This window comes from Nothobranchius furzeri, chromosome 10, assembly GCF_043380555.1.
Source record: "Nothobranchius furzeri strain GRZ-AD chromosome 10, NfurGRZ-RIMD1, whole genome shotgun sequence".
NCBI classification, from domain to species: Eukaryota; Metazoa; Chordata; class Actinopteri; order Cyprinodontiformes; family Nothobranchiidae; genus Nothobranchius; species Nothobranchius furzeri.
The window spans coordinates 53,475,977-53,547,356 of NC_091750.1; the positions used below are offsets into that span (position 1 = coordinate 53,475,977).

The 71,380-nt window shown below is 45.1% G+C and overlaps 1 protein-coding gene across 3 annotated transcripts; it reads left to right on the plus strand.

Annotated features, from left to right (window-relative positions):
- The first annotated feature begins 3,208 nt into the window (after positions 1-3,208).
- slc8a4a (solute carrier family 8 member 4a) lies at positions 3,209-60,105 on the plus strand. 3 transcript variants are annotated; one of them, XM_015961212.3, is made up of 9 exons: positions 3,209-4,327; positions 4,601-4,673; positions 9,237-10,582; positions 10,754-11,271; positions 35,539-35,645; positions 41,116-41,234; positions 42,956-43,055; positions 47,647-47,919; positions 57,544-60,105. In XM_015961212.3, exons 3-9 carry the CDS (start codon positions 9,245-9,247, stop codon positions 57,921-57,923), a joined length of 2,835 nt encoding a protein of 944 aa, XP_015816698.3. In that variant the 5' UTR covers positions 3,209-4,327; positions 4,601-4,673; positions 9,237-9,244; the 3' UTR covers positions 57,924-60,105. The 3 variants fall into 3 exon arrangements, with proteins under 3 accessions (XP_015816698.3, XP_015816700.3, XP_015816701.3); XM_015961214.3 differs by having other exon boundaries at positions 4,606-4,673; XM_015961215.3 differs by having other exon boundaries at positions 3,209-3,736.
- Positions 60,106-71,380: the final 11,275 nt, after the last annotated feature.

Genomic DNA, 71,380 nt, shown 5'->3' on the forward strand with positions numbered 1-71,380 from the left:
CCTGCCTCTCCTACAGCCTCCATCCACTCTGTTGAAGACTGTGAGAACTTTCTGTCTTTCTTTGTGGACAAAGTCAATAAGGTTAGATCTAGCATCTCTCCTTCAGCCTTATCGCTGCCTCTCCCGACTCCAACCAGGCCCATCATCCTAGATAGCTTTGCTCCTGTTTCTTTGCCTGAGTTAACCAAACTAGTTAACTCTATGAAGACCTCTGCATGCCCCCTCGACATCTTACCCTCATCTTTGTTTAAAAATGCTTTTCAGTCCATCGGTCCCAGCGTGCTCTCTATAACTATTGCTTCTCTGGTTTCTGGTCAGGCCCCTGCTTACTTTAAGAATGCTGTAATCCACCCGCTTCTTAAAAAACCGAGTCTCGACCCCTCTCTCCATAGCAGCTTCAGGCCCATCTCTAAACTTCCGTTCATCTCCAAGATCTTGGAGAAGGTTGTGGCTAAACAACTCACAGCTGCTCTTGATGAACATAACATCTATGATAGCTTCCAGTCAGGTTTTCGTAGAGCTCATTCTACTGAAACAGCTCTTCTTAGGGTCTCTAATGACCTTCTGACTCACAGTGATGCAGGGGACTGTTCTGTTCTGGTCCTGCTGGACCTGATTGCAGCCTTTGACACTGTTGACCATCACCTGCTACTGGAGAGGCTGAGAGACTGGGTAGTTCTATCAGAATCTGCTCTGGAGTGGTTCTCCTCTTATCTCTCTGAGCACTCCTTTTCTGTGGCCGTCTCCAAGTTTAGATCCTCCACCACCTCTCTTACCCATGGTGTCCCACAAGGTTCTGTGCTGGGGCCTCTGCTCTTCCTCCTCTATCTGCTTCCTCTTAAGCACATCCTGAGCTCCTTCAAAGGAATCTCCTACCATCTTTATGCAGATGACATCCAACTGTACATCTCCTTTAAGCCCCATGAGATGTCTAAGCTGCAGCTGTTACACACCTGCTTAGACTCTACCAAAACCTGGATGGCTGGGAGCTTTCTTCAGCTGAATGAAGATAAGACTGAGATCCTCATCTGTGCCCCAGACAAGCTGGTTCCCAAAGTCAGAAGCTCTCTTGGTCAGCTTGCTTCCCACACCAAACCTTCTGTCAGGAATCTTGGCGTGACCTTTGACCCAGCTCTCACCCTGGATTCTCATGTCAGTTCTCTTGTTCGCTCTTCCTTCTTCCATCTCAGGAACATTGCTAAGCTGAGTCCCATTCTGTCTCGCTCTGAACTTGAGACAGTTGTCCACACCTTCATCTCCTCACGCTTAGACTACTGTAACTCTCTTTTCACGTGTCTGAGCAGAACTTCCCTGAGCCGTCTACAGGTGGTTCAGAATGCCTGTGCTCGGCTTCTGACCAAGTCCTCCAAACACACCCACATCACCCCGCTTTTCCTCCAGCTTCACAGGCTGCCAGTCATCTTCAGTGTTCATTTCAAGATCCTGGTTCTGGTCTATAGGGCCTTACATGGACAAGCACCAGCGTACATTGGTGATCTTCTTAGTCCCTACACCCCCAGCAGGTCCCTGAGGTACAGTGATCAAAGCCTACTGGTTGTGCAGCACCAGGCTAAAGACCAAAGGTGACAGATCATTTGCTGCTGTGGCCCCCAGACTCTGGAACTCTCTCCCCCTGAGCTTGAGATCAGTGGACTCAGTGGTCTCCTTTAAAAAGCAGCTGAAGACTCACTTGTTCAAGCTGGCTTTTGTATGACCTTCTTCAACCTCTCTCTTTATTCTGCTCTCCCCACCTATTCCACCTTCCTCAGGATCCACTGATTTCCCTCTTTCCTACTCACTCTCTCTCTTTCTTAACATTTTTTCTTTTAAATCCCAATTGCCTATTTTTGCTCATTTTAAATATATTTTTAAACATTTTCTAAATGCTTTTTTAATATATTTTTTTGTTTTTGTGAAGCGCCTCGTGATTTTTATCTTGAGAGGTGCTATAGAAATGATATTTTCTTCTTCTTCTTCTTCTTCTTCTTCAGGCAGCAGGCAGCCGAATCAGTTGATGGCGTAGAGAGGTCCTCCCAGGAAGCGAAGTCCAATGGCGAAACTCAGAAGAGGAGAAGAGCAGACACAGGGCACTTCAAAGTAGACACACACACGATAGACGTCTGATGCAAAACAACAAACAAAAATAAACCTAGCACTATATGTGCCTATATGTGCTATGTGAAGTCAATTATGTGAACTCTATATGTGCTATGTGTAGTTCAGGTGTAGGAAATGAATGCAGTAACCTACGTGTTATGGAAAAAGTGTTGCAGAAATAACAAAATGAATATAACCCTATGAGGGAAAATCAACTTTTCTTTTTTGAGCAAAAATGTTATCAAACAGATGGGCAAAAATCATTTGTAGCCCATAACTGGTAAAAATCAAAATAAATTGATTATGATAGAAAAGACTAAAGAAATCAGCTGCAATAAAATCATGCAGAAATGTGTCTGTGAACATTTTTCTAAAAGAATAAATAATAGTAGAACTACCAATAATTGAAAGAAGAAACACTAAAAATGTAAATCAGTGTCGTTAGTAATCAAACCTATGAGTAAATGTACCCATGAGGAATTATAGATTAGTAGATAAAAATAAAAATGGAATTTGGATAAACATAGAAGTTTATGGAATACTCCCTTTTACCGTTAAGACTTAACCATTACAGGACTCCAGGAACCCACAGAAAGAGAGAAAATAAAACTCCCAAGTACTCTGTCGGTGTCGGGTCTGATTTTTGTCCAGATTATTCTGTCATGATCAGAACTTCAGAAGACCCGTGAAGATGCCAACCACAGTAAAAGTAGATTAAAGAAGTCTTTGATTTTCTGAGGAGTTAACAAAGGTGGGCGAGACTGGAGACAGAGTAGGAGACAGGCGAAAGTCGTGGTGGCAGGCAGAGTTCAGAACAGGGGTCAGGAGCGAAAACAAGGTCCAGAGGCTGAGATCAGGCAGGGTGAATGGCTGGAAGATTTACTTGTGTGGGCTTTCAATAATCTGGCAATGACTGGGTAGCTGGATGGATCTAATTACAGTTGAGATGAATGGAGTAGATAGGAGTCGCCAGGGGAAACAGGGCTTGTTAGGAGCTTGGTGACGGGAGTAGATGAGCTGAATGAAGGCTGAAAGATGGGAGTCATGACAGATGCAGGAATGAACATCCATGGGCTTGGCTTTAGAGATGATGAGCTTAGAGAGTGGAGCTGTGGGTCTGCTGAGATGGTTCAGGCATCTGATCAGGAGGAGGTGTTCCAAACAGGTCCCATTGGGATGGATGCATGGATGGATGGAGCCTTTCAGCGGAGATTTGAACCTTCTTACTCAGACCAACAGGCCTATAAATGACTCATTTAATTATGAACAACCTTTTTAGAAATATAGTTAATTGAAGGTGGACTGGCTTTCGCTTTTTTATTTATTATTATTATTTGCGCTAAATATAACCCTTCAGACTATAACACCCACCAACCCGCCACCCACAGCAGGCACACCAACATCGGGGGGACTTATAATGAAAACCATTTTCTCCAGGTGATGTGGGCAGCATCAGTAAGTGAGGTGTTGTGGATGTGAGGGTGAAGCGTTCATTCATCCTGGACTCCTGATGCGCAGTCAGGAGGACCAGCCGTGCGTGTAACGCTGCTCCCGCACGTCTCCTCCCCTGTTTCTGCAGTGTTACTGCTTTTCCTTGTCGTTCATCGTTTCTTGTGCCAATGCTGCCCACACCGCCAGAGTAAGACTTCCATTTGCATAACACCACACTTCTCTTTCCTGTCTGCCACCATTCCTCTGTCCATCTTGTCCTGATCCGTGTGGTTTGTTTTGCGTCTTCATTCATTCACGCCTACTCTCTCATGTGCGGTCTTTTCTGGTTCTTTGCGTTATCCAGCGCAGACAGAGAAGCAAGGAAATTTGTTTTTTCCAGTTTATTTGATTTTGTCCAAAGGAAAACCCCTGGATCTGGATGTTTTGACGAATTTCTGACTAAGCTGGGCGAATGAGGACAGGGGAAATCTCTTTTTTTAATTTATTATTTTACGCATCAACAATCGAGAATTTGGAGAGATCACTGAGCTGTGCGGAGGGAGTCGCGGTGGTGATACAAGGATTCAGTGTTAAGTTTGCTGAGGTAGAATACCTGTCACAGGCGAGGAAGAAAAATAAAAAGAATACAGAAGAAGTGAGAAGATACGCGTCATTTCCAAGACACCAGCGCAACAAGCCGAGCCTGCTGTGTGGATGGCACACGGACTGTCTTGCTCCGGTGAAGTGGTGCAGGGTGGTCGGGCTGGGACCAGGATCCAGCTGAGATTCTGGGCTTTCTGTGAGTATCCCTGGAGCCGCTGTGCGCGTGCATGGACCAAAGCCCCCCTGCACGGGTTGCTGCTGATGGAGAGCTCCAATTTAAGCTCCAAATCAAGTTATCTTGCACATCCTTTGTAACTTGGCGTTTTGATTTGTCTTTACTATCAAACAGTGATGTTTTATTAGCATGCTTCCCCCGTGCAGCTGCTGGATCAGCAGATTGTTCGGTTTCTGATTAAGTTTATTGGGTAAAACTGAACATGTTATTTACGGATGACCCGTCTCTCCACAGAGCAGCATGAGGGATATGTCTAACTCCTGGGGACATAACTCCACACGGGGCTGACTCTGTCATCTGCACTCAGGTGAGTTATGCAGATTCAACCAAGACTGTGAAAAAGTGTGTTGTTGTTTTTCTGCTCTGTTCTGGCCTCTAATGCATTTGGACCAACAGCACATTATATTTGTATGAATCTGGGTTTTATTCACCACCAGGACTTCCAGAATTCATGTTTATTTTTAAATTTAAATGGTAAGTGCCCTGTATTTGATAAAGCACCTTCTGCTCTACAACCCCCAAGGTGCTTTACAGCACAATCAGCACACACAAATCCACACACTGGTTTATTTTTGATAAAAACACTCACTGTCCATTTTATTAGGTACAAGTGTTCGATTATTTGTTGGCAAACAACTGATTGGCATTGGCCAATTTCTTCAGAATCAGAAGGGGTTTATTGCCATGAGTGTGATAAACCACTACATAAAAAATTGCTGTGGTACTTGGTGCAAGAACAATAAATGATAAGCAAAATTAGAATTAAGAATTAGACAAAATGAAATGATAATAATATAGGGAATCAATAATTAGAGAAGTAGCTACTTTATACAAGTCAGTGGTACTGTTCAGAGCAAATCAGTTCAGGTGCAAACACAACACAGGGTCATGTGACTGAACAAATCAGCTGGAGTGGGCAATTCTACGAGTGACATTCATGAGTATGACTGTAGAGGGGAATAAACCGTTTTTGTGGCGAGAGATTCTGGTCCAAATTGTTCGGAGACTCCTGCCAGATGGGAGCAAGCCGAAGAGACTGTGTCCAGGGTGAGACGGGTCAGCTGTGATCTGACCTGCACGCCTCAATGTCCTGGAGGTGTACAGGTCCTGTGTGGAGGGGAATTTGCAGTCAATGACCTTCTCAGCAGAGCGCACAACATGTTGCAGTCTTTCCTTGTCCCTGGCGGTAGCTCCAGCATACCACACAGTGAATGAAGAGGTGAGGATGGACTTGATGATAGCGGTGTAGAACTGCCTCATTGACTGGACTGATTTCTTCAGCTGCCCCAGGGAGTACATCCTCTGCTGGACCTTTTTTATGAAGGAGGTGATGGTAGGCTCCCACTTGAGGTCCTGGGTGAGGGTGATGCCCAGGAAACGACATGAGTCCACCATCGTGATGGGAGTAGCAGACAGGGTTATGGGGGGTGTGGGGCTGTGTGCTTCCTAGCATCCACAACAACCTCTGTTGTCTTCTTGACATGACATGGTTCATGGTGTCTTCAATGCATTTAGACATTCAAACCAGACCAACCAAACCAAATCAGATTGAGAAAAAAAAAAGGTTTGAAGTCACTGGGTAATGGTACCAGATGGGCTGGTCTGAGTATTTTTAGGACTGTTTTCCACCAGCAGCCTTAAGCTTTACAGAGCATGAGAGAAAAATATACAAGAAGCAGCAGTTGTGTTGATGTCAGAGGTCAGAGGTGAACAGGCAATGAGCCATTTGTTACAACCAAGGTCATGAACCAAACCTTACAACCTTGCATCAGATGGACTCCAGCAGTAGAAGACCACACCAGCTGCCATCTAATAACAAGAAACTGAGGCTGCAATTCACCCAGGATCACCAGAGCTGGACCATAAGACACAGAAAACATGTTATCTGGTCTGATGAGTCTGGATTTCATCTGCAAAATTCAGATACTCAGGTCAAAACGTGTAATGTATGTAAACATGAAAGACTGGATCCATCCTGCAGTGCTTCAGGCTTGCTGCTGGTGTAATGGTGGTGGAGGGGTCAGTCTTAGCCTGGTTGGGAGCCCTTATGGAGCATTCACATCTGGTTCAGCCCAGTCAGGTCTTGGTTAGGTCGGCCCACCCCGTGCAGCTATGTTTTGCTCACACAGCCTTCTCAGGAACACAGAGTTCTCCGAACACGTGGGCAGGGAAAGACACACAGAGAAGTCTGTGGTGTCCTCCTTAAATTAGGTGGCCATGAGCAGTGTTGTTTTGGAGACTCTGACATGAAGCACACAGCTTCCTACTCTCTCACTGAACCAGCAGCCGTGCCAGAGGCCCAATAACGGCAAGCCCCCAGGCCCGCCTGCAGCTTCCCACTTCAGGGCAGGCCGAGCTCTGAACACTGAGCTGGAATTCCCAGACACCAGAGCTATTCTTGAACTTACTGGGGTACTGATGAGTAGGCCTCCCCACCCAAAGCAGAGCAAAGTGTCCCACCACCCCAGACCCAAACCAGCTCCTTCTCCTAGCCTCCAACCCCGAACAAGCAAACCGAGAACAGAGGTGTGAGAAGACCCCTGATAGTGATACAGCTATCAGGCAGTGGCCCATGGCTGCTGTCAAAAACTTCCCAAGGCCCCCACACATGGCCACCAGAAGGACCCCCCCAACCCCCAACGTCACTCAGACACCACCAGAATGTGGTAGAAGCCCCTCAGTGAACCCACCCCTAGAGAACCTCTGGATGCTCCAAACTCAGATCATCCCCCACAGCTTGATGCATTTGGAAGTCCAAAAACTTGTGGAACTATTTAGGCGAATAGGAAGTTACAATGTGAAACCTTGTGTAAGGATGTTGGACTAATACTTGGCCCCCACATAAGTACTGTGGCCCTTTGATGGCCCCACACTCAGAATAATCCTATATCTGCCACTGTGGATGATGATATCTTGCCAAAATGAAGCAAAATCTCTGAGAAAAATTTCCAACTGGAAGAATCAAAGTAGTTCTGAAGACGCAAGGGGGTCCAGTCTGGTTCTAGCAAAGTAGACCTAAAGTATGAACGTATGAATACCTCTTTAGATGAACTATTTATTTTTGTTTTGGAGCTGACTTTCACAGGTCCTAAAAGTAGAGATGACATTTTTTAGGACTCCACTGGAACCATCATTGGTTAATGAACACACACACACACACACACACACACACACACACACACACACACACACACACACACACACACACACACACACACACACACACACAAAACAAGAGCTGCTGTCCAAATGAGTCATTATGTACAAGTGTTTATTCACCAATATCAAACCCCAGAAAAATGTTTGTGACTAGGTAGTTTAAAACAGATAAAAAATTATGCAACATTAGAAAGAATAAATGCGATTTGGATCACCTAATTTTTTAATTATGATTTATTAAAAATGTCTGTTTTCATTTGTTTGAGGGAGAAGGAGCACAACAGGTGAGAGTGTTCAGCTCAGCTTATTCTTGGAAGCAGGCTTATTGGATTTTTCTTTACTTTGAAGTCTAAAACATGTTCCCCCTAAAGCTGTCAGCAAACACCTCTTAGGGTGGTGTTAACCGCAGACATACAGCTTCAGGAATAGACTCAGCCATGTGTAGCTAGGGTTACTCAGGTATACAAGGGAAGGTGGTGTAAGTCCAGCTTGTTGGACAAGCAGAAAGTTGTACCTTGTTCAGTCTGAACGCTCCGTTAGCAAATCACATTTTCCCTGCAGTGTGTCTGAAGAATCGTGTCACCTCAAATATCAAGTGAAACAAAAAGCAGGCTCTGAACGAATCTCAGTCAAAAGAATTTACGTAAGAGAAAACAATATGGGATCGACATGTTTAGTCAGAAGAAATATTTCATTCCAGCACCAGTTGGGATGCTTGCTTTTGCCATAGAAACGTCACCCACACACATTTGTGCAGGGTTGCATGCCAGAAAGAAGGCACTTGCATTTTATCTTGTAGTTTAGTTGCATCTGTTGTCTGCAGAAATGAGCCCTTTCTTTTCCAGTTGGTGCTCTCCATGGTGCTGACTTCAATGAGACGAGCAGACAGGTGCTGCACAAACACAGCCTGTTAGTCGCTCATTTGTGAGCTAATGAAAACAAATCAAAACTTAATATCAACATCTGTGTTGTGCTGCTCCACCCTGTGATGACTTCTCAACAAAAAGCACACTTTCCCATTTTAGGTCAGAGTGAAGGATGCAGCTTCACTCTGCTGCATGTCAATGAGAGTGTGTGCTGTACGCACACTAGTCGGAAGCACCGCTGATAGGAAACCCATTCCTGAGATTTAGATGCTCTTAATGTTTTGATTTGTAGGCGTTGGATTAAATTAATTGACATTTTCTGTCCTTTTTTTCCAGCGTTCCTGCAGCTGCAGATGCTGATCCTTTGAATAGTATTTATGCAGCAGAGTGAATTATTCATTGAAGCCGTTAAAATGCTGCTGCCAAGAAAGCCACTGTGGAATCATTTTAAGTTCTCCCCTGACATAGCTTTGGTGGAGTGCAAAAATAGAGGTGTTTACTACAATTTAATATTAAACCATATATTGCAGGAAGTTTTCATGAGAATTACCTTGAAGTGATCTTTGAAAGAGGCCTGCTGAGGAGCAAATTATTTAAGAAATCTGATCAAACTTAACGGTGTGTGTTTTCCCTGGATAATAGGTGCAGAGCGTAACATTTCTTAGTGCACGATGGCCACATTATACAGGATGTGTAGGTATTTGACTGGATTGGTCAATATCAGTGACTCAATCATAAGTAGGTCCCAATATCTCACATTGTTGGACTTAAGGCATTTCAGGATTAAAATACTGGTTAAAATATTTCTTATCCACCTCTCAAACTATTTTTCCCTTCTCTTACAGAGGTTTGCATGAACTACAAACACCTTCCCGCCAACATGATTGTCAGCCCATGTTTGTTCATCTCCCTGTTGCTGGTTCTCCTCCCGGGAGTCGCTCACCTCTCCGATGGCAGCCCCAGCTATGACGAGCCCAGCAGCTCTCCTGGAAACTGCTCCAGTGAGGATAACTGCTCAGAGGGTGTGGTGCTGCCTATGTGGAATCCCCAGAACCCTGCCGTTGGCGACAAGGTGGCACGGGCCATTGTTTACTTTGCGGCTCTTATATACATGTTCCTGGGCATGTCCATCATTGCTGATCGCTTCATGTCTTCAATTGAGGTCATTACCTCCCAGGAAAAGGAGATCACCATCAAAAAGCCAAACGGCGAAACCACAACGACTACTGTGCGCATCTGGAATGAGACAGTGTCCAATCTGACGCTAATGGCGCTTGGCTCATCAGCACCAGAGATCTTGCTCTCTGTCATTGAAGTGGTTGGACACAACTTTGAAGCCGGAGCTCTGGGGCCCAGCACCATCGTGGGCAGTGCCGCGTTCAACATGTTCATAATCATTGCTATCTGCGTGTACGTGGTGCCAGAAAGTGAGACCCGCAAGATAAAACACCTGAGGGTATTTTTTGTCACGGCTGCCTGGAGCGTGTTCGCCTACATCTGGCTGTACCTCATCTTATCTGTGTTCTCCCCCGGAGAGGTGGAGATATGGGAGGCTGTCCTCACCTTCCTCTTTTTCCCTCTCTGTGTGCTGCAAGCATGGATCGCAGACAGACGCCTGCTCTTCTACAAGTATGTCCACAGACGTTACCGTGCCGACAAGTCCCGCGGCATCATCATCGAATCCGAGGGTGATGCCATGTTCACTAAGATGGACTTGGAGATGGACGGGCAGGGGGCAAACTCCCACACTCACACCAAGGAGGCTCTGGATGGGATGCTGGAGGGGGTGGAGGAAGGTGGAGGAATGAGTCCAGAGCAAGATCAGGAAGAAGAAGCTCGTCGGGAGATGGCGCGCACTTTGAAGGAGTTGAAACAGAGACACCCAGAGAAAGACATGGAGCAGCTGATCGAGATGGCCAACTACCAAGTGTTGGTCCAGCAGCAGAAGAGTCGAGCCTTCTATCGCATCCAAGCCACACGCATGATGATCGGAGCAGGAAATATCCTGAAGAAGCACGCCGCTGACCAGGCCAGAAAGGTGGTGAGCTGTCACGAGGCCAGCGGACAAGAGGAGGATCCCAACACCATCTACCTACAGTTTGAGCCCTCTCACTACCAATGCTTTGAGAACTGTGGATCCCTGAAGCTCTCAGTGAGCCGGCACGGAGGAGAAGCCGGCTGCACTGTGAAGGTAAGAGGGAAAACTGGGGTTGGAAGCAGTGGGAATGCTTCAAGGTGAATTTAAACAGATCTAACTACTTGAGCTGTAAATTATTAGCAATTCAGTTTTTTATTACAGCCCCACTCAATGTTTAATTTCACTAAATGTTTCATAACGCTTCTCTCTGCTTGTCTCACACAGGTGGACTACCGGACAGAGGACGCAACAGCCACTGCGGGCTCAGACTACGAATTCGCCGAGGGCACTTTGGTCTTCAAGCCTGGCGAAACAACAAAAGAGTTCACCGTCGGCGTTATTGATGATGACATTTTTGAAGAGGATGAACACTTTTACGTGCGCCTCAGTAACCCACGCATTGTCCACCGGGCAGAGGTCTCTATCCTGGAGCCAAGCTCCATCACCTCCAGCAACAGCACCGTTGGCTTGTCTTCTCATGGTCCACCAAAGGCGACCCTGGGCAACGCTCCCATCGCCACCGTCACCATCTATGATGATGACCATGCTGGCATCTTTACATTTGAGAGCAAGTCGACAAGGGTCAGTGAGAGCATCGGTAACATGCAGGTGAAGGTTCACCGGACGTCCGGGGCGAGGGGGAAGGTGGCCGTTCCCTACCACACTGTTGAGGGCACCGCCAAAGCGGGGGAGGACTACGAAGAAGTATCTGGCAAGCTGGAGTTTCAAAACGATGAGACCATGTGAGCACCCCTTCCTCTTCCTTTGCTGTTTTGTTGCTGCTCTTCATCACTTGATTAAACATCGCTGCCTACTCACCGGTTACGCTACACAGTGCTGCTGGATTTCTATAAGTTATCTATTCCGGTAATGGAAGAGAGATCTAGTTTTATGAGTCACAGATACGTTTGCTCAGTGAAGTTTAGATCTTCCAGGGGGACGAAGTGGGAGGATAAGAGGATATAATTGTGCTGCGGATAATGACACATTGTGACTGATGTAAAAGAAGAAGCAGTATTCTGTGAATCAATTATAAAGCAGGCTTTGGGGATTTGGGTCGAGGGGACATGTTTTATTGTGATGCTGCAGAGAAGATTCCTCTGCAAGAAACAAAAGAAGAGCATGCAAGCGACAGAGTAGCAGGCAGAAAATCAAACGAGCGACTTGCACGAGATGAGGGTTGAGCATCTTCTGAAACAGGTGTGTGAGGTAAAGCCTGTGTGATTATTTCAACAAAAGGATTCTGGGGTACTTGAGCAGGGAGGCAGATGAAAAGGAGGAAGAGTGCTCAAAGAGAGGGCTTTTCTCTTGCACAGAGTAGGGTATGGTTGGCTCAGCGGTGACTACGTGCGTGGTGAACCAATCACTTTCTCAAGGCTATTAGTTTCTCTTTCTTAAAGAGCAAATCCACTGAGAAACTAGTTGCTATTTTTGAAACATGATTGGCCAAGCTGACTTTCACATGCAGGCTGAATGTGAAAACGGTCTTCTACCCCTATTTCCTGCATTAGAAAATAGAAGGGGAATGGTCAGGTCAGAAAAAGTGACACAGATCTATGTTACACTGTGAATTTTAACTCTCAGACTCACACATCTTGGCTCACAACCGCAGAAGACTGTGTTGATATTTGCATCCAGGAGAGAGCAGAGCACCTCTTGGCTAGTAGAAGCTAACGTTAGCATTAGCAACTCCACAAAATGACAGAACTCCTTCAGGCTTGTGTTATTTGGGGAGATAAACATCAATGTTGCAGTGTGAACAGTCAGTGAAATAGTGGTACTGTTAGCCAATCAGAGGCGAGATGTTTGAATATCCTGAATATTAATGAGCAAAACTCAAAACCCTGCCATGTTCTGCCCCTCTCTTCTCTGGCTCACTACAGATCCTTCTCAAAATTAGCATATTATGTTAAAGTTCATTATTTTCTGCAATGTACTGATAAACATTAGACTTTCATATATATTAGATTCATTACACACAACTGAGATGGGATGAGGATCAGCACCTCCAAATCTGAGACCATGGTTCTCGACCGGAAAAGGGTGGCTTGCCACCTCCGGGTCGGGGGAGAGGTCCTACCTCAAGTGGAGGAGTTTAAGTATCTCGGGGTCTTGTTCACGAGTGAGGGTAGGAGGGATCGGGAGATCGACAGGCGGATTGGTTCGGCGTCTGCAGTGATGCGGACGCTGACCCGATCTGTCGTGGGGAAGAGGGAGCTGAGCCAGAAAGCCAGGCTCTCGATTTACCGGTCGATCTACGTCCCAATCCTCACCTATGGTCATGAGCTTTGGGTAATGACCGAAAGAACGAGATCGCGGATACAAGCGGCCGAAATGAGTTTCCTCCGTAGGGTGGCCGGGCTCAGCCTTAGAGATAGGGTGAGGAGCTCGGACATTCGGGAGGGACTCGGAGTAGAACCGCTGCTCCTCCGGATCGAAAGGAGCCAGTTGAGGTGGTTTGGGCATCTGGTCAGGATGCCTCCTGGACGCCTCCCTGGGGAGGTGTTTCGGGCATGTCCTGCCGGCAGAAGGCCCCCGGGTCGACCCAGGACACGTTGGAGAGGTTACATCTCCAATCTGGTCCGGGAACGCCTTGGGGTCCTGCCGGAGGAGCTGGTGGACAAGGCCGGGGAGAGGACGGCCTGGAGCTCCCTAGTTGGGATGCTGCCCCCGCGACCCGGACCCGGATAAGCGGAGGAAGACGAGAGACGAGAGAGAGACAACTGAAGTAGTCCAAGCCTTTTATTGTTTCTAATATTGATGATTTTGGCATACAGCTCATGAAAACCCAAAATTCCTATCTCAAAAAATTTGTATAGTTCATCCGACCAATAAAAGAAACATGTTTTTAATACAAAAAAGTCAACCTTCAAATAATTATGTTCAGTTATGCTCTTAATACTTGATCGGGAATCCTTTTGCAGAAATGACTGCTTCAATGCGGCGTGGCATGGAGGCAATCAGCCTGTGGCACTGCTGAGGTGTTATGGAGGCCCAGGATGCTTCAATACCAGCCTTAAGCTCATCCAGAGTGTTGGGTCTTGCGTCTCTCAACTTTCTCTTTACAATATCCCACAGATTCTCTATGAGGTTCAGGGCAGGAGAGTTGGCAGGCCAATTGAGCACAGTAATACCATGGTCAGTAAACCATTTACCAGTGGTTTTGAAACTGTGAGCAGGTGCCAGGTTGTGCTGAAAAAGGAAATCTTCATCTCCATAAAGCTTTTCAGCAGAAGGAAGCATGAAGTGCTCCAAAATCTCCTGATAGCTAGCTGCATTGACCCTGCCCTTGATAAAACACAGTGGACCAACACCAGCAGCTGACATGGCACCCCAGACCATCACTGACTGTGGGTACTTGACACTGGACTTCAGGCATTTTGGCATTTCCCTCTGCCCAGTCTTCCTCCAGACTCTGGCACCTTGATTTCCAAATGACATGCAACATTTGCTTTCATCTGAAAAAGGCACTTTGGACCACTGAGCAACAGTCCAGTGCTGCTTCTCTGTAGCCCAGGTCTGGCGCTTCTGCCGATGTTTCTGGTTCAAAAGTGGCTTGACCTGGGGAATGCGGCACCTGTAGCCCATTTCCTGCACATACCTGTACACGGTGGCTCTGGATGTTTCTACTCCAGACTCAGTCCACTGCTTCGGCAGGTCCCCCAAGGTCTGGAATCGGTTTTTCTCCACAATCTTTCTCAGGGTCCGTCACCTCTTCTCGTTGTGCAGCGTTTTCTGCCACACTTTTTCCTTCCCACAGACTTCCCACTGAGGTACCTTGATACAGCACTCTGGGAACAGCCTATTCGTTCAGAAATTTCTTTCTGTGTCTTACCCTCTTGCTTGAGGGTGTCAATGATGGCCTTCTGGACAGCAGTCAGTTCGGTAGTCTTACCCATGATTGCGGTTTTGAGTAATGAACCAGGCTGGGAGTTTTTAAAAACCTCAGGAATCTTTTGCAGGTGTTTAGTTGGTTGATTCAGATGATTAGGTTAATAGCTCCTTTAGAGAACCTTTTCATCCATCCATCCATCTTCTGAGCCCGCTTAATCCACGTAGGGTCGGGGGGGGGGGGGGTCGGGGGGGGGGGGGGGGAGGCTGGTGCCTATCTCCAGCAGTCAATGGGCAATTAGGCGGGGTACACCCTGGACAGAGATTCAGTCCATCGCAGGGCAACGCAGGGACACACAGGACAAACAACCATGCACACACACTCTCACACCTAAGGACAATTTAGACAGACCTATCAACCTAACAGTCATGTTTTTGGACGGTGGGAGGAAGCCGGAGTATCCGGAGAGAGAACCTTTTCATGATATGCTAATTTTTTGAGATAGGAATTTGGGGTTTTCATGAGCTGTATGCCAAAATCATCAATATTAGAATCAATAAAAGACTTGAACTACTTCAGTTGTGTGTAATGAATCTAATATACATGAAAGTCTAATGTGTATCAGTACATTACAGAAAATAACAATATGCTAATTTTTTTAGACGGACCTGTATTAAAATAGTCTGGCCACGACACGTAGACAGTGCTCAGTCGTGATGAGGTGATCTATAGTTGTCTTTCAAACTGTCTCCCCATGCATTTGGACAGTGCTAGGACCAATCAGAGCAACAAATAACATGACATAGCAATGAAAATCAGTCAATGGGGCAGTCCACCATACACCATCGAAGAAGAAGCAAATGCAGTATATCCTTTTCCTAAACAAAGAACTGAAGTACTTTAATCTGCTCTTGACTTGAAAAGCTCAAGTCTAAATCGTCCAGTGTCAAAGTGCCAAAGCTGCTTCAATAGAGCACCTTTCCTAAGTCAATGCCATCTTCATAGTTTTCCTCAAACACAACATATCTCTCTACATTGTTTGGGCCAATGGTAGACCTGCTGATGCTATGAGGGAACACGGCTAGCCCGACCTGCAAAGCAACATTTGCCACTTCTATGGTTTGTCTAGTTTCTAGGCTACCAGTTAACTTCGACTTCCTGAAACAGGAGTGCCAGAGCTTCTATTCCCAAGAAAACAACTCAAAAGCATTCATTTACACCAGAGATCATGGCAAATTTATTGAAACAACGAGCAAATTGAGAGCTTTAAAAGAAGAACAAAATGACTTAAACTTGCCAAAGGCATCACAGAATGATTTACAGCCCAACTCAGGACAAAAGAAGGAATGAAATGTGAGATGAATTTGTCTGCGAGCAGAGAATTTCATGTGTAGGTGTATTGTGTGGGTCGGCCGAGTGGGAGTGAAGGCAGGTGAATACATGGTGTCACAGAGAACGCCGAGCTCCCTGCTTCTTCATTCTGCCTCTCAGTGGAGGTGAGATCTGAATAGATCAGTCTGTGTTTAGCAGTGTGCTTGTGTATATATTTATTTATTTTGCTATTTACACATCAGTCAGGGAGTATGATTAAAGTCATAATCGTGTGCTGAATCCACAGACGGTAAACAAAATGTCACTTCGAAGGAGAATTAAAAAGTGCTTCTTTAGCATCCAAAGCAATTAAAGAGAGCGGAGTGGGGTTAAACGAGTCCCAAAAGTTCTGAGCACAATGCATATATCCACAGAGGCTGCAGATAATTAGTCCGACGTGTATAGCCATGCTAGATGAGAGGAAGACAGCTTGTATCAGCATTCAAATAAACACTGAGCTGTAGATAAAACTGCTCTGAACTACTGAGCCAAGATCCTGCTCGTTGCAAGCCCACAGTGACACTAACTTTATGTAGGAGTCATCATGCAGCAGGAGAAGAAGGAGCACAAAGAGCAGGATCCTATAGGGCAGTTTGAAACCAGCAACTGATGAGAGAGTGCAGCATGCAGATGTAAGGGAAAACGTAGACGCCGTGCTCAGCTTCTCCTGTACTCCTTGGATTAAAAAGCAAGTCAAGGACTTAAAGGGGAGTGCGGGAATGCTTTGATCATGAGAGGAAATGTTTGGCTCAGATCTTGAATCCCAATAGGCAAGTCTGTGAAGTCACTGCAGCTTTTTTTATCTTTTGGGTCGAGGCTTTTCTTTTCTGTGGTGAAGTAATTTTCAAACTCTGTGTTAAAGGCCTCATGTGCTTCTCACCTGAGGCTGTTTATTAATCTTTCCAGAGTTTTCTTCTTTGTTCTAGGATGCTCAAGTGAGGCTAATTCTTTCAAAGGGGACATATTTATGCAAAACCCACTTTTTACGCTGCCATGTGTATATCTACTCCCCTCTATGAACACTCAAATGTGATAAGAACTCATCCATCCATTCTTTGGCAGTGTTTGATTTTAGAAATTATGTGCCTAAAATGAGCTAGCTCAAAAAGTCCCTTTTGTGATGTCACAAATGGAGAAACTAGAATTGAACAACCTGGAAGAGAGATCTGCTGTAGGTGGAGCAGCGTCTCTACTCCAAGCCCCTCCCCAATTTCAGAGATTACTCACTGAGCGGGGGATGGGTGGGCGTGGCCAGCATCAGCTTTTGTTCTTAAAGTGACAGAGCCCTGAAATGGCTCATTTTGGAAGGGAATGAAATGTTGACAATAATGAGAATAAAACCGCTGAAATCACTTCATGTGAGAGGGATTTAGTGCAAAGAACTTCATGGACATGCTTGGAATTGACATTATAAATATTGTATCTTCAGAAAAAAAGTCAGGGTATGCCCCCTTTAATGTAGTTTTATTTGAATTGTTCAGGTGAAACTCTTTCACTACACCATAAACAATCACCTTGGAGCAATCTAGCTCAGCATCTGATTGTGTTTGTTTCACTTAGCTGATAAAATTGCACACACACTGAGCTGAGTGTGAGGCTCAGCAGGCTGCCAGAGTTCATGTTTCAAACAGAGCTGGCTTTTCTTACCCGAGTGTCTCCCAGGGCAATGGGGACAAAGAGCTGACACTCGCCAGCAGGCCTCCGGGCCCCTCTATGTGTTAGTTACAGCGTCTGTGTGTCTTTGTGCACAACTGCCTGTCGATGTTCGAGGACACAGAGGAGCAAACAAAGAGGAAGCCAGGTTTTAAGCCACTGACTTGGAACAAGGAAGAATGGTTTAAAACCCTCTGAATGCAGCTGGTTAATAATTTACCCTCTGAAATTTGGTGCTGCATTAAATAGATTAGGATGTACAGACACAAGCATCCAAACCAGAATAAACACAGCATCATTTTGTAGTTTGTGTTTATGGATTAGACCAAAATCTGCACAGCTGCTTTGATGCTCATGTGCAGCTTGTTTCTGTTTCCGTTAGAACCGCCAAATGTGTTGCGTTACACTTTTTGTCGAGGCTGAAGTAGATAACCGGAGCAATTACACAAGCTGTGATGAAGCGGATGTGACGAAATTGTTCCTGGAAAGGAAAACACCCTGACCAGTAACAGTCAGAAGTTTTCTGGACTAGAAAGGAAAGCGGCAGCATCATAACAGTCACAGCAGCTGCTTGTGTCCCACAAATCATATGTTTCTTGTAGCCCAATTAAGGGTGAAGGGAAGCTTTGCTCCATTTAAGCAGCACTAATGTGGAGTCGTACATATAGTTTATGCACACAGAAGTCTAATTTTAATTCCTGATATAATTACTCCACACTTCTTTGCTCTGCTGGAACACAACGATAAGATGATGATGAATTCAGACAAAAAACATCCTTCAATCCATCTGAGACTATGTCTTTTTGTGTTATACCTCAGTAGCAACACCAGTGGTTGGGTCAGAACCTCAGATGAGGAACGCTATCATGTCAATATGGACCAAAACAAGGGATGAGGGATGTCTCCAACACAGACAAGGCAAAAGGAGGTCCAACCCAGGTGTGCCTAATAATGTGGCCAATGTTTTCAATTATTTCATTTAATTATTATCAGAAGATAATATGATAATTCCTCATTCATGAAGATTTCTTCTGTCTTTACTTCTTTCACAAATCAGAAAAAAATCCCACAAATACAGTTTTTGCTCTCCTCTGGGTGATCAGCTGTCTCATTTTCAATCTCACTCCAGCATCAGCTTCAAATTTACTTCCTATTAGGTCTTGTCTTGCAGAAATATGTTAAATGTATTTCTACATTTGTCATCCACGCCTGGTTTCCACTCTCCTGTTCCGCCTATGTCTATTTGTCAGATTGCCAGCGCCTCGCTCGATCCGGTTTTACCTCCATCGTCCCAAATGTAATAAGATTTTCTGTTGCCCTCTGCTAATTATTTGTCTTGCTGTATTTTATGAGGTTTTGCTTTTCATGCTCTTTAACTTTTCTATTCCACTGAGCATAAAACTTTACAATTTTCACCTACTTTTATGCCTCACATCCTTTTTCTTTTGCACTTAAATACAAACTGACGATGTGACAGAAGGGGAAATAAAAATATATTAGCACCAGAGTGATGTCCAATGAGGTGTAAAGTGAAAACTGTCGACTATAATTAACCACAGTTTTTAACAAAGTCCGTGGAGCTAAAATCAAAAGTTGAAAGCCGTGTACTCTGAATGATTCATGTCGGTTTTTCTGCTCTCTGGGGGAGGGACTCAGTGCGCAGTGGGGCCACAAAAAGCACCAACTGACTAAAGTGTGTGAAGAACTCATTTTCCTGTTGCATCCTTCTGACCAGACTTACTTGGTTGCCACGGTGATGTGTTCAGCTCTGCGGCAGCACACCACCGTGAACGCTGCAACTGGCACAAATATGAAACCCATTGATTTATGTCCACAAGACCTACATGTCTTTAAGTGGTGGTACTTCATGAAAAATATTTTTTAATTATTATTTCTGATTAAATTCTGTCACTCTGAGTTTCTCATGCAGCCTGAACATGAAAATAGTCTCCTACACCTATCTTCTGCCTTAGCTTCTGATGAAAAAGTAACGGTAAAACTCTCGGAAATCCTGACAGATCTACGTCACACTGTCACTTAACATTCATGGACTCATCCATCTTGGCTCGTGACAGAGAAGGTTGATGTTGGTTTAGCGTCCAGGAAACAGCAGAGAACGTATTAGCTAGTAGTAGCTAACTGTATTAGCAACTCCACTGCACTCCTTTAGGCTTATGTTAATTGTGGAGATAAAACATCAATGTTGCCAGCAAATTGAGTCAGTGGTAGCCATGTTGCTGTTATTCAATCCAAGGCAAGATGGTAAATGGCTTGTATTTATGTAGTGCAAAACAATCAGTCATCCACCCCTTCACACGCTGGTGGTGATGAGCTACAGAGTAACCACAGCTGCCCTGGGGCACACTGACAGAAGCGAGACTGCCTAACACAGGCACCACCGGTCCCTCTGACCACCACCAGCAAGCAAGGCAGGTTAAGTGTCTTGCCCAAGGACCAGGGGCGGATTTAGGACTGAAGAAGATCCGGGGCTTAACACACACACACACACGCACACACACACACACGTGACACACACTAGTCAACATCATATATATTTGTCTTGTACCAAATAATTTTTAATCTGAAGCTACATATTAAGCATTTTCAGGGCAGAGTATTGTTCCTGTTAGTGTTTAGTGTGAGATGATAGTAAATATTCCCTTTCTTTCTCCAACAACTTTACCTGATAGTAAGCTAACTTTAGGCAAACCAGCAGCACAACAAATATTTTCAAAGAAGACTCACAAACCTGAGTCAACACCAGTCTCATCAAAGCTGGGGTTCTGTCGTTGTACGTTTTGTCTAAAAAACGTCCTTATGTCCATCTTCACTCATGCGTTTCAGGCAGAGACTTTAGAAGAAGCTGGCTGCTGAAGGGCTTCTTCTTCAGTGGTGGAGGCTCAGGCAGGCTGTATACAAACTACTGCCAGCTGCTCCCTCTCTGTTGGACTTTGGTACTGCATGTTACTTCCACGATTTAGATCCGGGGCTTTCCATGAAACATTCGGTGCTTGAGCCCAAGTAGCCGGGCCTAACGCTGCCCTGCCAAGGACACATCAGCAGTATTCACTGGTAGGAGCTGGGATCAAACCTGCAACCTTCCAATTTCTGGAAAACCCGCTCTACCTCCTGCACTACTGCTGTCCCAAATATCAGGAAATAAGACTCCAAATCCTGCCGTGTTCAGCTCAACTCTGATCTGGCTCACTTCTACTTCCTGTAACAGATGCACTGGAGCTTTATTTTTGCAGATAATGACTCACAAGACATTCATTTATACTAGAGACCGCTGCAGATTTATTGAAATGAGTTCTGTCTTGATTTTACACCCTTTTAATTTGATTATTATTATATTTATTTTTCAATTTTTATGAGGTTTCAAACTCCCATGAGCCATTACTTTCCAAGGAAAACATTTACTTGTGAAATCTGAGATAAATTGTTTAATTTTTGGTAAGTGAATGCCATCCATTCATTCTTTTGGTGTTTTTGGAGCATTGTGGCGTCTCTGGTGTAAAAGGGTATATTATTCTTTTTCTGCTCATCCCAAACTACACACAGGTGGTAGATCACATGGAGCTGGATCGTATACCTCCGGAGGTCTCCATACAAGTCTCTTAGAATCAAACAATTTGGCATGCTCATACAGTTGTGCACCTCATAATTTATCCAACTTAGGATCAGCAATTTCTGGTTTGTCATCTGTGTATGAACATGAAAACTAGATGCAGAGCTGCAAGTGATATCGTTCTTTTTGTGAGGCAGCAGTACTAATCACCTGAACTGCTGTGCAGCCAATGTCACAGTCATTCAGGGAAAATTGCGTGTATAGTATGTTTTATGGTTTCATAATTGGTGTTACTGAGAACGTAGGTTTAATTCAGACAGTTACTAATGAACCACCATGATAAATATTTCTTTGGTAGTCAGCAGTACTCATCAATCAAGCCACCCAGTAAAAGCTGGAATATGGTAGTGCTTCCATTTTTGTGTGCATTAAAAGTGATTTGCACGGTAAGTTGAAACTAAATTTATATCTGTTTCCCCTTCCTTGGGATATTTTATCTCTCCATATATTTAAATACACATAAGCTTTCCATTTAAAAGTTGCTGAAAATCCAATGACAGATATGGATGTATTACATTTTAGGCTTAGAGAGATGAAACATGTCTGCTGCACAACAGTTCAAACATGCTGGCCAGAATAAAATTGGATCTGAATAGGTCTGATATGTCAAAAATGTGCTTTCAAGTAACAATAGTTCATTTTCAAAATGTATTCCATTACAGCTGTCTCAGGGTCTCCATGGAGCTTTAAGTGAAAGATATTATAGGAGGGAAAATACTCCAATCTGGTTTAAATGGTAACTCTTAAGTAACTGGGCCCATTCTCAGAATTCTCCATTACAGTTATCTCTTGAGAGCTCTAATGGGTAGAATATGGAAGAAAAACAACTCCAGTTAGCTAAAATGACTGGTTTGACCTTCACTCACTTTGCCAGTTCCTCCTTTCTGCAGTGACCACATAACGATCAAATCGGATGAGAGAACGGTCTAATTTTAAACCAAAGAAATGTCAGTTTGTCTATTTGCTCTACTCACAATTCTCAAACGGACACTAAAACCTTACATCTACAACAGACACAGTCCATTAAGGTTAAACATTAAGTTTGTGGAAATAAATTTTGATGGAACAAAAACATAAAGTAAAGAAGACTCCCAAAGGGAGGTCATTATAGAAGGAGACTGTCCTGCATGAGTCAACACATTATAATGCTACTATTAGCACTCTGAAAATGTATGTGTATGATTTTAAAGTTGCAAACTTAAAAATGGGTTCAAATGAACATTTTCTTAACTGATAAGCACATTTACTAATGCAGCTTGAAAATGCCTTTAACCATTAGTGTAGGAAATATAAGGGGGTGCGTCCATTGGTGGCAGAAATCAAATCTCTGCCATCTGTTCCTGTTTACGTTTTAGCAAAACGTATCATTGTAGCACATGCTAGCTGCTAAGGGAAGCTGGAAAAGTGGAAATTTAAAACTTTCATGCACCATTGCTTCATATTTATGTTTCACTTTTCCACTCACATTTCCACATTCACCACAAAGAACATGATGAATCTGAGGTGATAGATGGCAATTGTTGCTGGTTTTTATTGGTAAAATGTAATTAGCATCATATGCTATGCTGTTACTGTTAAACTAATGTTAAAGCTACAATGCCAAATCTGCAAAAAAACAAAACAAAAAAAAGTTAGCTTAAAACATTTTTTTCATGATTCTTAACAACATTCTAACATAGTTAACTAGAAATACATTGTGGAGATTAAAAAATATGAACACTAATTAAATCAGTGAAAAGTTGGGATGTGTTGGTTGACACAGCTCTGCAATATCGCTTGGACATCTGGGGCAGTTCCACTGGATTGGCAGACTGGGGTGGTGGTCCCCCTATTTAACTCATTCACTGCCAGCCGTTTCCTGATCGCTAACGGCCTTCGCTGCCAGCGTTTCTCACCGTTTTTACTGTTTTTTTAAGAGTCACAGAACATTGCACGCTAGGATTATGTCGACGCCAAAACAACCAAAACAAAGAGGAGACTCACCTCTTACATCAGGAAGAATCCGTGTGTTTCGAGCGTTATCCGTTCTTTCATAATCAGTTGTCGAATTGTGATCGGCAGACGCTTTTCCGGTTCGCATCTCACTTTTTTAATGTGGTTTTCGTCCTGGCTGTGGAACACTGGACCAGCTCTATACCCTTAGGGGGATCTTGGAGGGTGCGTGGGAGTTAGCCCAACCAATCTACATGTGTATTATGGATTTGGAGAAGGCACTCGACCGCGTCCCCCGGGGGGGCCCTGTGGGAATGCTCCAGTAGTATTTGGTACCAGGCCATTTGCTACGGACTGTTAGGTCCCTGTATGACCGGTGTCAGAGTCGATTTCATTTCCAGTGAAAGTTGGACATCGCCAAGGCTGTCCTTTGTCGTCGATTCTGTTCATAACTTTTATGGACAGGATTTCTAGGTGCAGCTAAGATGTTGAAGGGATCTGTTTTGGTGGCCTGAGGATCAGGTCTCTGCTTTTTGCAGATGATGTGGTCCAGTTGGCTTCATCAGACAGCGATCTCCAGCTTTCGCAGGAGCGGTGTGCAATTGAGTGAGAAGCGGCTGGGATGAGAATCAGCTCCTCTAAATCCGAGACAATGTTCTTAAACTGGGAAAGGGTGGAATGCCTTCTCCAGGTCAGGGATGAGGTCCTGCCTCAAGTGGAGGAGTTTTAGTATCTCGGGGTCTTGTTAATGAGTGAGGGAAAGATGGAGTGTGAGATCGATAAGTGGATTGGTGCTGCATCTGCAGTGATGCGGGCGTTGTACCTATCTGTCATGGTGAAGAGAGAGCTGAGCCACAAAGCAAAGCTCTCAATTTACTGGTCAATCTACATTCCTACCCTTACCTATGGTCATGAGCTTTGGGTAGTGACCGAAAGAACGAGATACAAGTGGTTTAAATGGGTTTTCTCCGCAGGGTGGCTGGGCTCTTCCTTAGAGATAGGATGAGAAGCTCAGTCATCCGGGAGGTGCTCGGAGTAGACATTCTGCTACTCCACGTTGAGAGGAGCCAGTTGAGGTGGCTCGGGCATCTGGTCAGGATGCCTCCTGGATGCCTCCCTGGTGAGGTTTTCCGGGCATATCCAACTGGCAGGAGACCCAAGGGAAAACCCAGGACACGCTGGAGGGAATACGTCTCTCAGCTGGCCAGGGAACGCCTTGGGATTCCCCCAGAAGTGCTGGCCCAAGTAGCTGCGGAGAAGGAATTCCGGGCGTCTCGGCTACCCCGCGACCCGACTCCGAATAAGCGGCTGAAAAAGGATGGATGGATGGATGGAGGTCCCAACCCACTTAAATGACAGCCATATCTAAATAATGGCCACCCATGGTAATGCTAACCACAGAACAATGCTAGCCTGAGCTATTGCTAATGTTAGCCTGAACTGCTAACATCCTTGTAGGACGAGAGGAAAACAACAAAGAAGAATGTCGGAGCATCACTCATGTTCTGGAAATATCCTGAATTTGAATGATTTCCTGGTAGATCCTAAGTTTGCAGTCATTGTCCTCTTCCTCGTTTGCCCCAACCAACACAGAGTCAAACACTCACTCACACCTAGGGACAATTTAGCATTACCAGTTAACCTGAACATGCATACATGTGGTACGTGGGAGGATACCTGAGTAAAGAGGAGAACACTCCACATGCATGGGGGCAGCATGCTAATTCCACAAAGAAAGGCCACAGCTGGAATTTGAACCTACGACCTCCTCACTATGAGGCAACAACGCTCCCATCTGTACCACCATTCAGCTAAATAATGTATTTGGTTTAAAAAAACTATTAAAACAAGATGGTGTGCACATTTTAAGTATAAGCATGTTAGCTTGGTACCTGCAGTATGCTACTTTGTGATTAATTTCTTTCATAACTACACTGAAATACATCTCACTGTAGCAAAGAGGTGACCGAACTGTAGACCGACAATAATTAGGGTTTTATTCTTATCTTAATCACTGGCAGTTTGGGTATCATTAATTCCACATAGAACATTGGGTCATTTATCATTGTCAGAGTCACAAACCGTTTTTGTTTCTGTATGATTTCCCTCTACAGCAACACAAAGGAGGCACAATTACATTCATATATTATATGTATTTGAATCACATACTTATTATTACAGCTGCTCTCTATTCAAACAGTGAGTGGCCCCGCTGCAACCTCTCTGGAGCCGGTGGAAATTAAACACAACACTCAAGGACAGTTCGGTAATATAGATAAATGGAGACAACACTGGTTTGATTCATGACACTTAAGTGAATAGTGATGTCAGTTTTGCTAATGAACATTTTACTCACCATTGAGGGCTTTGTTTATTTGTTCATGTGGTTTATATATAGGCCATGTGACAAAGGGGTACAGGGTAGGACTCAGAAAATATAATAAATAAATGTAAAAACCATTCTCCCAGGGTGAAGTCAGAGCCATTCAATCACTACTGAGAGTTATTAGCCTCCACGACTTACTGCACATCTGTGGCCTGCTGGGGAAAGGTGAAGCCTTACTAAACCAACAAGAAGGAGAAAGTGACTCCAAACAAAAAGCTGCACTGGCTTCAGAATCACTGTTGCATGGTCCTTCACTGTAGAGTTAACAGCTTCAAGCGCTGCAGCTTGGTGACACTATCATCCCAAGAGTCTTCGCTTAAATAAATAAAAATAAGTCATCCTGTCAGGTTCGTTGGCAGATCTGAAGCGTGACTGAGAGTTCTGTTGCCCAGACGCGGAGAGACGGAGATAGCCGGCGTGGTTATCTCCTGTAGGTGTAGTTTGAGTGTTTTGAGGGCTGGTAAGCCTGGAGACTCGATACAAAGTCTGGTGAGAAACGATGACTGAGCAATGAATGAAACGCCGGCACTTCCTTAAGTAGTGCCGGCGTGATGACGTCAGTCGCCACGTTGGTGGCAGGAATGAATGGAATGCAGTCAGCTGGAGGAGTTTGTGACAGGACCCCCCCCCTCGAGGGACGGCTCCCGAAGTCCCAGGACGGCGGGCCCAGAAGTCAGTCAGCAGGGTAGGGTCGACAAACGAGCTCGTGGGCTCCCAAGAGCGTTCCTCAGGCCCGTACCCCTCCCAATCCACGAGGTACTGCCAACCTCGTCCCCGGCGGCGAGCGTCCAGAATCCTGCGGACCGTGTAGGTGCGATCCGCCTCAACACCGCGGGGCGGAGGCACCCGGACCGGTGGAGGGTGGAGAGGAGAGGAGATCACCGGCTTAAGCTGGGAGACGTGAAAGACCGGGTGGATCCGGAGAGTAGCCGGGAGGCGCAGACGGCAGGTGACAGGATTGATGACCTTAAGGACGGGGAACGGACCCAGGAAGCGAGGAGTGAGCTTCCGGGAGCCAGCCGGCATCCTCAGGTTAGCGGAGGAGAGCCACACCTGGTCGCCAGACCGGAAGACGGGGCCAGGCCGGTGGCGGCGGCGATGCTGACGGGCATACTCCGTGTTGGCCCGGGTGATGGCCGCACGGGCCCGGATCCAGGCGAGCCGACAGCGGCGGACCAGCGTCTGGGCAGCAGGGACCTCCACCTCGGGCACCTGATGATCAAACAGAGGTGGCTGATAACCGTAACAGGTCTCGAAGGGAGACAGACTCGTGGCTGAGGAGGTCTGGAGGTTGTGTGACAGCTCCGCCCACAGGAGAAAGCGGGGCCAGGTGGTCGGCTGGGACGAAGCGAAGCAGCGCAGGTAGCGTCCAAGCTGCTGGTTAGCTCTCTCTGTTTGACCGTTTGTCTGCGGATGGTATCCAGAGGACAGACTGGAGGAAGCACCGACCAGGCGACAGAACGCTTTCCAGAAGCGTGAGACGAACTGGGGTCCTCGGTCGGAAACCACGTCCTGAGGGAAACCATGGAGCCGCACCACCTGTTCCAGGAGCAGTTCGGCCGTCCTCTTGGCCGTGGGGAGGCCGGCCAGGGCCACTAAGTGCACGGCCTTGGAGAAACGGTCCGTGATAGTCAATACAGTGTCCAGGTGGTCGACCGCCGGCAGTCCCGTGACAAAGTCCAGCCCGATGTGTGACCACGGCCGCTTGGGCACAGGGAGAGGCTGCAACTCTCCAGCGCCGGGTCGGTTGGAGGACTTGGATCGAGCACACACATCACATGCAGCTGTGAACTCGCGGACGTCCCTCCTCATGGACGGCCCCCGCTCCCACATCCGAGGCGTCCACCTCCACGACGAAGGGCCGGGTCTGGTCCGGGTGGAGGAGGATGGGTTCCTTAGTGAAACGTCCGACCAGCTCATGGAAAGCACTGACAGCCTCTGGAGTAAGGCGAAAAGGGCGAGGCTGATTGGTGGTTTTGGTGAGTGAGGTCAGAGGTGCTGCGAGGGAACTGAAGTTGCGTATAAACCTCCGGTAAAAGTTCGAGAAACCCAGGAAGCTTTGCAGCTGCTTCAGGGTCGTGGGTAGAGGCCACTGAGCTACGGCCTGAACCTTCTGGGGGTCCATCTTCAGGCCCTGGGAGGAGATGGTAAAACCCAGGAAGGAGGTGGACTCCTGGTGAAACGCACACTTCTCCAGTTTGCAGTACAGTCCATGATCCAGGAGGCGGGACAGAACAGCTCGAACATGACGGATGTGATCTTCGGCCGTGCGGGAGTAGATGAGGATGTCATCTAGATACACAAAGACCCAGCGACCCAACATGTCTCTCAGCACATCTGTAATGAACCGCTGGAAGACGGCGGGGCTGTTGCAGAGTCCAAAAGGCATCACCAAATATTCATAGTGGCCAGTGGGCGTGATAAAAGCGGTCTTCCACTCCTCACCTTCCTTAATACGGATGAGGTTATAGGCGCTGCGCAGATCCAGTTTAGTAAACACTGCTGCTTGTGTGATGGCGTCCAGAGCGGTGCCCATGAGAGGGAGAGGGTGGCGGTCCCGGATCGTTATTTTATTTAACCCTCGATAGTCTATGCAGGGCCGGAGATCCCCCTCCTTCTTTTTGACAAAGAAAAACCCCGCGGCCCCGGGGGACGTTGAGGGACGGATGAATCCCTTCTGCAGGGCATCAGTTATGTAATTGTCCATAGCCCGGGTTTCCGCCGGAGAGAGGGAGAACAGGCGACCCCGAGGGGGGGTGGTGCCGGGCTGGAGCCTGATCTCCAGGTCGTAGGGTCGGTGAGGAGGTAACCTGGTAGTGGGTTCTTTAGCGAAGACCTGAGCGAGGTCGTGGTATTGAGGAGGGATGAGCGTCAGGTCTACGTCTGTGGGAGGAGCTGCTGCTGCCCGAGGTGCAGGGGAGTCCCGGTGGTTATGGCAACCCGTGCCCCAGGCCAGGACTTTACTGGTGGACCAGGAGATGTGAGGCTCATGGCGGCAGAACCAGGAATGACCTAGGATGAGTGGCGTAGCCGGAGCCTGGATGACCAGGAAGTGGAGGGTCTCCCGGTGTTGGTCAATAGTCATGTGGAGACCCTGAGTTCGGTGGGTGAGAGGGTACGGCATGATGGGCCGTCCGTCCACAGAGGTCACGGGAATGGGTCGGTCGAGGGCGGTGAGGGGTATCTTGAGCCGAGTAACCAGTCCGTGGTCGATAAAACACTCCGCAGCCCCAGTGTCTAAAAGTGCCTCCAGTCTGGTCGGGCCTTGGTCCAGGTGGAGGGAGACCGGGAGAGCGGTTCGGTGTGGAGCCGGAAAAGTGGAGACTCCGGGCAGGACAGCTCCTACTCCGACCCGGAGGGACCTTTTCCCGGTCGTTTTGGGCACGTGCCACGGTGGTGACCCAAATCCCCACAGTAAGCGCATCTTCCCTCCTGGTAGCGCCGTGCCCGTTCCTCAGGGGGAAGATGTCCCAGCTGCATCGGCTCCTCCGTCAGTTGGTGAGCCGGCCGGCGGGGTGACGTCCTGGTGTGTACGGGGGCTGACATGGTGCTCGGCCGGTTCAGGATGCAGCGGTCCAGTTGGAGAGCCAGATCCACTGCCAGGTCCAGGGAGGTTGGGACCTCGTGCCCGATCATGCCCTCCCGGATTCTCGGTGACAGTCCCTCCAGGTAAACGGCCTTTAGGGCAGCGTCATCCCACCTCAACCGAGCTGCTGTCGTCCGGAAGCGAGAGGTGTACTGAGCCGCCGTCTGGGAGCCCTGGCGAAGCTGAAGCAGCCGCGTCTCGTCCGAGACCTCGCTGCTGGGGTGCACAAAAGTCTTCTTCATCTCCTTTACAAAAGTCTCATAGTCATTGCAGGCAGGAGATTTTTGATTGTAAAGAGCCGCCGCCCATTCACCGGCTCGACCTGTCAGCAGTGAGGTCAGCAGAGCGACACGAGAGCAGGATGTGGGGTAGCGTGCCGGCTGGCACTCGAAAGTCATGGCCAGGGTCGCCAACATGCCCTCCGGGGATCCCCTGGTTCCGTCCCACTTCTCTGGAAGGCTGAGGCGTGGTTCCATCCTGTCAGGAACAGCTGCGGTCTGACGTTGCAGAGCGGTGGTCAGCTGGAGTACTAGCTCGGTGAGTGACTCAATCTTTGTGGCTTGGCGATCAGCTATGGCACGGAGCTGGTTCATGTCTGCCGTCTGCTGATCCAAGATTGCGCGCTGTTGAGCCACTTCGGCACGCAAACGCGCGAACTCCGCTGGGTCAACTTGGGGCTCAGTCATCCTGTCAGGTTCGTTGGCAGATCTGAAGCGTGACTGAGAATTCTGTTGCCCAGACGCGGAGAGACGGAGATAGCCGGCGTGGTTATCTCCTGTAGGTGTAGTTTGAGTGTTTTGAGGGCTGGTAAGCCTGGAGACTCGATACAAAGTCTGGTGAGAAACGATGACTGAGCAATGAATGAAACGCCGGCACTTCCTTAAGTAGTGCCGGCGTGATGACGTCAGTCGCCACGTTGGTGGCAGGAATGAATGGAATGCAGTCAGCTGGAGGAGTTCATGACACATTCACTTTTTTCATCATTCTTTCTATCACTGAACACTTTCTCAAAACTTGCAGCAGTTTTGTTATTACTTCAAACAGAAGTTAGCCAGACTGCAATGTGGAGCAGAGATTAATCCTCAGACTTCAGACAGTTTATTGTGACAGATACAAAGGCTGAGCAGTATGTCACCGTACCTGCTGTGGCTTCTCAGAAACTGTCTCAGTGATGTAGCTGACAGGCGGTCAGAGATGAGCAAGGCTTGGTGAAATGATGTGATGCAGAGTAAGTGAGAGCTTTACATCCAACAATAGCTGCAAAAATGAAGGTACAGAGATCCTGAAAACAAATTGTTGCTGATTGGACGAATTGATGCTTCAACCATTGGTTAAAATAATACCAACGTATTGAGCTATTCCTGGTGGGATTTTCTCCTCTCTTTCTGAAAGAAAGGATTATAAATCCTAGATATAAGAAAGCTTGAACCATACCTGGGGTGTGAGGATGGATGAAGGTGGCAGAGGAGTTAAGAGCATGCCCAGTAACTGGAAAGTTGCAGGTTGAAGCCCTGTCTGTTGTAGACATTCATCTTGCCTGCTGGTGGTGGGTGTTGAGACTGTTGGTGTCAGTGCTCAGCAGCTTCATGTATGTCAGTGAACCCCAGGGCAGCTGTGGCTACAGTGTAGCTCATCACCACCAGTGTGTGAATGTTTGTGTGCATGGGTTAATGACTTATTGTGTTGTAAAGTGACTTGGGGGGTTTCTAGGACTCTAGAAAGCACTATATCAAACACAGGCCATTTCACCATGAGGCCGGTTCAGAAGATGCTGCAGTGGCAAATGTGAGGATGGGTAAAGTAGGCTTAGGATAAGCCGAGGTGACAAAAGAGAGGGTGGGTGAGTTAGGGTCGGGAGATGCTGAAATGGCAAAAATGAGAACGGGTGAGGTAGGCTCAGATCATACCAAGAAGGCCAATGTGAGGATGGATGAGGTAGGTTCAGAAAATGCTAAGGTGGCAAAAGTGAGGGTGGGTGAGGTAGGTTCAGGAGATACCAAGAAGACAAATGTGAGAATTGGTGAGGTAGGCTCAAGAGATGTTGATTTGGCAAAAGTGAGGATGGGTGAGGCTGTTTCTTCACACGTTCCAAGATGAATGTGGTTGCATTTAAATAAACACGTTCCGTGATGGGTAAAGGTTTCTATCAGCATGTTTCAGGACTCCTCAACATCCAATTTGATGATTGATATGACTGATCCTAGAAACTAGAAAGCTATTTTTCCATCAGCGAACTGTGAGTTAACGTACCGCAAAAGGGGGATCTGAGTGTTGGGTTCAAAAACTGATGATTTTTAATAGTTCAATTGATTCTGAGTAATTTCTCCTTCAACTAAAAAGCGATCAGCAATCGAGCCCTGATACACTGATTTACCATGGCAACAGTGGGAAAGAGAAAAAAGGAAAGATCTCATGCCGCTTGTGCAGGAAATGCTCTTTTGAGGTTGCAAACCTGAAAAAAAGAAGTTACACGGCAGCAGAAGCCTCAAGGAGAGAGAGACTGCTGCCTGAATCCGTTTGAGTGCACTACGTCATTAATTCATCATTTATCTCCTTTTCCAGTTGTCACATGAAGGTAAAAAAATGTTGGGTTGAATACCCTCAAGGTGTAATCCTTCTGGAGAAACGAGGACATGGACCCAGTTAAACATGAAGAATAAAAATACAATTCAAACATTTAGGAGCTGTCACAAATGGAGTCATTTAACCCTCCAACAGCATTTTAACACAACAGTCCTCTTATTAAATACCCTGCTGTCACATTATCATTTTTCACTATGTTTTGAACAAGGATCTGTTTTTTAATACAAGTTGGACTAGAGTCACTTTACTTTCATGATTACCTGAATTTCAGCAGGTTGATTCCTGTTTTTATCTTCCTAGGCTACATCACCACATAAGCATCAGCAACTGAACCCTCACATTTTCATTCAACACCCAAACAGGAAGCTTCAAAATAAACTAACCATGTACATAAACTCTCATGCTGTCTTTTGTGAAGACTCCAGGCGTTACAGCAATAAACTTTGCTCCCACTGGCATGACTCTCCCTGACATTAAACTGCCAATGACGTATCAGTGGTGTTTAAAATAAAATTCCTTCTCTTCTGCAAGCGAACGCTCTTGCTGCGTGTTGTCAGACCCTGAGTGTATATGTGTGGACAGAAATAGACAGCCACCCACATATCATTAGGGAGATGGAGAAAGAGAGACGGACTGTGACAGTGTAGGAGAAAGAAGCGGGCTAAAGGAAATATGGTGGTCACAGTTTCACACAATAGCTCTCAGATTAAATGAAAAGCATTTCTTTTAAGGTGAGATTTTGGAGTTTGCATTCACCTGCACAATTTGGTTGTCTATCCACAGAAAACAGGATGATAATTTAGTTTAGAATCTGAAGTGTGTGGGAGGGTGGAGGCTTTTGGCTACACTTCTGCTTTAATGGACTTAATGATGTAGATGGAGCCCGCCCTCTTGTGGAGTGCAGAAAAAAACATGTGTGTGTGTGTGTGTGTGTGTGTGTGTGTGTGTGTGTGTGTGTGTGTGTGTGTGTGTGTGTGTGTGTGTGTGTGTGTGTGTGTGTGTGTGTGTGTGTGTGTGTGTGTGTGTGTGTGTGTGTCCTACATTACAGGATATTCATCCTATTATCTAACAGATGTGTTTCATGATTCATTGTGTGGGCACATAACTTCTTGGCTGCATGGGTTTTTTATGGCTGTTCAACAAAAAATACAAAAAGTATGTAATCACATGTTCTTGTTTTTTTGAGGCTATTTTATGGTGATTCTCACCTGAAAGTTTGCCGGTTTTATTTATTTTTTCCCATGCTTTTGTATTATTTAGCTAAATATCTCATAAATTAGACAACTTGTAATAAAACCTCCAGAACGTATTCCTCCCATGTATTTCTAGGTATACAAGTTGTTGGAACTGAGGAAATTGAAGTGGTACACCTTTAATCAGGGAAGTAAAATGCTGACATAACAGGAAAAAAATAACCTGAGTATATTAGGATGTACACGAGGGAACTTGCACCCAGGACATGGAAAAGAAGAACAGAGGAGATAACAAGCAGATCTGACAATGGACTATTGCGCTGCTGGGAGTGTGATTACTGAGTGAGAGCAGCTGGGCTGAATAGGCAGATGCATCACAGGTGTGTAATGAGCAGAAGGGGAGGAGAAAACACAGAACAAACAACAAAAAAGCCAAACTAGAAAAGAATCTCTGAAAAACTCACATTCCTGATGAGTCTACCCAATTCAGAAGGGCTGCTGCTAATCAACCTCAGCCCACACCAGAATGACTTTAACTGGGTCAGTTCTACAGATATTGAGCTTAGAGCCCTGCACTGAAGCCCTAGGCCCTCGGGTCGGCCCGGCCCGACGGCCCTCGGGCCGGGCTTCGGGCCAACGACTGTGTAATTACCTCGGACACGGGCCGGGCCGGGCGCCTTTATTTTTAATCGAATTCATAAAAGAAATTGAAACACAAACGCAGCAGTAGAGCCCTGCGCGGAACTGTTTTCTTCATCCCACTCCTGCCCGCTCCCGCTGAATTTCTGACAATTACCGCCTGCAACTGCAACGTGTGTTACACTCCCGCCCGCACCCGTAGCGTGCATGTCTACTCCCGCCCGCAACCGCAAAACTCGGAGAAATTATTACCTCACAATAAAAGAGATGTATTGAGTTTGCGTCCTCTCTGGTCCTGGAGAAAACATGTCACAACCCGCGGCTCTTCCATCCATCTGATGCGGCTCTCTGTGCTTGTAAAATAATGAATGGATCTTTAAATAAAATGCGTTATATTTTACTGAATTAATTTTATATCTGTAAGTCAATTCTATGTAAAGATTGTCTGCGTAAACCTGAACAGGTCCAACCCGGTCTTACTGTGAGACCGGGTTGCTTGTGCGTAATCATAGGCGCTTTCTGAGCTGAAGAGATTCTGGGATTCTCCTCAGACGGCTCCTGGATGTGTCGCCACATTGGAGACAGGAACAAGCACTATTCAGCCAAAGTTTCATAATCAGGGAACATTTTCTAAGTGACAAGTCTCTCTGAGCGACAGGGTTTGGAAAACACTCGCTTCAGTGGGAGGAACCTTCCCGCATGCGCTCTGGTTCTGCAACGCGTTCCAAGCCCCTCTCCACAACTTCAGCTCGCTGTGCACATATCCGCTGACAGCGAGCTGCGCTGAGAAGCTCAGATGTTCAGATGGCAATCTTTTCTTGGGTGATTTAGCTACATCTGCGATGTGCGTAACGCATAAAATGTCAGTTCGTCTGCTTGCGTCTGGGTAATTCTTTCTATTCTTTCTCCGTCAAATACGGGAACTATCCGGTCAACACAAGCCCTGCTTTTAACTGTTCTGTTTTCTTGTGAAAATTGTTGGAAAGAGATAAAATTTAACTTGATTAACACCAGAGCCAGTGCGCCGTTATCTTCGTGACTGTAAACGAGGGAAAAACAAATTGATCGGATCCTGCACGTCTTTTAACACATTGGTCAGGATTGACGCACTTTGTTTTCATTTAGTTGGTTAAAAAAAAAAAGTCGGGCTCGGGCCGGGCCAGAGAATCCTGAAAACCTTTTCGGACCGGGTCGGGCTGGGGCTCCACCCCCTCGGGCCGGGCCGGACACAGGCTCAGATTTTAGGCCCATGCAGGGCTCTAATTGAGCTACAATCTGGTTTGGCTGTTGCTCAGAGTCTGAGTCCGAGTCCCAACAGATTAAACAAGAGCTTGCAATACTGACTGCAGTATTTTAAGCATTTGACAAAAGTGTCAATAATTCTCACTTCTCAGTGTGAAGTGATTTTAAAGCAGTTTCCTGCTCCTCCACCCTACTGATTGAAAGTGGAATAGCACCTGTTGTAAACAACCCTGCTGCACCCTGATGTAGCTAGCGCTAACAACAAACTAACACAAACATGAGCCTACTGGCACTAAAATAAACCACTAAGTAAAAGATTCACACTGATGGACATGTGTTTTTATTGACAGTCGGCAAACTGAAAAAGTTAACTGCTAGCATAACAGCTAACAGCTGTAAAGCAGATTTAGAGCTCCCCCTATTGAGCACTTACCCGCTCCACAAAACTGTTAAGTGCAGTATGCAGCCAGTAGAGGGCCGCAGACTGGTGTCAAATAGGAAACTGGTCAAGTTTCTAACTCAACAATCACGGAGATCAATGTTAAAGCTCTAACTTAAAGCTTCTAAAACTGTTTACTGGAGAGCATGAGTCACATTGGGGGATGTGTATTTCTTCAAGGAACGCTAGATCTTTAATCTATAAGTCTTACCTATTATAAACAGGGCATACATGAGGGGGTAGACAGTTAACTTGTGCAATTGGATAGTAAGAGTTCGCACTTTCCTTTCTTTATGTCACCAAAACAATTATTAATGCATACATCACATTACAAATTGACATACTACACAAGCATCTTGTATGGTAGCCTATCCCATCCAAACCCTCACCAACCTTCAATGCCTCCCCCTGCCCCAGTGTACAGCCAGTCTCAATTATGGGCCAAGTAGTTGCGATTTTCTACATAAATGTAATTAATTCACACATCCTCTTTTTTTTATCTATTCCCTTATTTTTCTGTCTTCAGGAAGTTGCTAAATGTGAAGATCATTGATGATGAAGAATACGAGAAAAACAAGACATTCACCATTGTGTTGGAGGAGCCCATTCTGTTGGAGGTGGGCCAGAGACACGGTGAGTAAACTGCACTGACTGACATCAACTTCAGCCATCATTCTTTATGTAAGTCTAATTTAAAATCTCGTTCACAGCTTTAAGCCCCGGAGTAAATTCTCTTTTTATTACCTTTGGTGTGTCCGATGGTTGGGCTTTATTATGGAGAACTAATGGCTACATCTATGCTCTTGAATACATTTTGGGAGTTTAAGTGGTGTTTGGACACTGGCTGCTGGGGTTAATGATCTTTAAAAGTGTTTTGTAATAACTGTGACAGCTGTTGGTATTTTTATCCAAACCAGTGAGTGATCCTCATCGGCCGGTTTCTGTATGTGAGAAAGTTTCACACGTATGATTTGGCCATTCTGTAACTCAGTAGGGATTCAACTTTATCAAAACAACAGATTGCATGATAAAATCTTTCCTCTATTTTAAATTTCAATCCTATTTGGCAAGACATATCTTAAAGGAGCAATATGTAAGAATTAATGTGAAATAATAACAAACAAACTAATGTCTCAGTAATGTTGGACAGATTTCATTCTCAACCAGCTGGAGGAATGTCAGTTTTTCTCCCTTTCAAATAAAATTAAAGAAAAGAAGGACGTAGTCACTGTTTGAACTCTGTGAGTTTGGGAAGTTGCCCAATCTGCAGTGAACAGCACCAGCATTTGTAATTCAACACATTGTTTAAAGAACCAAAACCAGTAAACAGGAGCAACCAAGAAGTTATTTCTTGCACCCTTAAGAAAGCCACGGCATCTTTCAGTTTTACTCTATCGGCTAGAGGCTAATGATACATACACTGATTTACACTGATTTCCCTCTTTCTTATTCACTCTGTCTTTCTTAACATTTTTTAATCACAGTTGTGAATTTTTTGCTCATTTTAAATATATTTTAACCATTTTCTAAATTATTTTTTATATTTTTACATTTTTCGTTTTTGTGAAGCGCCTCGTGATTTTCATCTTGAGAGCCGCTATAGAAATGATATTTTCTTCTTCTTCTTCTAATGCTGAGCTAACAATGCTAGCGGTGAATTAGATGCAAAATTTGAGGGAAATGTGTGAAATGAATAATGAGTAAGTTGTGGCATTTTACTTCCTTTGAAGGTGTGGTTCACTGAAAAGCCATTTTTAATGATTGTTTTTGAGTTTTTCATGTAGCTGAATATAAAAACAGTTTCCTACACCTATCTCCTGTGTTAGCTTCTGATAGAAAATATATGGTGAAATGCTAGGATTTGAAAATCCTCACGCTGTGATGTCACAGTGAATTTGCATTCATGGCCTCATCCATCTTTGATTGTGCCTGCACAGGAAAGCTTTTTTCTTTTTTTTCTTTTTTTTTTTTTTGCAGCGAGGAGAGAGAGAACGGACAGTGTGTAGGTGCTAGTGATTTTGCAACAAGGCTGAATGTGTCCTGTTAGCCAATCAGAAGCGAGGTGTGTGCAGTACAGTTGATCACAAAACCTTAATTAACAGACTTTGTGGCTCGGTGGGGATCTCTGGAACTATTCTAGACTGGTTTAGACTGTACCTTTCTAACAAAAGTTAGTGTCTGTATAAACCAAATCATGTCAGATTCTACCGATCAGTTTTGTGGGGTACCCCAAGGCTTTGTTTTGGGTCCACTGTTGTTTTTACATACACCCTCTTGGACAGATAATTCATTCCTTTCATAATGTCTCTTATCACCTATATGCAGATGATATTCAGCTATACTGCTCCTTTAAGGATTCTGAGTTTTATAAACTGTCTGAATTACTAGAGTGTCTTTCAGCTATCACCAGCTGGCTAGAAGATAACTTCCTTCAGTTAAACTCTGAAAAGACTGAATGTCTGATCATTGCCCCTGAGAGCATGGTTCCCCTGATTAGTCAACAACTTGGTCATTTATCCTCTGCCATCAAGACAAACTTAAGGAATTTGGGTGTTACTATTGACTGATCAACATTTCTTGAAGGTCATTCAAAAACATTGATCCGAAACTGTTTTTATCACTTAAGAAATATCTCCAAACTGCAAAGGTTGGTGTCAAAACATGAACTTGAAATGGTTATCCATGCCTTTATCTCCTCCCGTCTACATTACTGAACACACTTTTCACATGTTTTAACAAAAAAGCACTTGGCCGCCTTCAGTTGGTCCAGAACTCTGCAGCGAGGCTCCTAACTGGGGCAAACAGAAGAGCACACATCACTCTTATTCTAATGTCTCTGCACTGGTTACCCGTTAACTTTTGAGCTAATTTTAGAATCCTGATTAGAACTGTCAGGGCTCTACATGGTCAAGCTCCTCCCTATATTACTGAACTGTTAAAGCCTTATGCTCCAGCCTGAGCTCTCAGGTCCACACACCAGAACCTTCTAGAAGTTCCAAAGACCAGATATAAAAGTTGAGGTGATTGCTCCTTCCAGAATGATCTTCCTTTATCCTTACGCAGCACTGACAATCTGCAAACTTTTAAAAACATTTACAGACCCTTTTATTTAAAGGGGCATTATGAAAGTTTGACAGCAAAAACATGTATAGAAATAATAAATGTCTTCTTCATACATTCTCCTGCAATGCCCTGGTCCTGTAGAATTAGCCCTGGCATTTTTACTATGATTGCCTGTTTTTCTGTAAAATCACAGAAAAAGAGAGCTGCTCGGGTTGAGCAAGCTGCTTCATGCGCGTTCACGCTCAGGCGTAGCCCGTAGCATTTGCAATCCGTAGATTTAGCAGCAAAGAGTGAGGTAGTGCCAACTCAGCGACTTTGTCGCTGTTCCTAACGCCTAGTGATGAACCTAGCTACATTTCTGAGGACACTTAGCTACTTTCTTCTAAATATTTCCTGCAAATTAGCAACAAAATAGCCACTTTTGCTCCAAATCGTTCTTTGAAGATGTCACTGGTGCTTTAGCTCACCTAGTAAGACGTTGGACTCTTGTGCAGAAGATCTGGGTTTGATTCTGGATATGATCATAGTTTATTTAGAGTTTATTTTTTACAATAATGGTATATTTTTTACAGTAAGATGCCAAAATTTTTATTTGAGACTCGCCGAACGACATTGAATTCACAGATAAAAAAGATGTGGGTTCAACTTTCATTTTGGAACAATTTTTCAAGCAAGGGAAGAGAATTATCTGAGCATGCAGGAAGACTGACCCATCATAAACCTTTGTCGGCTGACAGACTTTAAGGCAGAGAGGAAAATTATCTCTGCCTGACTCAAACAAAGTCTTGTTATCCAATCTGACGCCATAAGCAGCCTTGGAGTTGTGTGCAAAAACCCCCACGATGGAAGGAATGCAGACAAATGCTGTGAAAACCCTACCTTCCCCCCCCACCCCCACCCCCCACCACCCACCCCCGCCTTCAGATTGTGGTCTCCGCACCGAGGTCATCAAGTTGGAGGCACTCACTGTGCTCTGTGCTTTCCCGTGACCTCCCTCCTACCTGTGGATTCAGTTGGCCGAGCGCCACACAGGTTGCTCCCGCTGAGGAAACCAGGGTCCCAGCCCCTCCCCCCTACCTACCGGGTCTCATGTTGTGAACTGTGACGTTCCTGCTTATATGTTGGGTGTTTTTTTGCATAGTAGAGCTACACCCTGCCGGTGTAGCTCTGTTAAGGCCTTTTTCTCCCTCCCCGAACTCTCCTCATGTAATCCCCTCTTCATCTACTGAAGTGAGCGCCGTTATGGCTGCTCTCACGGGTCTGCCTGTATCTGTCCTGTCTATATGTGTGTGTGAAATCTTGGTCAGGCTGTACTGTGGAGTCAAGTTCCTATGCTCTGGATCGCTGGAGCGCTGGCAATAAAATTCTTTCTGATTCTGATTCTGATTCTGTGCCGAAGAGAAAGGTACAGAACCAAATTATTTAATTAATTAGCTGCGCGTTCTCCTGTCCTCTGTCCTCCGGGCCACACACACACACACACACACACACACACAACTGTCTCCGCTGTTATTTTCATTAAGGAGTGTGCACGTACAGCATGCGCGCCTCGTGCACTACCTAATATTGAAGCTGCCATTACGCTTTTGGCCTGAGGGGGCAATTGCGAGCATAAAAATTCAAAACTCCGTGAAGTCCCTTTAAAGCTGCTTTTACCTAAACCTTTTATTTTCTTATTTTGAACTAAAATTTTTAATCTTTCATCTGTTTATGAAATTTTATAATTTTATGACTATTTTTTCTGATGTTAATCTAATTCTGTTTTGAAATAATTATGATTTTAAGACTTTGTTTTATTTTCTTTTGATCTATGTGAAGCACTTTGTGATTCTATGGCTGTGATAAGTGCTATATAAATAAAATTTACTTACTTACATATCAATAATAATTATGAGCAGTCGTGCCATGGTGACGATGGCGACGTCGTCATCGAGAGGAAGTAGAGATGACGCTTTCGGGACCGGGTGAAGGTGTGGTGGTTTGGCCCATCAGAGGTGCAGAGATTCCGCCAACAGGGTCAGGGGAGAAGGAGATGAAGCCGGTTCTGATGGTTGGAACTAAGACCGAAGGATGGTTGTGTCTCGGGGCAGATGGAGGAGACGTGGAGGAGGTGGCACAAGCAGTTGGTGGTGGTGAGTTGCAGCCAAAGGTGTCCAGTAGTTTCTGGGCGAAATCCCAGAAAGACACAGTTCTGATTGGGTGTATCTCAAAGTAGTCTGTTGCCCACTGCAGAGCACTGTCTCTCAAACAAAGCACCAGGAAGGAGACCTTGTTGAACTCAGAAGAAGCCATGTCTATGCAATGAGCACAGTCCTGTATAAAATCCTAACAAGTGTCTGGGTCTCCGTGGTACTTGTACATGTACTGGGGTGTCAGGGAGCCTGGAGGTTCTGCTGGGTCCTGTGTTGGTCGGTCCATTCTGTCACGCTGAGAGCAGGAGGTGGTTAGGACCCAGGATGCAGAATACCAGACGACACGAGACAGGAGCGATTGAGAAAAAGTAAAATCCTTTATTTAGGATGATGAGTCAAAAAAACCAACAGACAGGAAGCAAAGCTGGGTATCAAGACACTACAAAAAAAATCAAAAGCTCATTTAATGAGCAGGAATCTATGGTCACACGAGGGGAACAGAACAATGCTGACAAGGACAATCGGAACTACATCGGAGTGACTAGGAGGAAACATGAGGGAAGCCTACAGTAGAGAGAGCTGGGGAACACAAGGAGACACATGAGGGGAACGCAGAACATGACAACGACTAGTCTTCACTCGTCTTCTAGAATCTTCTGGAAATGATCCCAAATTGGCAACAGCCATGAAACTCACAGAATGGCAGTGGGGAAGAAATTTTCTGCTTAGGAAAATAGACTGCAGTAACCAAATATGACCACAGGGTGTCATTCTTAATTCTTTCTTGCAGATTGCACCTTTAATGACATCATGCAAGAGATGATGATGATGATGATGATGATGATGATGATGATGACGATGATGATGATGATGATGATGATGATGATGACACCTGTCTCACTGTGCAGGGGACACTAATGATAACAAGACAGCAGTGGGACCAGAGGATGTGTCAAAGATGGGTTGTCCCAGTCTTGGGGAACACACTAAGCTGGAGGTAGTCATTGAGGAGTCTTATGAATTCAAGGTAACTCTAAACTGATTTTCTGAAGCTATTTTTATCAACCATGATTAACATAATGCAGAATAGTATCCTAGCTTTTTTGTATTACAGTATTTTCTCTTTGACATGTATTACTTATTTACCCCAGCCAGGGATGTGTGATAAATTATGATGATAAATTATGAAATGTGCTCATGTTGTCTCTGCTAAATGTAGCTGTTCACTCTACTTTTTTTTCCTATCATCAACTAAGGAAATCAGTATTGTATAAATCTGCTGTAATTATTTACAGAAAAAACTTCATGACTTTTCATTTTATGAGACAAATTAAAAATATGAACTGTCTATATGCATAAAACATAGATACTGTTTATCCTAATCTTTCAAAAGGGTTATTTCATGAATTAATAAAGAAGTATCACCATCCACTCATTTCCATCCACTTATCTAAGGTCAGGTCACCAGACAGATGCAACAAGAGGGAAACCTAGACTTCCAAATCACTAGTGACCCTCTAGCTCCTCCAGGGGCATCCTTGGGTATTCCCAGGCTTGAGAGAACATTAACAATCTCTTCATCTAATCCTGATCCGGCCCCAGCACCTTGTGCACTTGGGAAACATCTGGAAGAAGGCTACAAGGAGTGAAAGTTGTCAGCTACCCAATCCACCTAACTGACTCATTGTGTCGAGGAGGATCGACTGGCTGTTCTACTATGACCTCCTCTCAGATGACACAGCTCTGCATCTTACTTCTAAGGCTGAGTTCACCCTATCTCACTTGTGATCAAGACCCCAAGACAGGAAGAGCAGGCAATTGCCCCAGAGGGCGGAAAAACTTAGAAGTCAGAACTACGACGGGGGTGAGACATTAAAAAGCTGTCTTTTGACTGCTTAGCCAGAGACTGGCTGTATATTTCTTTGTCTAGTCTTTGCGTAGGGCCCCATGACAACGTTGCAAAGTAACCACATCATCTACAAAAACCAGAGAGGAGATCCTTAAGTTCTCAAACCAGACACCCTCCTCTCTGTGACAACTCTTTGAGATCCTGTTCCAAAACACCACATACAGGATCTGGGACAAGGGGACAAGTCCAACCTCACTGGGGACAACCTTAGTGCAAATGTTATTCCATGGTCTGGGTTGTGCTTCTCCTGAATTTAAGGTTAAAAGGCTTCCTTTAATCCTATAGGTAAAGTTTTTCAGGGAAGCTGAGAAGCATGGCAGCTGAAATCCTCTCGTTGATCCTCCTTTTTAATAATTATTTTCACCATTTCCCTAGTCTTCCACTTCTCAGGATGGTGTCTACCAAGTATCAATGTTTTTCTTGACTTCCTTCACCCTCTTGTTTGCTTTTCAGTCTCCTCTTCCAACTGAACACATTGATATCACCATGACCTCACCCCTGTTACACCATACAGCCACATGATGTGTTTTCCATCAGTTTAATGTAACAATCCTCTTTGAGGGTAAGCTGATGCCGAGGCATAAATTAGATGTTGTGCTGCTAGAAGTCAATTTGATAACATTTAAGCTGCAAAGTGATACTGCACTGAGACTGTTCCACTTCCAGTGAAGAAGCTCCACACTGGAGAAAAGCCAACCTCACCTCACCCCCTACCAAATCTGGTTTTGTGACTCACTGTGCATCACAGCAGGACCAGAGTTTAATAATACCTCAAGTCACCCCATCATCATCCCCCACGTCACCAATTATACTGATTATCTCACATCTGTCTTCTCCAGAGCACAGTGGACAAGCTGATCAAGAAAACCAACCTGGCCCTGGTGGTGGGGAGCAGCAGCTGGAGGGAGCAGTTTGTCAGTGCCGTCACCGTCAGCGCAGGTGAGTCGCTCTGTCCTGCAACGTTTCAGCTGTTTGTCCCCCCGACCCCCGACATGCTGTTTAGAGCTGCCCAAAAGCCCGCCTTTAAGATACATGTTCATTAAAATCCCAGTTAAACTTTTATAACATTTGGTAGTTTAGGGTTTATTTGCTGCATCTGCTCGTTCCAAACATGATTAAAAATGCATAACAGGCTGAATTCCTTATGAGGCTCACTATTAAAGCTAAAGTGGCGAGCTCTGCACGAACAGTTAATGGCTTTTAAAGAGTTTTAACTTTGCTGTTTATAAAGTTGTTTGTTTGCATTTATAAATATACTGAATATTTGGTGTTTTTTTCAGTGCTCTCATTTGAGTTGTTATATCATATAAACATAAATAAAATATATATTTGACCCTTTTATCATACATACATCCATTGTCTGGACGCACGGGTCCCTGGGGTGGGGGTGGGGGGGTGGGGGGGTGCAGTCCAAACACACACACTCACACCTAAGAACGATTTAGACAGACCAATCAACCTAACAGTCATGTTTTTGGACTGTGGGAGGAAGCCGGAGTGCCCGGAGAGAACCCACGCATGCACAGGGAGAACATGCAAACTCCATGCAGAAAGATCCCAGGCTGGGAAGCGAACCCAGGACCTTCTCGCTGCAAGGCATCAGCTCTAACCACTGCGCAGCCACCCTTTTATCAGTGACCCTGACATATAGTCATCTTTATTTTTACAGAATGAATGTAATGAACACGAAATCTGCTTGTTATCCTGTAGAGTAAACCCACTGCAGCTTTACTGGTGCACAGTCAGTGGCTTGTTTTCCTCCTTTTGCTGCCACCTACTGTTGTGCAAACCTGGCATCAAAATAACTTTGGTTTATTTTGTTTATTCTCGTTTAAGTTCTGTATTATGAAGCACTTATTGTTATAAAGCACCATTTGTCTGCATCAACTTGGTTTTAAGAGTTTCTTACAATATTTATTCCTGTAAAATATTAATTTCAGACACAAAAACGAGATAAAACCACAAAACAGAGAGAAGTCACATAATCCAAGTTCTCACATTCTAGTATGTCCTAGTCACAAAACGCTGATTTGCAATAAAAATATTGAAAAGTAAAGAAAAAGATGTAATCTTACAATAGATTTGTGCCTTTTTTCATAGTGGGACTTTGTCCATTTTTCGTTGTTTCCCTGCCAAAGATTCAAACCAGCTACCAATATCTGTTCATTCGTATTTCTTATATTTATTTAATAATACCAGGGAAACAATGCTGCTCGTATATTAGTGACATATGACGAGGAAGGTTCCTCCTCTGAGACACAATCTTCTCAGCTGCTGCAGACCTTACTTACACAAGCCTCCAGTCAGACTGAGGTTGTTATCACACCTTTGGTTCATTTTGATTCTTGAGGTAGATGAACTCCAGCAGCAGAAGACCACACCAAGTGTCTGTCATGACTGCTAATAACAGGAAAGTGAGGCTACAATTCAGACAGGATCAGCAGAACTGGACCAGAAGAGACTGGAAACACCTGCAGTCAACCTCAGCATTCCTATGGTCGAGTCAGAATTTAGTGTTATGCCATCAACATGAATGCATGGATTTATCCTGCCTTGTATCAACGCTTCAGTCTGCTGCTGGTGGGGTAATGGTGTAGGGGAAATGTTCTTGATCCACTTGGGACCCCTCATACCACCTGAACCTGGTTTAACCACCACAGCCCACCTGAGTATTGTTGCTGACCATGACCATCCCTTAAAGGTGTGGTTGACTGAAAAACTTGTCTTAATCATTATTTATGATTATAATCAGTCACTTTAAAATCTCATGCAGGCTGAACATGAAACCAGTCCCCTAGACCGGGGTCGGCAACCCGTGGCTCTGGAGCCGCACGCGGCTCTTCCATCCATCTGATGCGGCTCTCTGTGCTTGTAAAATAATGAATGGATATTTAAATAAAATGCTTCATATTTTACTGCATAAATTTTACATCTGTAAGCCAATTCTAAATGTAAAGATTGTCTGTGTAAACCTGAACAGTTCCAACCCGGTCTCACAGTAAGACCGGGTTGACGGGTCACGCTTGTGCATAATCATATCGGCGCATTCTGAGCTGACGAGGATGTGAGATTCTGGGATTCTCCTCAGACGGCTCCTGGATGTGTCGCCACATTGGAGACAGGAACAAGCGCTATTCAGCCAAAGTTTCATAATCAAGGAACATTTTCTAAGTGACAAGTCTCGCTTCAGTCGGAGGAATCTTCCTGCATGCGCTCTGGTTCTGCGAAGCGCTCCAAGCCCCTCTTCACATCTTCAGCTCACTGTGGACCGTACGTACGCGCTGACAGTGAGCTGCGCTGAGCAGTGTCCAGCTCAGATGTTCAGATGGGAATCTTTTCTTGAGTGATTTAGCTACATCTGTGATGTGCATAACGAATAAAATGTCAGTTCGTCTGCGTGCGTCGGGGTAATTCTTTCTATTCTTTCTCCGTCAAAATAAACGGTCAAATACAGGAACTGTCCAGTCAACACAAGCCCTGCTTTTAACTGTTCTGTTTTCTTGTGAAAATAGATATAATTTAACTTGATTAACACCAGAGTCAGCCGCACTGCGCCGTTATCTCCGTCACTGTAAATGAGGGAAAAACAAATTGATCGGATCCTTTTCTGACCTTCCCCACCTACAAAGTTTAATTACAACAATCAAACGTGACAGAGCCTGGATTTGTATTCTGAACAGTCTAAACATGTTTGAAAAAGAAACGTATGACAAAAGTGGCACCTGCTCAGTAAAACCATCAACAGGGTGAAAAATATCTAAATATTGTAGGCAGAGACGGGCTACAACTTCTGGATCCACTTTATATAAATCGTTTTATTGATTATCGTCTTTTGAAAGATAACTTTGACGTACACGACCGACCGGTACTGGCTGCTGTCACCTGTTGTGATTGGTTAAAGCAGCTCTCTGCTGTCTGAGGGTAGGCCCCGCCCACAACGCAGCGGCTGCTGTGGCTCCCAGTGTTTTCTTTACTGTGGGAAACGGGTAATAATGGCTCTTTGATGGGAACAGGTTGCCGACCCCTGCCCTAGACCTATCTTCAGCATTAGCTTCTGATAGAAAATAGACGGTTTTGAATTTGAAAATCCTCACAAATCTGTCACACTGTGAATTAACATTCATGGCTTCGCCCATCTTGGCTCACACCTGCCTAGAAGAAGGCTTTTTTTATTGTTTTTTTTTTTTTTTTTTTTTTTTTGCTGCAAGGAGAGAGAACAGAGAGTGTGTTGGTGATTGTGACTTTGCAACATTGGTGAATGCATTCTGCTAGCCAATCAGAAGCGAGGTGTGTGTATATCATTAATAATAATGAGTAATCCTGCTGCTTTAAGCCCTCCTCTGCACTAGCAGACTTCTGCATTTCAGAACGGGAGCATTGTAGCTTTATTTTTTTTTTTTGACTCATAAGGCATTGATTTTCACTAGAGAATACTGCAAATGTATTGAATAAACAAGTAAACTACTCCTTTAATGACCACATAGACCCATCTTCTTATGGTTACTTCCACCATGTCACAAAGAGCTGATCATCTGTAACTGGTTTCTTGAACATGACCATGAGTCCACTGGTCTCCAGCGGCATTCGCTGTGACCTGATCTCAGTCCAGTCCAGAACCTTTGGGGTGTCGTGGTATCATGTGAAGAACCTCTAAGGAATGCCTTGTTGAAGCTATGGAATGAAGAACTGAGGCAGTTTTGAAGACAAAAAGACAATGCACACCTATTAAAATGGCTGATGATTTTATATAATACGATATAAAGAATTATAAAGTCATGTTTTGTTCATAACTAGTCTTAAAATCTGTTGCTGAAGCATAGTAGAGCGGGTTGTTACTGTTATTGTGGCTGTAGAACAGAACAACCATAGGACGGCTGTTGTGGTTGGGCCTGTGGTGTTCACAGTGATGAGAGACTCACTCTGTGTGTGTGTGTGTGTGTGTGTGTGTGTGTGTGTGTGTGTGTGTGTGTGCGTGCGTGCGTGCGTGCGTACGTGCGTGTGTGTGTGTTCAGTAAATTGACATAATTGCAGTTGCTGAGTTTTATATTTAAGCCGCCACAACGACAACCTGAGTATTAGAAACACGTCAGTTCCATCTGCTTCAAATCCTATTTAGCTGAGCAATGATTTTCTATTACATTAACAGGCACAGGAAAAAAGTCGCTAACGTGCAAAAGCAATTTTAAAACTCAGAGACCACAACTAAAAAAAATTCTGAGCGGAGAGGATAATTTTCATGGCCACGGATTCATCCAGCACATCCAGCCAGAGCAGCTGCAGCTTTGTATAAAAAAAAGAGCAGTAAATGTGAAGTGTGGCATTATGTTTCAGTTATGTTGCATTGGCATCGCTTTTTGTAATCTGGAATGTGTCATTATTGGTCTGAGCCACGAGCTTACAACATCTGTCATCAAAATAAGTAGAGAACACGTTATTAAAGCTAAATTACAGGAAGTCAGAGGCTCCATAAGCTGGATCCGTTAAAACAAAGTTTTTTATATTTTGCTTTCCTTGTGTCTGTCTTTGCCAGGCGATGACGACGAGGAGGAAAGCGGCGAAGAACGACTACCATCCTGCTTTGATTACATCATGCACTTCCTGACCGTTTTCTGGAAAGTCCTTTTTGCTTTTGTCCCGCCGACTGAATACTGGAACGGCTGGGCCTGCTTCTTTGTCTCCATTTCCCTCATTGGTGTTCTGACAGCCGTGACCGGGGACTTGGCCTCACATTTCGGCTGCACGGTGGGTCTGAAAGACTCGGTTACAGCGGTGGTGTTCGTGGCCCTCGGCACCTCTGTCCCAGGTGGGTGTTTGTGGTGATAATCAGGTGTATTAGACCTGCGTTGTGGTCCCTCTGGGCTCTGAAGCAGCTGCTCGAGGAGACTTGTGTAACCTCTTCCTCCCATTGAGCTGTCAGGGAAAATATCTCCAACACTGCTGCCTTGCGCATTAACAAGGTGTAAACAAAGAAAAACAGTTTTGCTTGTTCCTGTCGGCTTGTGTTCCCATTTCTCTGTCATGAGCACCGCCACTGTGAAGCACAAAGTATCTAAATTAGTCTTTGACTCCTCACTTTCTTCTTAAAGATGGCCGATGCACAGAAATATATGAACTAGACAGAAATATTGATTATGTTTTAAGCCATAAATGGGGTGGAATTGGCCAGAATTGTCCAATTTATTTAGATCTTTAAACGTTAATAAAAAATAACACAATAACTGAGTTATTGTTGCAATTTTTGTTATGTAGCATTTCAAAGGTATTAACTCATTCGCTGCCAGCCGTTTCCTGATCGGTAAAGCCATGCGCTGCCGGCATTTCTCACAAGCCCCCACAATGCAGCTCAAAAATTGAAGCAATCCCGGAAGTACCAAAAATTGCAGTTCCACCCTCATCCGCTGGGGGCTGGTGTCAGAAGCGAGCAAATCCTCATTGACTCCCATGTTAAAAATACCAATTTCACAGCAGAAATAAACATGTTTACAGCCTGGTTCCAAAACATGTTTTTGGTTTAAATGATCTAGTTTACACTCATGACAACTCTGGGGGGGGGGGGGGGGGGGGGTGAATTTTTTTCTCACTCTTCTGTTTAAGTGTATTAAAAGCCTAAAATTCTGTATAATTAATGAGCATCCGACCCACGTGACCGCAGAGCTAGCTCCGGGGAAAGGCCTCAGTAGAGCCTCGGCCTCGCCTGAAAACTGTTCGGTCATTTTCAGTCTCTCAACTTAGACCATTAGTTGTAGTGTTTGTGCATTCTTTTTTAGATATTTTTTGTGCAATTGTTGGACAAAAGACTTGCTGTGGCATTACTTGCACTAATAGAGCGTCCAAGGAGTCTCCACTTCATTTTTTTCGGTAAGTAAAATTATATTTATGTATTTTAGGTCACTGCCGAGCTGAGCTTAGATTTTAACATGTACTGTTTAACCATGAAATTTAAATGTAATAGGGTGAAACCCAGTGCATTTAACACAATGCTGCACTTTAGAAAATGGGTTGAAATATAACATGTTGGTGGAGCTGGGTTCCGACCATCGGCTTGTGGAGCTCTCGGGAGACCGATGTTTTCCACCCGTTCTTTCCGCAGCTCGGCACATCTCTGTTTGATCGCGGCTTCTGTTTGATGCGTGGGCTGCTGGCTTGTGGCGCTCTGGGATGGAAACCTTTCCGCCCGGTTCTCCCCAGCGGCAGCTCTGCGCATCTCAGATCGCAGTGGCGCTTGTCTACTGTGAGGCTGCCGGCTTGTGGAGCTCTCGGGAGACCTCTGTGTTCCACCCCGTTTTACCCAGCGGTCAGCCCGGCGTTTCTCTGACTCAGAAGCTCTGGTGTTGTGCACAGTTAACTCCAGTTGCTACCTCCGTTAGCTTAGCTCCCACCTCCGCGTTAGCTTTGGGTTAGCTTCAGGTTAGCTTGTAGCTAGTTTGACTGGGTGTCGTCAGTTGATCCCAGCCTTACAGCCCCACTCTCAGCTCCACCTCTCTTCCCTTTTGTGGAATTGTCTGGGCTTGACGGAACCTGTGACACGGTCAGGGGCGTTGGACTGGGGGGGAAAGGGTACCGTTTACCCAGGGCCCACTGCAGGGAGGGGCCCTGAGACAGCTTTGAATAAAAATGTTTTATTGTTGTTGTTTTTTCCCCCCCAACTTACTTAATGTCTTAATAAACTTCCCTTTACCTGGATAAAGAGGTTAAGAACCAGAATTTTGCCTTAAAAATAATAACTGAATAATCTCTGAGGCATCTATCACCCCTTAAAAATGTGCAAAGTGGTTTAGTCCACACCTGCGGCCAGGGGCTGCACGGCCGCATGTACAGCTAATGAGACATCGCAAATGCCACAGCCAGAGCTGGAGGCAGGAGAGTCAGTCATGTCTTTTCCCAAGAAAGGGAAATCTGGCTTCCAGAAAAGAAAAGAAAAGAAAAGAAGCAGAAGGAGAAAAAGTTAATTGAACAGAAGCAAGTAGAAGGACGGTGAGCAGCAGCAGCAGAACACAGTTTTAGCTGATATCAGCTAGCTCTCAGAAGCTGCATTCATGTTAGGTGTTAAACGCCTTTAGTTTCACAATCAAGATCAAATATAAATTAATTAGTGGAGGAGTTTGAGTGCCCTAATGATCCTAGGAGCTATGTTGTCTGGGGCACTTAGTGCCCCTGGTAGGGTCTCCCATGACAAATTGGTCTTAGGTGAAGGGTGAGACAAAGAACGGTTCGAAGGATCTTTCATGGCGGTTAAAACGAAGAGTCGGAGTACCCGGCCCGGAGGGTTACCGGGGTCCCACCCTGGAGCCAGGCCTGGGGTTGGGGCCCGTGAGCGAGCGCCTGGTGGCCGGGCTTTCGCCCATGGGGCCCGGCCGGGCCCAGCCCGAACCGGATACATGGGCTCGTCCAACTGTGGACCCACCACCCGCAGGAGGAACATGAAGGGTCCGGTGCAATGCGAATCGGGTGGCAGACCAAGGCGGGAGCCTTGGCGGTCCAATCCCCGGACAAGAAAACTAGTTTTTGGGACATGGAACGTCACCTCGCTGGCGGGGAAGGAGCCGGAGCTTGTGGCAGAGGTTGAGCGGTACCGGCTAGATATAGTCGGACTCACCTCGACACATTGCATTGGCTCTGGAACCCGAGACCTGGAGAGGGGTTGGACACTCTACTTTGCTGGAGTTGCTCCGGGTGAGAGGCGGAGGGCTGGGGTTGGCTTTTTGTTAGCCCCGAGACTCTCTGCCTGTGTGTTGGGGTTTACCCCGGGGGACAAGAGGGTAGCTTCCTTGTGCCTTCGGGTCGGGGAACGGGTCCTGACTGTTGTTTGTGCTTATGGGCCAAATATCAGTTCAGAGTACCCACCCTTTTTGGAGTCCCTGGGACGAGTGCTAGATAGTGCTCCATCAGGGGACTCCATTGTCCTGCTGGGGGACTTCAATGCTCACGTGGGCAATGACAGCTTGACCTGGAGGGGTGTGATTGGGAGGAACGGCCCACCTAATCTGAACTCGAGCGGTGTTTTGTTAATGGACTTCTGTGCAAGCCGCAGTTTGGCCATAACGAACACCATGTTCGAACATAAGGATGCCCACCGGTACACTTGGTACCAGGGCAGCCTAGGTCACAGGTCGATGATAGATTTTGTAGTCGTATCATCTGACCTGCGGCCGTATGTTTTGGACACCCGAGTGAAGAGAGGGGCGGAGCTGTCAACTGATCACCACCTGGTGGTGAGTTGGATCAGATGGCAAGGGAACATGCCGCGTAGACCTGGCAGACCCAAACGCATAGTGAGGGTCTGCTGGGAACGCCTGGCAGAAGAACCTGTCAAGACAGTCTTCAACTCCCACCTCCGACAGAGCTTTGACCACGTCCCGAGAGCAGTGGGAGACATTGAGTCAGAGTGGGCCTTGTTCCACTCTGCGATTGTCGAGGCGGCTGTTGCTAGCTGTGGTCGTAAGGTGGCCGGTGCCAGTCGTGGTGGCAACCCCCGTACCCGCTGGTGGACACCAGAGGTTCGGGGAGCCGTCAGGCTGAAGAAGGAGGCCTACAGGGCGTGGCTGGTCTGTGGGTTTCCGGAGGCAGCAGACAGGTACCGGATAGCCAAGCGGGGTGCAGCAGTGGCAGTTGCCGAGGCAAAATCTCGGGCGTGGGAGGAGTTTGGTGAGGCCATGGAGAAAGACTATCGATCGGCTCCAAAGAGGTTCTGGCAAACTGTCCGGCGCCTCAGGAGAGGAAGGCAGCAACTCGCTCACACTGTTTACAGTGGGGATGGGGAGCTGATGACGTCAACTGAGGCTATAGTCGGACGGTGGAAGGAATACTTTGAGGAGCTCCTCAATCCCACCAATGCGCATTCCGAGGAGGAACCAGAGCCGGGAGGCCTGGGGATGGACTGTCCGATCTCGGGGGCAGAAGTTGCTGAGGTAGTCAAACAACTACACAGCGGTGGAGCCCCGGGGGCGGATGAGGTTCGTCCTGGGTATCTCAAGGCTATGGATGTTGTAGGGCTGTCATGGTTGACACGTCTCTGCAACATTGCGTGGTCATCGGGGGCAGTTCCTAGGGAGTGGCAGACAGGGGTGGTGGTCCCCATCTTTAAGAAGGGTGACCTGAGGGTGTGTTCCAACTTTAGGGGGATCACACTCCTCAGCCTCCCTGGAAAGGTCTACTCCAAGGTACTGGAGAGGAGGGTCCGATCGATAGTTGAATCTCAGATAGAGGAGGAGCAATGTGGTTTTCGTCCTGGCCGTGGAACTGTGGACCAGCTCTATACCCTTGCAAGGGTGATGGAGGGGGCATGGGAGTTTGCCCAACCAATCCACATGTGTTTTGTGGATTTGGAGAAGGCTTATGACCGTGTCCCCAGGGGCACCCTGTGGGGGACGCTCCAGGAGTATGGGGTGGGTGGCTTTCTGTTAAGGGCCATTCAGTCCCTTTACCAGAGGAGCGTGAGTTTGGTCCGCATAGCCGGTAGTAAGTCGGACCTGTTCCCAGTGAGGGTTGGACTCCGCCAGGGCTGCCCTTTGTCACCGGTTCTGTTCATCACTTTTATGGACAGAATTTCTAGACGCAGCCGTGGTGTGGAGTGTGTCGAGTTTGGTGGCAGGAGAATCTCGTCTCTGCTTTTTGCGGATGATGTGGTCCTCCTAGCTTCATCCAGCTCTGACCTTCAGCTCTTGCTGGGTAGGTTCGCGGCCGAGTGTGAAGCGGCTGGGATGAGGATCAGCACCTCCAAATCTGAGACCATGGTTCTCGACCGGGAAAGGGTGGCTTGCCAACTCCGGGTCGGGGGAGAGGTCCTACCTCAAGTGGAGGAGTTTAAGTATCTCGGGGTCTTGTTCACGAGTGAGGGTAGGAGGGATCGGGAGATCGACAAGTGGATTGGTTCGGCGTCTGCAGTGATGCGGGCGCTGAGCCGATCTGTCGTGGGGAAGAGGGAGCTGAGCCAGAAAGCCAGGCTCTCGATTTACCGGTCGATCTACGTCCCAATCCTCACCTATGGTCATGAGCTTTGGGTAATGACCGAAAGAACGAGATCGCGGATACAAGCGGCCGAAATGAGTTTCCTCCGTAGGGTGGCCGGGCTCAGCCTTAGAGATAGGGTGAGGAGCTCGGACATTCGGGAGGGACTCGGAGTAGAACCGCTGCTCCTCCGGATCGAAAGGAGCCAGTTGAGGTGGTTTGGGCATCTGGTCAGGATGCCTCCTGGACGCCTCCCCGGGGAGGTGTTTCGGGCATGTCCTGCCGGCAGAAGGCCCCCGGGTCGACCCAGGACACGTTGGAGAGGTTACATCTCCAATCTGGTCCGGGAACGCCTTGGGGTCCTGCCGGAGGAGCTGGTGGACAAGGCCGGGGAGAGGACGGCCTGGAGCTCCCTAGTTGGGATGCTGCCCCCGCGACCCGGACCCGGATAAGCGGAGGAAGACGACGACGACGACGAGAATTATTATCACAGGCGGCCGCCGCCAATTAATTCGCGGACCTCGCAGTAAAAACAGGTTCACTCTGTGTGGATATTTCAGCTCCTTCCCAGTCATGGACCAGGAAAAACTTGGTATCGATGGATTCGTGGTAATCTCAGGAATGTGAAGCTGCCACTGTTTTTCGTTTAGCATGATGACACTGGTGTTAGAGGATTGTTATTGACTTGGTTAGATATTTTAAGCCTATAAATTTCTTTATATTTGATCTTGAAAACGGACAATCTTATAATTTGGCTGATAATGCAGGGATTATAAAATTTAGAGTACATTACATTCACAGAGAGAACCTGGTTTATTTCATGTCATATGTATTTAATATATCAATATTTATCAGCAAAGCTTAACATCATGAACCATGACAGACATGACTGAAGAGCAGATGAAGATATCATGCCAGGCACTGATGAGAAAACATTACAAGGATCTCACAGCTGAATTTGAGAATGAGATGCTACACCTGAGAACAATATATGGTGCCACATTTCCACACATTCGGTCTCCTCTTGAGCTGCTTAATGCCACCTACAGGATGCAATTACAGAGCATTTTTGGAGAAGTTTGTATTGGACTGAGGATGTTTTGCACACTACCTGTGACTGTTGCTGGGGGTGAACGGGCTTTTAGCAAACTGAAACTGGTGAAAAATTATTTGAGACCAACAATGTCCCAGGATAGACTGAACAGCCTAGCTCTTCTTTCTATTGAAAGCCAATTAGCCAAAGGATTGGACTTTAAAGATCTCATAAGTGATTTTGCTAACACGAAGACCCATCAGTGGGCATTTGCTGGAAAATAAATTCCAGGATTTTTGTTTGAACACATTGTTGGCAAATAAAAATAATTATATGTGAAGTCTGGGCATTTCACTTTTATTATGCTGGCATTTGTATTTGCTCAATATAGAGGTTAAACTAAGATCATATTTATTGTCTTGTCTTATAGCATGACAAAAAATGTGTAAGAGAGATATTAAGTAATTGAGCATGGGGGCCCACCTAGAAGACTTGTACCTAGGGCCCAGAATTTGGTGCTACGCCCCTGGACACGGTCAAAATGGCGGTGGTGGCCACCTCCCATTTGTCTTCAAAAACGTGTTATTGGAGTCTATGGAAACCCATTGTCCAATATTTATATGTCGATGGTTTCTCACCGTTTTTACAGTTTTTCTAAGAGTCACAGAACGTTGCGCGCTAGGATGATGTCGACGCCAAAACAACAAAAACAACCAAAACAAAGTGGAATCTCATCAGGAAGAATCCGCATGTTTCAAGCATTATCCATTCTTTCATAATCCGTTGCTGAATTGTGATCGGCAGAAGCTTTTCCGGTTCGCGCCTCACTTTTTTTACAGCAGCGGCCCAAAACGATTTCCTAACACATGGATTTTCTGCTTCCTGATCACGTGATGTGTGACATATGCAGAAGAAGATCGGCTTTAGAGCTGAGATGTTTGTTCTCGCTGTGCGGGGGCTCGTTCCGATGCCCACACAGTAAAAAAAATGCAAATCATCGTCATTGCCAGTTGGATTTAAAATGACGACTTTAGTCGTCAATGGCAGTGAATGAGTTAATGAAAATAACCTTCCACTTGCAGTTCTTATATCCCCATTATGGGGCAGAAGACATGTGTAGGACAGAACAAAACACGACCTGTTTAGGAAAGTACTAGTCCTGCTAAACTGTTAGAGACACGAATAGTCGCCTTAACCTCCAAAAGGTTTAACTTATTCCAACTTAGTATGAAAGTTTTTTGGGAGAATCTGAACATCTTTGGCCCAATTCCAGACCAGTGAGAAGTGATTTCATGCATCCCTCAAATAGCATTTCTTGAACTGGTGGGCTGTTGATGTAAATTGACAGTTTTTTTATATTTGTATGTTCAGGGAACTTTTTTTTTGAGTAATACAAATATAAAAATATTCCTATTAATGGCTGTTTTGTGGCCCTCAAACACATTTAAGGTGATGATTTGGCCCTTGTCTTAAAAAGTTTAGACATCCTTTTAAAACCAGCATGATGATAATCTTCAGCAACATTTATTGATTTTCATTTTTATACTTTCACTTATGTCACATGATAAATTAGGCATAGTCATTCCTTTACCTTGCCAGTGAGTAAAAAATAATGGAAAAATGTGACCCCCCTCTCCCATCTTTTGCTACGTTGGTCAGTTTAGTGAATCAGAGGGTTTGTAGATGGCACATTTACGTTGCCAACAGCCAGCAATATTTTTCAGGAAACACAAAACTGTTGCCTCTAAAAAGAGTAGCCTAGTTGAATTTAGTTCAAGTTTATTTATGTTTGCATACACTTTTATCCTAAGCAAATTACGATTTAACCCAATAGGTTTGTTTTGATGCCCTTTGGTGGTTAAGCCATAGAACGGTGAAGCAATAATACCATAAGAACAAGAATAAGAATAAGATTAAGAAAATGAATATGAATGATGGCACTTAACCCAGCCATCTTTTGTAGGACAATAATTTTTGTAACTTGCATTTGCAATCTTATTTGGTCACTAACTCTTCTATCTTAGATCGCTCTTTTGCCACAAAAGTCCTCTTTTGTGTTCCCTATGTAGGCGTTATTGTGATCCACAAATCGATCTCCCACTCCCTCTAGCCTTTAATTCATCCTTAAATTGTGCATCAATAATAATAATAATAATAATAATAATAATAATAATAATAATGGCAATAATAATAATAATAATAATAATAATTTTTATTTGAGGGCGCCTTTCTGGAAAATGATGATTTTGATTAGTACAATTTCATATTGCACATATTCTTTCTGTCCCGTATTTTGATGTAGACGGGGCCATGTTCTTGAGGATCTGTGGTTATGTTCTTCCATGTGGGATGTTTTGCAAGCTTAGTCTGGTGTCCTCATCCCTATTGAGAGAAGAGTCAGTGCAAATCAATATAAGGTTGTTGTGAACGACCACCGTTATCTGAGATAAAGGATTTATGTCCTGATAGAAGGGCTTTCCCCCATGATAACAATGCTCACATCGATAGGCCGCCAGGGTTCACCGCAGGTTCTGATGGGTTTGATTAGTTGAATTACCCTCAAGGAGAACTGGAGCTGTTCTGGAAGGTGACCAAAACTTTAATTTTCAGGCCTTCTGGAAAAAATTGCAATTGTAGTCCTTGTGGTTGCAGTCTTGTAGTCAAAAAAATATGTTTATTATGCCAAAGGTAATGCAAAATAAATAGAAAAATATCATTTGATATACGAAGAATCTGAGCAGCTCTGATTTTGATGAAATGGGGCAAATTTTAAAAGAAATGTATTGAACTACTAACAAGTACACAACATTCTGAACGGATGAATAGATTTATTTATATAAGTACTAAAAATATACGGAAGAATTCTACATTTATACAACGGAAAGAGCTGCTAATCATGTAAATGCATTTATAAATGTTCACGTATAAGAACTGTTGGTCTGGTGTTGATTTTGTTTAGGTTCACAATCTCTAAAAAGGGAAGACAATATGATGGTTTATTAACAAATTGTAGTCATAAAGAAAACATTTAAGCAGTACGAAACATAAATTTAATCACAAAACTACTAAACTTTTTCCAAAATCTTTGTGTTAAAGAACAGAATCGAAAAAGAGATCTAATATATTTTGGCCAAGTAGTGTTGCCGTAGTGTGAAATCATCGACAGGCACAGGACCCCGAGCTGATCCGGAAACTACAGAAAACTAGAATTAGAATTGGATTCTCTCTATGAAATTATCTGAAGGACCATCAAAGTCTGAGGAGTCACGCTGAGGTCATGTGCTTTCTGCTCCACAGGTAATCATTTAGCGTAATTTTTTTTAAACTAGCAATGGCAATATGTAAAACTACCCTGAAATGTTTGTATGTACTGCCCCCTAACTCCAGGAAACTACACACTGCCACTGTAAAAATACTCTTCAACCTGAATAAATCTTTCTGTGACAGACACGTTTGCGAGTAAGGTGGCTGCCATTCAGGATCAGTATGCTGACGCCTCCATCGGGAACGTGACGGGCAGCAACGCGGTGAACGTGTTCCTGGGCATTGGAGTGGCGTGGACCATTGCAGCAACTTACTGGCAAACCAAAGGCAAGGCGTTTGAGGTGAACCCGGGCTCCCTGGCCTTCTCTGTCACCCTCTTTACCGTTATGGCACTAGTGTGTGTGCTGGTGCTGCTCTACCGCCGACGTCCCAGCGTGTCAGGTGGAGAACTTGGGGGCCCACGGACAGCCAAGCTCCTCACCGTCTTCCTGTTCCTGTCCCTCTGGTTAATCTACATCCTGTTGGCCTCCTTGGAGGCCTACTGCCACGTGCCTGGCTTCTGAGACCGAGGGAAAAAGCACAGACACGACTCGTCTCCTACTTTTCACAGTCTAACGAACATGTTTTCTCTGTTTTTGTCTATTTTCGCAACAGTTTATAACTATTTGTATAATCACTGATAATCTGTTTGATTATGTAACTTTATGGACTTTTGAACTTTGTTACCACTGACGATGCTGTGAAATTTAGCTTTAGCCTCTGAAATTACGCTTTTCTCAACTTTTATTCTCATAATTAAATTCTGTTACATAGGTCATTTATTAATCATTAATTTGATCTTTAAATGTATCAGCAGTAGAGCCTTGTTGTGCGTTTGGGGGCTCAGAAAGCGCAAAATTGGTGTGCAGTCATCATCAGGTGATGAAGTGTAAAGATGGGAAAGGTTTTCTTGTTTTTGTTTCAGATCAACAAATACATTTCAAATTCAGTGATCGTCAATAAACACAAAATATCATTTTTAAAAGAAGGTTTAATTTACTAAGGAGAAATGAATTATTCAAACCAATCAGGATCAGTGTTAAAAGGCAGTTTGTGCCTTGTTAAATCAAGAAGTACTTTGATTAATCACACCATATAAAAGCTGAGTTCTGTTTAACCAGCCACACCTACTCAGGCCTGATCACTACCAGAGTTTTAGAAACAATAAATGACTTCAACAGAGCCTGTCTGGTAACATAATGCTGGCTAAAAGATCTCAAAAATCAGCACATCCTGCGCTGATCCACTGAAATTCAAGAACTACAGAACCCATAACAGCATTAAAGTACTGCTGTCCTGATTTTGTCATGATTGGACATTAAAGCTGCATTAGCAAATCTACAGAACAAGCTAGGTTTTGAATACAAACAACCCTGCGATGCTAAAGCCCCCACAGACCAAAGTCAACTAAAAAAAATCCAATTTAACAATTACCAAAAGGTGTCATTATGACCCCCTAGACTTGGGGGAAAATGTTTTAAGTGTTCCATTACATCTTGTATAGAATTAACACAGCATTGTAGAAGACATCATACCAACAGGCAAACATGGTGGTGGCAGTGTGATGTTTTGGGGACCTTGATGACTTCTTTAAATTCCCCGAAAACACTTTTGTCTACATAATAAACAAAATTATGCCTAAAAACTATTTTAAATTGAATCTAGTCATTTTTGTCTAATATTGTAATTGGTTTACTGATCCGAAACATTCTAATGTGATCAAAAACAAAGAGAAGTGAAAACAGAAGGACTGTAAGTGAAGTGTAATCATTCATGATTCTTCATATTTTGATGGAAGTTAATAAATAAAGAGATTAAGGTGGTGCATGGGATTACCTTATACAGTATCTGACGTTGATATAGGATGAGAGATTGCGGTAAAAGGTGAAGTGTACTTGTATGATAATATTTAGTAATAAATCTACTCAGTAAATATTCTTTGTATATGATGTAAAAGATGAACATTGTACGTTGGCGTTTTGTGGACAATTTTGCATGTTATCAGGTTTCTTGGTAATCTTTTCTAAAGTGGTGTGTGTGTGATATTTTAACATGGATATTGAACTGTTGATGTTTTTCTGAACATGTGGATCACAGCTGGATAATAGTCTCCTCACTGCCTGGTGCCCAGTCCCTCAAAACCCTCTCCATCACTTCCAAATAACCGGCTTTTTAAATGGGAATTTTTTTTCTTATTCTTTTTACAACATTGGTCAAGAAAGCCCACTTCTACTTGTATACAGTCTTTAGGTGAATTTATGAATTTTAGATATGTTTGTTTGTAACTGGTGCACCTTCGCACCTCCTCTCTCTCCGGCACCAAGAACACCTCTTTTTCTCCACAGGAAAGTGCACAGACTTTACATTTGTCACTGTGAACATTTCCCAACACAGTCACTTTTAGAGAAAACAAAGCACAGCAGCGAGAAAAGGGATGTATTTCACACAAGACCTTGGATCTTCATCACAGCAAAATCACCAACCAGTTCATCATCTCACATGAAATGATGTGTTTGAAGATGTATACAGCATCTCTTGAGAGTGTCTTAATGTTACACAGCGACTGAAGAGTTTATTTCTTATTTTACCTGTCTGTGTAGCCATATTTATTGTAACTGTATTCCAGCAGAGGTATTTATGATCTATTTAATTTTATTGATGTGCACGCTTAATGTACAAAAAGTGGAAATAAATGTTGCTAATTTATGATGTCATGGTATATTGTTTTCTTACTAACATTCCCATTTTTATCTGTCCCAAAGGCTGAAACATGATATTGTCATGTATAATCTAATCTGAACACTGGTAAACAATAATCTAACATGATTAGAATTATAAAAAAAATTATAGATTTATAACAAGTCACAGCAGTTTATCATTGTGAAACCTCTTCAAAGAGCTTTGATTGGTCAGCCAGAATTGATGCACAGGTTCCAATGGAGTGTTCCTAGGCCAAACTTTGCAAGGCAAGAATTTGGTCTAGTTCTCTTGACTAAAGATATACAACTCTCCAGTGAGTTCTGGGTCCCACGCTGCTTCACAAGTGTCCTGCGAACAGAACATATCCAGAAAACCTGCAAAGAATGACAGACCTCCTCGCCTAATCTGAGTCTGAGCCTGGTCACCCGTTACAGTCACCGCCTGTACATCCCGGGGGCTCGGGTTTCTGCTGCACTTCGCCTCTTACACTCCAGAACCCCGGACAGCTCCTGCTCCAGCTCCCTTCTGATTCAGGACCCTGGGCAGCTCCTGCTCCAGATCAGATTCAGAAACCTGGACTCCAGTATATTTCGTTACACTTAGAAAACGGTTTGCAGAGTGGCATTTAAGTTAGCTATAACATTTGAGTTGGGGATTATTTGGATTCATAATTTGCTGTGTCTCGTCCAGCATGCATATTGATAAAATCCAGTGTTTTTGTATTTCATCTATCACACGTCTCTTTATATCACTCCCTCTTTCATCCCTAGACCAGCCAGAGTTGTAACACCACCTTATTAAGCAATTACAGCTGCTTATTTTTATCTTGTGACCACATGTGTGGGATGGAACGTGAACAAACCAGTAAATTTAGAGTTGGAAGGCAGAAGACAGGTGCAACACCCTTAATCCCCTTCACTGATGAAGCAGTAACCACTGTCCTATCCAACCAGACCTCAGAAGGGAAAGGTTAGCTGCATATGATGGTCTTTAACGCAGACTTAACCACCTTCTCCAGTGCCTGCTTTTCTGCCACTGTGCACTTCCCATACCAGAGAGTGAGACAGGTGGTCAGTGTGGTTTCCACTGCACATCTGTGGGTGGTCCTGACTCAGGATGTTGCCGCTCACGCCTTCCCGTTTCTGTCTGTAATGACGAAATAATAAATAGTTACTAAATAGTGTCACATTATTAATAAAGTTACATTTATATTTAATTGTTGTTAGTATATCAATAACTTTTTTTAATTTTCTGAATTTTCACACTTCAACGTGTTCTTTTTTTAATTCACTGAATGATTTGTGGTATGGGCAAACCCCTACAAGTAAATGTCATGAATCTTAACAAGGTCATTTAATAAGTCAGTGACGTAACATTTACTCATTTTTAATCAATGTAGACTTTCACGTCTTTAAAAAAACTGCAAAACAGGACAGAGACGTCTGACACTGAGTGAGATTGCAGTTTTCACAGATGGAGAACACACACTGCTGGTAACTAAACACGTATCACTCCGAACCATAACAGAGCTCTATGGTTGGTAATTTAGGATGAACAAAGCCTTTTCATGTTTTTAATTGCCTGGTTACTATGCAGCAGCAGAACAGAAAATTACATAAAAAAGGACAGAAAGGGATTTGGTGGGTGCAAATAACACCATCTCTTTCCCTTCTGCAGTGTGCACTGTGTCTTAATAACTGTCTTTTTATAGCAAACATAAATATTCACTAATTGCAAACACATCATCTTGGAAATGAACCCTTGGTATGGAAAAAATGGATTATTGTTGTTATTTCTTGCAGGCATGCAAACTTTGCGGTTCACAATGAGATTATGTTATGCTATGACTCAGAAATGTTTTTGGGGAACGTTTATGGACTCTTTGATGACTTCAAACAGAGAGCTGATAGAGTTTGAACAGCAGGTCTCACCTGCTGTGCAAGATGGTGGCCAAGAGTAATGAGAAAATATGAAGACAGTATTGTTCCTAACCACTTGCGATCATATTCAAAGGGCCACAGCAGAGTCACAGTAGAACCAGCACATTTTATACACACCATTTCATATTATTCATTGTTAAAATACTTCATTTTCAGTAAATTTCCTTTTGTGTAATCAGTCATCTGTGTGTAAAATCTGCTTAAATACATTCATTTCATTGAAGCAGACAAGCGTTGCATTATTCTTGCCCTTTATGTTTCCCGCTTTGATGTTTTGCTGTATTGAGCAGGAAATGAGCCGTGGATTTAATAAACGGGCTCATGCTGAGGCTTTGGGTTCTGTTTAAACACCACTCTGGATTGTGTTTAGGTAATATAAATGTTCTGAATGCAGAGCTCGGATTAACCCACATCGTGTCAGTTATGGAGAGTTTAAGACACAAGTCCGTTGCTCACAAACTAGGTCTTTTGCTCCATGAGGACCCATGAAGATCCTCAAATGCAGATGTCTGCAAATTTGGTGATGGGAGTTCCAACTTCTTTCAACAACCCATGTGAGCTCAGGTGTGTTGAAAAGCATGTACAAACAGAGTTTTTATTTTGAAATCGTGTCACCCTCAGATTTTAGACTAAGAAAGATGCTAAACACCAGCCTGTGTGTGTAGGTGGCAGATAAAATCATCTGCAAGACTGTATTAACATATAATAAAATAATATATGAAAACTACAGAGCATGTGTAACAACTTACAGGCTTTAATAGTTGCTAGTGTTTACAGAGCAAATTAAGGGGAGAGGCTATGCCTTCAGGCAGAACACTGAACCTTACATTACCCCTGATTTGCTCACTGGTGTGTGACTGCATAGGGAGAAGAGGCTCTACATGAGCGGTGCATATATCAGTAATAGGAAGTTCTGTTCGTGTAAATTATTTAAAGAGACACTGACTGGAAGGAGACTGCAACTTGATATGACTCAAAAGACACAGATCCTGACTAAAGGGACTTATAGGCTCTCGTAAGCACAGTACAAAACTAGGACTTTAGCATTGTTATTTATTTTCATGTTCTGGGGGAACCAGGGGATCTGTTCGAGCTCCAACAGCCCAGAAAGAGGCTCCCTGTTCCCGCTTTCTCCACATTGATCTCTGGAGTCCCAGGGCCCACGGCCAATCTCCAGAAGCCTGGAAGGAGGTTCAATAAAAGTTCTGAAATCCTAGACCCTGCGGTCAGACGCCCACAAAGTTGTTCTCATGCTGGGTCGGGATTCATATCATCTCTCCTTGTGTCATGATAGGAGAGGAGGTTGGACCCAGGATGCAGAAGTACCTGGAACGACTCAAAGGCTGAAGAGGTTTTAAGGAAAAAACAATTCCTTTATTTAAGGAGGATGAGCTGAAAAGTCCAAAGCACAAAAATAAGACCAACACTAAAAACTTGAAAACTCAAAATTAACAAAGCTCACACATGAGCAGGGACTAGGAGAGACTCGAGAGGGGACCGAACAACACAACACATGTGACAATGACCCAACAAACACTGAAGGACAAGCCAGGCTTTTAACACAGTGGAAAGCAATCAGGGGAACAGGTGACAGGTGAAATCAACATGGGAAGGGAAAACCAAGCAGAGGGGAAGATAACATAACCTTTAAAACACTAAATAACTAAACCTAGAAACTAAGGGCCAAGTTAAACAACTAATGACAAGAGGAGTAAGGGAGACTCATTAACAAGTGGGGAAGGACACAAACACTAAAGGGAACAAATAAAATGAAAAGCTGAACCTACAGAAAATAACACTACAGAGGGGTGACTGGAGAGACCTGAGAAGCTGGAAAACACCAGGAGGCACATGAGGAGAACACAGAGGACAAACAGGAGGGGGCTGGGGACCAAGGGGACACAGAACATGACACTTTGGTTCTCTGGAGCTCCATGGATCTGATGACCACCTCAAACCCCCAAAGTTGCAAAGTAGGTTGCTATGCCGCGGTTGAGGTTGAGGCATTCTCCTGGTTCTCTGAAACTGCATGGGCCCATGGTCAAGATCCATAAGCTTAAGAAGATGTAATGTTTTCAGCTCTTTGCAGGTCAGAAGGATGGGGAGAGATGTTCAAGATGGTCTGAGGAACAGACTCCCCCTTTCTCAAATTTTTTTATCCATTTTTATTTCTATGGCATTGTCTTTGTGTTGCTGTGTTTGTGTGTTATTTGTCTCACATTGGCATTTTGCTAAACCCAATGTATTTAGGGCCTTTTTGTCGGTTCATTGATATAAGCTGTCCCATTCAGTCAAGTAAATCTAATTAAATCAATAGCTTCTCTGGTTCTCTGAGGCTCCAGGCAATAAACAATCAGCTGGTCACTCCACCTAAAATCTGTGCAAGTGACTACTTGAACACAGTAAAGCCCCCTTCAGACAGGCCATGAAAAATGGAAATGTTCAGGACTCTGTCCTTAAGACCTTTGTGTCTGAATACAAACATCCGGATAACCTTTTCCATAATTAAACCGGACGAAGCCCCTAGTAACAGGACCGGACTTGTCACGGACAGGGTGGCTGCTTCAGACTGGTGGGGTCAGGTTCTGGACAGGGAGGAGGGGGAGGAGGAGGAGACCGGGGGATGCTGTGCGCACCTAGTCAGCTCGCTCCTGTAGCATGCGGCGAACCATGGCAGCTCACCTCCTACGGTACCGTCTCCTAGACGTGCAACGGAGCACTTCACACCGTTTCCGTGATTCCTTTATTAACCATTGAGCTTCATCATCCAGGTCAGAATTATGCTTAACATAAGTCTGATCAATGAGAGGAATTCTATCTCTTCGTCGGCCATGTTTGACTGAATGGGTTTGTTTGGGTAAATGACGCATGTACGCCCGCCGCACTATGTTTAATCAACATCCGGGTACAGCCTTCCCACCCCCTCCCCCTCAGACATCTGGAACTTTTCCCTGCGGTGTGAAGGCAGCCGAAAGGACAAGTTCAGGTACAAAAGTGTTGTGTCTGAAAACACAGTTCTGGTTAAAAACCGGACTGAATTGTCCACACATATTCCAGAATGTCAATCTGAAAAGGGCTTATGTGTCCATGGGTGTGGGAGGGGGTGTGCTGTTGGTGCTACAGCCCCTCCCTCTGGTAGCTGATGATTTTGAAGCTTAACTCAACGGTAACTTTTCATCAGCAGCAGAAAATCTTATTTCTTCTGAAACTCAGTGGTTGGATTAAAGGGTTAAACCACCAACTAGTTCCTGAGCGCAGCAGCTTCAGCTCACCGCTCCCCCGGGGATGGGTCAAATCCAGAGATGAATTTCACCAGTGCGGGATGACTACTGGGACTTTAAAATAATCCCTTTTGTTTAAAAGATAGAAAGCTAGTAGTAGCTTTGCAGCACAGCAATTGGAATGTAGAAAAGTTGCAAGTAAAAACTCCCACAAACTTTGCCAAAAAGTAAACAACTTTTGGTTTTTTTGAAATAGTAATATTTAATGTCATTTAACTTGATGGGGATGTTATGACAGGTGGACACTGATGTATTCTGAGCTTAAACAGATTTAAAGGGTGCAAACCAAAAGCCTCCTGTAGCGGCTGGCATTTGAGCAGCAGGATCCAACACCCTTAAAATCTAAAACGATATTATCTAATCTAAAGGGCAGGTGTCAAATGGTAACTCGTTCAGTTACCGATTCATGTCATTATTTTATCATGAGCAGCAGGTGCCAGGCTTCTAACAAATGGGATGTGATCTATTGTCTGGCTCACGCTGTTAATTTGCTCATTTAAAACGTTTGACTCATTATAGTCACAGCTGTGACTGGAGCTGAGACCAGGCTGCTGGGTGGATTCTGATGATGACGGGGGTGCATCACGTTGTGGTTTTACACGGAAGAGGCTAGACAGCAATTCTTTTCTGTTTCAGGAAATGCTGAAGAGTCATTTTAGCTAAATTAAAATCAAACAGGGCACACTTTTCTGTGAGTTTTATTTGTTTTACTCCAAACTGTCCATTATAAAGAGACACGTGGTGACACTAGGTTTTCATTTTGTAAAAGCTTTTATAAAAGCCAATAAAATAAAGTTACATTTTACCACAAAATGATGCTTTGTATTCAAAATACAGCATGACAATGGCATAAAGGAAACATATTTCCAGGCACGATGATTTTGATAAAATTTCGCATCCGCTAGGATTACTTATCCAAATATTTTTTGAACAAAATTTCAATCACTTTTAGTTTTCAGTTATTGCTCTTTTTGCACATTTGAGAACCAATTGTTGATTTGTGATTTATTCAAAATAAAGCTTTAATTAGTCCGATGCTTGTAACACTTCAATGTTTTTTTCATTCTAGAATAAAAATTACTCAGAGAAATAATTTATGCCAGCTATAGGGAACAAACCACCTGGATTTTCTTTCTTTTTTCTTTCTTTAAATAGTCTAGCTTTACAGACACATCCAAGTCAAATCCACCTGAAGATGACCGATCATTCGTGGTCACTTTAAACTAACATTCTATTTGAAGTGTTTTTTTAAAGTGATGATGTGTGTTTTCCTTGGCGACAGGGGGCAGTACATACCTAAATCATTGCAAGCAAGCAATACTTTTGTGTTCGAGTAAGGCCTTACAAACGGATGGCCATTAGGGTCAAAAATCCCTGGGAGCAAAATGACAAGCACATCAGACCTCCTTTCATCACTGACAATGAGCAAAGAGACAAAAGTGTAAAACAAAGTTTGTGAATGGTGAAAGTTTTGTAACCATTTGTTACAAATCAGTGAATGCATTTTCTTGAGCCTCCCTGGTAAAGTCTATTCAGGGGTTCTGGAGAGGAGGGTCCATCGGATTGTTGAACCTCAGATTCAAAAGGAACAATGTGGTTTTTGTCCTGGCCGTGGAACACTGGAACAGCTCTATACCCTTAGGGGGATCCTGGAGTGTGTGTGGGAGCAACCAGTCTACATGGGTTTTGTGGATTTGGAGAAGGCATTCGATTGCATCCCTCCAGTAGAAGAAAACATGGCATCTGGTGTCACCCAGAGACTTGGACCCGCTCCCATGTATTTTAGACCCAATTTTTATGGTTATGTGTTAATAAAGGAGCAAATACAGTATGTCATATTCTCTAGGAGACTCTGGAGCGAACACACCTGGGCACAAGAGAAAGGTTGACAGTTTTATTAAAAGTTCAGCAGGCTCTCAGTGTGGTGGAGGAACTCTGGACGGGTTCGCAGAGGCGGCTCTGAAGGGGAAACAGAAGGTGAGTCGAGGAGCAAGGAGGCTGTGTTCTGATAATAGAATGAAGGGGGAGAGCTTACTGGTCCGCGTGGCGAGGAGCGTTTGGAGGGGAGGTGAGGTCCAGTGTGGGAGTGTGGCAGGCTGTGGTTGAGATCTCCTAGGAGTGCTGGAGGCTCGAGGGTGGACAGGCAGGTGGAGAAGAGGAGGATCCAACAGGGCATAGATGACAGAGCTGAAGCGCTGCAGCCAGGGTGAAGCAGACACCGCAGTTCAGGGAAGACGCTGGGAGATCCTTAGGTCTGGAAACTCAGAAGGTTGGGACGGCAAGCTGTGTGGCTTAATCATCTGGCATCTGCTTTCCTCCTCCAGCCTGCTTTTAAGTGTTCCACCTTAATAGCCTCTGATTAATGGCACCTGGTGCAGCCTGCCTGTCACATCTGAGGAGAAGAGGTGAGGATCCACACACACACACACACACACACACACAGAACCTCACAGTACCCCCCCCCCCCCCCCCTCAACGGACGCCACCCGGCGGCCGACCCCGAGAGGTCGAGGCAACAGACCGCTCAAAGTCACTGATGAGGGACGGATCCAGGATAGCAGAACCCAGGAGCGTTCCTCAGGACCATATCCCAGCCAGTCGACCAAGTATTGGCGACCATGTCCCCGAGGGCGGACGTCCAGAATCCAGGACACAGAGAAGGCGGGATGGCCATCAATGACTCGGGCGGGGGGAGGGGAATCGGCAGGAGGGAACAGGGGGCTTGAGGATACAGGTCTGATCTGGGAAACATGAAAACTGGGTGAACACGAAGGTGGCTAGGGAGTCTCGGGCGGACAGCTGAAGGACTGATGATGGCGACAACAGGGAAAGGGCCTAGAAACCGGGGAGACAATTTCCTGGGAGCGCCTTTGAGCGGGAAATGCTGGGATGACAGCCAGACCTCTTGACCAACGGAGTATGTGGGGGCTGAAAGGCGACGCCGGTCAGCATACCTCTTGTTTTTGGCTGAGGTTCGCTGCAGGGCGGACCGAGTATGGTTCCAAACTCGTTTGCAGGCCATCATGTGAGAACGGACTGAGGGAGTGATGGATTTGGGGAAGGTGCCAGGAAGGAGAGGTGGTTGATACCCGAGTGAGGCTTCAAATGGAGACAGACCTGAGGCGGCAGAGATGTGAGTATTGTGAAAGTACTCAATCCAAGGAAGGTGGAGGCTCCAGGATGTAGGATTATCGGCACAGACGTAACGGAGGGTGTCCTTGACTTCCTGGTTGAGCCTCTCACATTGGCCGTTGGTCTGGGGACGAAAGCCAGAAGACAAACAGGGTTCAGCCCCAATGGAGCTACAGAAGTCCTTCCACACTTTGGTGATGAACTGGGGTCTGGGGTCTGAAAGGATCTCAGATGGGATGCCATGTAGTCTGACCACGTGGAGAAATAAAAGTTGGGCGGTAGTAGCAGCTGAGGGCCGTTTGGATAGCTGGACTAGGTGACATGCTTTAGAAAAACGATCCACTATAGTGAGGACGACTGACTTGCCTTTGGAGATGGGGAGACCTGTTACAAAATCCAATGCGATGTGGGACCATGGTCGGGCTGGAACTGGAAGGGGCTGCATGAGCCCAGCAGGTGGACGGTGAGAGTTCTTGTTGAGAATGCAAGTAGTGCAGGCAGTAACATAGCTTATGACATCTTTATTCAGGCCGGGCCACCAGAAGTAACGGCGAACAAAGGCGATGGTACGACTAACCCCTGGGTGGCAAGAGAACCTGGAGCTGTGGGACCACCGGATAACCTGGGACCAGACACTTGTGGGGACGTAGAGTCAGTTAGGGGGACCCCCACCCGGGTCTGGTTCAGTCTCCTGAGCCTTGTGGATCTGCCTCTCAATGTCTTAGGTGAGGCTGCCCCCCAAACATGTGGCCGGTAAGATGGGTTCTGAGGCTACAGAGGGATCGTCAGGTGAAAACTGGCGTGAAAGAGCGTCTGGCTTGACATTTCGGATGCCTGGCCTGTAAATGATGACAAAATTAAAACGGGAAAAGAACAGTGACCAACGAAACTGTCGGGGATTTAGACGCTTGGCCGATTGTAGATATGACAAATTTTTATGGTCAGTCCAAACGATAACTGGTAACTCGGCACCCTCGAGCCAATGTCTCCACTCCTCAAAGGAAAGCTTAATGGCCAGAAGCTCTCGATCCCCTATGTCATACCGGCCTTCAGTGGGGGTGAAACGCTTGGAGTAGAAGGCAAAGGGGTGGAGCTTCTGATCAGCAGATGATCGTTAAGATAGGACTGCCCCCACGCCAGTGTTGGAGGCATCCACCTCCAGAATGAACTGGGCCTTGCTGTCGGGGGTAACCAGAATGGGAGCCTCAACAAATTTCTGCTTAAGGGACAGAAAAGCCTGGTCTGCGTCTTTGGTCCAACGGAAAGTCTGCTTAGTGGAGGTGAGAGCAGTTAACGGGGCAGCCAGAATACTGAAATTGCGAATGAACCACCTATAAAAATTAGCAAAGCCCAAGAATCGCTGCAGTTGTTTTCTTGACTCTGGAATGGGCCAATCCTTGACTGCCTTGATCTTTTCCGGATCCGTCTTCACCTGCCCACCCCCGAGGACATAACCAAGGAAAGTTATGGAACGTGTGTGAAACTCACATTTCTCAGCTTTAACGAAGAGGTTGTTTTCCAGGAGGCATTGTAGGACTCGGCGGACGTGGACCTGGTGGTCTGAGAATGAGTTGGAGAAGATTAAAATGCTATTAAGGGAAGGGAGTACCTGTTCTTTATGGTGATGTTATTCAGGGCACGATAGTCAATGCAGGGCCTCAGGATTCTATCTTTTTTCCCCACAAAGAAGAAGCATGCTCCCATGGGGGAAGTGGAGTGTCGGATGATGCCTGCCTTTAATGAATCGTTAATGTATGTCTCCATAGTCTCATGTTCTTGTCTTGAGAGGCTAAAAAGACGACCGGAGGGAAGAGGGGCCCCTGGGAGAAGGACTATGGAACAGCCATAGAGTCGATGAGGCGGAAGGGAGAGGGCACGCTCCTTACTAAAAACCCTGTGAAGATCATGGTATTCTGTGGGGACGTTAGTGAGATCAGTGGGCTCATAAGGTTCTGGGACGGAGGAACCCTGACTGGGAACGGCAGAATGGAGGCATTCGCGAATGCAGGTAGGGCTCCAAGACTCCACACGGGCCTGGGACCAATTGATGGAGGGGTTGTGCTGGGACAACCATGGGTAACCTAAAACTACAGGTGAATCATTGACAGGAAAAACTAAAAATGTAATTTTTTCACAGTGGTTACCAGAAACTACAAGGTTAACTGTTTCGGTCTGATGGGTGATGGTAGTAAGAGAACAACCATCTAATGCAGAAACCTGCACCGGATAATCGAGCTCTAGGATGGGAATGCAATGTTGTTGAACAAAACCCGCACTAATTCAATTTTGCTCTGAACCAGAATCTATGAGGGCGCTAGTTTGGACCTGAAGACTATTAATTTGGATGGTGCCGGAAAGCGTGAGGCGATGATTTCTTTTGTTTAGGTCACCCGTCAGTACCCCCACTTTTACTGACGAGCAAACTCTTTTGGGCAGAGCTGGCAGGCTACAATGAAATGATCGAGGGAACCGCAGTATAGGCAGCAACGGGCTTCCATACAGCGCTGCCTCTCCGCCGGAGAAAGCCGAGCACGGCCAATCTGCATGGGCTCAGGGGAAGGCAAATGTGTGTGTGTGTGTGTGTGTGTGTGTGTGTGTGTGTGTGTGTGTGTGTGTGTGTGTGTGTGTGTGTGTGTGTGTGTGTGTGTGTGTGTGTGTGTGTGTGTGTGTGTGTGTGTGTGTGTGTGTGTGTTATTTTCTCACAGAAGAACCCAACACCAGCAGACTTAGTGCTCCAATCCAACAGCCTGAAGAGACATCATCATCAGCTTCAACAGATGTCTGTGAACATGTATGAGCTGCTGGCCCCATGGATCCTGCTGACTGGCCACAGCAGTTGAACAAAATGGAAAGTAGAACTTTCTTTATGATGACACTGATATTTGAGTTTTGCTTTTGATTGCACAGTTTAATGCTGCTTTTGATTTT

Bases quoted from the DNA above. Each gene is read 5' to 3' on its own strand.
- slc8a4a (XM_015961212.3), top strand. From the start codon at position 9,245: ATGAACTACAAACACCTTCCCGCCAACATGATTGTCAGCCCATGTTTG. The intron at 41,235-42,955 runs GTAACTCTAAAC...TGTCTTCTCCAG, and splicing joins AGGAGTCTTATGAATTCAAG to AGCACAGTGGACAAGCTGAT. The intron at 43,056-47,646 runs GTGAGTCGCTCT...TGTCTTTGCCAG, and splicing joins TGCCGTCACCGTCAGCGCAG to GCGATGACGACGAGGAGGAA.